The 72,089-nt window shown below is 37.4% G+C and overlaps 1 protein-coding gene across 2 annotated transcripts; it reads left to right on the forward strand.

The window, feature by feature from the left end:
- The first annotated feature begins 8,939 nt into the window (after positions 1–8,939).
- Positions 8,940–29,220, forward strand: MGST1 (microsomal glutathione S-transferase 1). Of its 2 annotated transcripts, none has more exons than XM_082742399.1 (4): positions 8,940–9,231; positions 15,732–15,878; positions 18,473–18,567; positions 28,620–29,220. In XM_082742399.1, exons 2-4 carry the CDS (start codon positions 15,753–15,755, stop codon positions 28,864–28,866), a joined length of 468 nt encoding a protein of 155 aa, XP_082598525.1. In that variant the 5' UTR covers positions 8,940–9,231; positions 15,732–15,752; the 3' UTR covers positions 28,867–29,220. The 2 variants fall into 2 exon arrangements, with proteins under 2 accessions (XP_082598525.1, XP_082598524.1); XM_082742398.1 differs by having other exon boundaries at positions 9,214–9,391.
- The last annotated feature ends 42,869 nt before the right edge of the window (positions 29,221–72,089 follow it).

The raw sequence follows: 72,089 nt of genomic DNA on the forward strand, positions 1-72,089 counted from the left end.
TTTGAGAGTATTATGTGTGTGTGGGGAGGTTGATGCACCTTTGGCAAGGGAAGTAAGTCAAATGTTTGAATTTCTGATCAAATATATTTATTATTGTATTTTACATTAAAAAAGTCATACATATTATGGTGACATTTTTCAAAAATAGAATAAGTAAAAGAAAGAAAATGAAAATCATACAGATGCCTTTAGTCCAGAAAAAACAATAATCACCATTTTATTTCCTTCTAGTCTTTGTGTGTGTGTGTGTGCATGTGTGTGTATGCGTGTTTACACAGGTGTGCACATGCACATTGTTTCTCAGTGAATTTAGGGCCCTATATTTATAAACCACATATTTAAAGGTGAGTTAAAATAGACTATTGGGAGTGTTAAAATATTACGAAAGTAATCACGTTATAAGATAATGTAAACATACCATAAAGGAGGTAAATATAATCTCCTAAAGTTCAGTAGAGAAGGAAATCACTTAATTTGGTAAAAGCCTCAGAATTATGGGAAAATAGAAGCTAGGTTACACCGCTTAAATTTTAGATAAACTGAGGTGAAAAGATGGTATTGTCAGATACGACAACAGAGGAGAAGTCCAGCAAGGGAAGCAGGTGTAACATCTGTCAATGAACCAACTCCAGAGCAAGCAATACATATATATATATACTCTGCCCCTAGTCTTCTGCTTTTTCTGTCTTCCTGGAATTCCACATACAGTTGAGATATCAATAATTTGTATACCAGCCCCATAAGCTATTAAAATATTTTGGAATTCCTAAGCCATTACTGACATTGATTCTGAAGGATGGAAGTTTCACAGTGTCGACAGAGTGTCCTGTACCTGTTGATGTCTAGCAATCTGCTTTCAGATCTCATGGGAAGCAGGAGGCAATTCTCTTTATCATAATAGGGGATTTAAAACCCCATCCCTACCTTTCTTATCCCCTGTGAGTGAGAGCTGAGATGGTCATTGATCTTACAAAGAGATAGCAAGCACGGAGAACATCATTGTCTGCAGCTCATCCATCACTGCTTAAAGATCATATTGAGAAGAAAAATCTTGCCACAGAGGTCATTGGTAGACTGCCATATATACGGACCGCACTATGAGCAGGTCCCCAGGTAAAGAGAGACTTCGTGGTAAAGTTTCTAAAGCAAGGTGCCACATAGGTTTTGCAGGACAAAACTAGAATAGAATGTGCAGAAGAAAAAAATTATTCTGGATCAACTTATTGCCGGTTTTTGAATTATTGACTCTAGTTATTGCCATTTTCTTCTTAGGGGGGAGCCAGACCTATGGTCAGAGCCTGCTGTATGTTCCTGGTATGTTAGTGGTTTAACCAAGACATGGCTGGGCTCAAGGGGCCTCTCCATTCTCAATCTGTTTGTTGGAGTCCAGCTCAGTACCTCTCAGGAGTTCCAGAAAGAAAATCAACTGCTTAGGACTTTAGAGAGAAGGGATACTTTCCTGAAGAGTGTATGGGAAGCGAAAGAGGAGGAAGGTTGCATTACATACTGTGAAATCCTGATGAAAATCCTTCGGAACCACATCTGTTCTTCCTCTGAAGTTCTTCCTCACCCGCCATCTGATCTTTCTCAATCCTTTGCCCTATGGCTCCTGCTGACCTACTACTGGCTGTGGTTTGTCAAGTTTCTGCTCTAATAACGCTCTCCACGTTTTCTCTCTCTTCTCTCTTACGCAGAGTTACTTAAACTCTCTTTCTTTAGTTGCCAACTACTTTTGAGGGTGTCAAGAGATTGTAAATTAAAAATTTTCCCTACTACAAGTTTCATAATTTTACATATGCATATTAGATTTGTTGTTTGTTTTCAAAAGGTCTGCGTAACAGTTTCCAACAAATCCTTTATACTCTTTTCAAAGAGAGAAGACTAAGGGCTATGTAAGTACTCCGTTGGGTACTATTATAGCTGGGTGCGGGTCCAACTCACCTCAGTATTACATCAAGATGTTCACCCCAGGAGTTGAGCAAATGAGGTAAGAAGACTCAGTCCATCTCCCAAAATTTTACTTTTACCGTCATCTGGTGCATCCTGCAGTGGGATAGGAAAGGTAGACAGTTGAGATCATTGTATCTTTAATCCTATCTTGAATTTCTAGTAGAGGAATGGCTTATCAGAACTGTGCTCCAGGATGTCCAGACATGCAGCCCTGGATAGGATCTACTGGTGGGGAAAAGGCTAAAATTGGAGAATCTCCTTAAAAATTGTAGTAATGTCTCTGTGGTCACTTGAAAGGGACACTCTGAAGGCAACCGGAGATCAGTTTCCTAGTTCTACTACAGACTGGGTGAAGTAGTTCCTTTGTTTTGGACAATTTGCTATTTCTCATTTGGTTTTCCACCTAGTAAGGGAGTACTTTGTAGAGTAGATCCAAGCAGGCTGACCCATAGAAAGACAGGACTCTCTCTCTTTTTACTTGATAAATAAGAATTCTGATTTATAAAGCAGCAATAATAAATCTGTCAGTATGAATTTCATTTTGGAGAGCCTGAACACTGGCCTGGGTCAATAAAAAAATAAGTGTTTAAACACTAAGAGGCAGGGCACCTGGGTGGCTCAGTGGGTTAAAGCTCCGCCTTCAGCTCAGGTCATGATCCCAGTATCCTGGGATCGAGTCCCGCATCGGGCTCTCTGCTCAGCAGGCAACCTGCTTCCTCCTCTCTCTCTGCCTGCCTCTCTGCCTACTTGTGATTTCTGTCTGTCAAATAAATAAATAAAATCCTAAAAAAAGAAAAAAGACTAAGAGGCATCTTTGCAATGCTTCTCCTCCTTCCCTTTATTTTTCATGGCCATAGGACTTTTCAAGGTCATGTAATCTCTGTTCTTAAGTTTTTAAATCTATGCCAAAAAGGTGATTGCTATCCTAAAGTGTTGTTTTAAGACGCAAACTATCAGTGGAAGAAACCCCCTTGGGAAAAAAGTGTTGTAAAAATGTAAAGGACAAAAGGTCAACTTCTAAACAGAAATTGTTTGTTCCTGTGTTCCTGATGGGCCATGCCTGATTGTGCTGAAAGAGTAAAATACATGTAATTTATAGAAATGTATGTCCCTGTCTATTAATGTTTGCTGTAACATGCTCCATTCTTGAGCTTTTTAAAATGTGAAGAAACATTTGTATTAGATTGACATTATTTCTAGGATAAAAATTTTAATTGGTACAAATTGGTTAACCCCATACAAATTTTCTGGAGTGTCTGGAAAGATGTCCAGCTATCATGAGCCAAATCAGATGTTCTCAGTGTGGGGTAAGCTGCCTAATCGACTATATATGGTCCTTCTTAGCATTTAATAACCTCCATGTCTGAGCCTCCAATTTCCAGCCTTCATGCCATACCTCAGCCTTGCTGAAAAATTTGTATTGTTGGGATGCATAGGTGGCTCAGTCAGCTAAGCATCAGCCTTTGGCTCAGGTCATGATGCCAGGGTCCTGGGATAGAGTCCTACATCGGGCTCCCTGCTCAGGGAGCTTGGTGCTGCCTCTGCCTACTGCTCCTCCTGCTTGTACTCTCTCTCTCTCTGACAAATAAATAAATAAAATCCTTTTAGAAAAGTTGTATTGTTGCTATCACTGATATATCTGTTCTAGAAAGAAATAGGCTTTCTTTCCAGGACTGTCAAATCAAGAGTTTTCACAAGAACACAAAGATTCACTCTATTATTGCACATCATAGAACTCATGCCTGTAGCTTGAAAATAGAAGTCTTTGGTGGAGGCATTTACTTGTTTGACAGTTTTGTTCTAAATTTTGAAGCTACTGGTACTGGAAAGTGCCTGTCTGACAATGGTGTACTAGAGCTTAGTCATGCAAAATAATTATTGTTCACGGTTCCTTAGCTGAAGTCAATAGCTCTGTGCAAAACACCACATAATGCAGAGATCTAAAGTTACTAAATCAAAACTGAGAAAAAGAAGAATTTTAAACAAGTTTGGCAGAAAAAAAGTAGGTTCTACAAGATTTGCCAAGTGATTTCTCTCAGCACATGGAAGGCTCTCATATTTCTAAAAGAGGATCCATAATAGAAGTGATGGCAGCTTTTCTTGGTGCGTTTTGGTAATTGTTGCCGGTAAGCTTATATGACGTGAAAGGAGCAAGAGCAATTGTGGGGATATTAGCAAATGGTGCATAGTGCTTATTTTCTGAACTTGAAGTAATATTTTCAGGTTTGCTTTGGTGAATTCAGTGTTTTAAAGCCTCCAATACATCATCAATACTGAAGGGACTGATTCAATAAATCTGAATTATATAACTAAATTGGAGTGTCAGGATGCCTTCCCTGGGCTTATAGCAGGGTCCATGAGTGAGCGTGGTATCTGCTGGAAAGGTTAACATTAATCCTACAAATGGAGAATTATGGCTCCATGTTGCCCGAAACATTTGCCAGAGAATCTTGGCAAGATTAGGTGTTGCTCTTTGACTGCTTCAGTGAAAGAGATGATGTCCTTCTTAACACTTGGCAGACAATTGTCCTTAAGAATATCCCTCTTCTGGGAAAAGCAAGTATTATCTACTGTTTCTGTGGAAGAGGGAGAAACAGAAATAAACTAGGATTTCACAGGCTTCTCTGAAATATATTTACATTCTCCTTCAGTACTTTCCACCCAATAAGATGGAATTGATAGGGGTGAACATGTAATTATTTTAGGCTTAGCTCATTGTCACCTTCCATAGATTTCATAAAATGTTTTAAAATTCATTTGTTATTGAAGTACGATTTGTATGTAGTAGAGTGCACAGATTTTAAGTGTGCAGTTCACCGAGTATTGATAAACATGTACTCTCATGTAACTGTTATCCTAGACATTTCTCACTCTAGAAAGTTTTCTTATGCTTCTTTTCAGCCCATTGACACGTCATCCCACCACAACCACCCACTTTTCTCATTTCTGTGATCATAGATCAGTTTCACTTGTCTTTGAACTTCCTATAAATGAAATGTGCCTTGTTTCTTTTACTGGACATAGTATCAAAATTCAACGATGTTACTATGTGTCAGTACTTTCTTACTATTTTTTGAGACCTAGTTAGTATTTCTGTATGAATGTTATCACAGTTTGTTTTCTCTTCTGCTGATGGACATTTAAGTTTTCCCAGGTTTTGGCAATTACAAATGAAGCTGCAAAAAAAAAAAAAAAATTCTTAAACAATTCTCTTTGTGTCTATTAGGTCCTCATTTCTCTTGAGTCATACCTCAGGGTAAAATTGTTGGATGATAGCCTAGATCTAGGTTTATCTTTATAAGACACCACAAGCCAGTTTTCCTAGTGTGGGTGTTCCATTTTGTACTCTCACAGTCAACGTATAAAAGTCCCACTTCCTTCACACCCTCATCAATATTTGATATTGTCTGTCTTTTTAATTCTTGCCACTCTAATGTTGGGAAGAAGTATCTCATTATGGTTTTGATTTGCATACCTCTGAATACTAATGACATTGAGCCCCTTTGCATCTGCTCCTTAGTCATAAAACTTCTTTTGTGAAGTGTCTATTCAAATCTTCTGCATATGTTTCTGTTTTTAATTGTATATTTTTGTCTCTTAATTATTGTTATAGGTATTCTTTATATATTTTGCATACAAGTTCTTTGTCAGATAAATGTATTGAGAATATTTTCTTTCAGTCTGTGCTTGCCTATTCATATTCTTTTTTTTTTGCCTATTCATATTCTTAATGATACTTTTTATTAGAAAATTTCAGTTTTGCTGAAGTCCACTATCTTTATATTTTTTTCTCTTATAGATAATGCTTTTTGTGCCTTGTCTAAAATGTCTTTGCCTATCCCTAAGTTATTTTCCTGTTTTCTTCCAGAAGTTTTAGTGTTAGTCTTTAGGTCTATGATCCATGTTAGATTAATTTTTACATATGGTGTGACCTAGAGTTGAAGTACATTTTTTTTTTTTTTTCCATATGGCTATCCAGTTGTTCCAACTCCATTTGTTGAAAACTTTCCCTTATCCTTTGAATTGCTTTGGCACCTTGTTGGGAATCAATTGACCAATTAAGTGTAATTTTATTTCTGGACTCTATTCTGTTCTTTTGATCTTCTTGTCCATCCTATAGCTTTGTCATATTCTGCTGGCTAGTTACATGAGTCTTATTATATTTTAGTCCTGTTACTCTCATTGTGGCTTCTTTTACCTCTTGTAGGTATTAGGCTCAGAGTTTATTTTAGAAGTTGGTAAAGCTTCCAAATTGCTTTGGATCTCAGAGTGCATATACATAAAACAGGAAAAATAAAAACTCTGTTATAGGACTGTTGCGAGAGATAAGCAATCTAGTATCCTTTTAAAAAGCATATTATATATCTTTTTAAGATTTTATTTATTTTTTTGAGACAGTGAGAGAGAGAGCACAAGCAGAGGGAGGGGCAGAGGGAGAGGGAGAAACAGACTCCCTGCTGAGCAGGAAGCCCCATGTGGATGTGGGGCTCCATCCCAGGATCCTGGGATCATGACCTGAGCCAAAGGCAAGCGCTTAACTGCTTAACTAACTGAGCCACCCAGGTGCCCTAAAAAGCTTATTATAATTCTAAAATAAATTTTGTATGTTTAGGGGCACCTGGTGTCTCAGTCAATTAAGTGTCTGCCTTTGGCTCAGGTCATGATCCCAGGGTCCTGGGATGGAGCCCCACATCAGATTCCCTGCTCCATGGGGAATCTCCTCCTTCTCCCACTCCCCTCGCTTGTACTTGTTTGTTCTGTGAAATAAATAAATACAACGTTTAAAAAAATTTGTATGTTTAGAAGGTTGCTTTATTTTTATTTCCCTTTTTGGTTCCCTTAATCTTAAAAGTTCTCATGCTTGTTTACACAAATCTTCAAGAAGGATATGCACCCTTAGTGTCAGGTTACAGGGGCACTTTTTCCATGGATTTAGAAAAAAACAAAGATCTAAGATAATTACAAGAAATGAGGGCCACCTGATCTCCTCCCACTTGCAGAAAGCCTTGTGGTAATGGCAATCCTTTCTGATATTTCTCCTTTGTGGGTTTTTTAAAAGGCAAGAACTGCTAGGCTGCAAATGCTTTATTCTTCTAGACCTTTCTGATCAGATCCCTCTTTTCTTTGTTGTGCCAACCACTCTGCTGAATGACGCTTGCTCTCCCACCCCCTATCCCTGACCTTTTAAACTGTTTTAATATTTGCTAGAGAATTACTTGGCCTAAAGCTTGAGTCAAGTTTTTCTGAAAGATTTTATTATAGACTTAAAATGATGGTGAGGAGAAGGGTTCAAAGTCTGAACCTCTCCCTTTACCCAAAGTAAAACAAGCTAGGTAAAACGTCTTTCTCTTCTGTATTCATCTAAGAGCTTATAACAAAGATGGATAGAAAGTGTAAATTCTTTACTGCCCTAGTTCCTACCCCAACTATCATTCTCATTTCTCAGTTGAAATATTTTCTTCCTCAAGTTTGAGGGCCTCCATATTTTGGGGGTGGGGGTGCTTCTTGTTTACTAGATTATAAACTCTTTGAGCAAAATTATTTGATGTTATTTATCTTAGTTTCAGATTTTAGCATCAAGCCAAGTGCCTTGTATTTACTTCATAAAAGTCTTTTGAATTAAATTTATTACTGTCGAGTGCGAATGTTGTACTACAGACATTGTCTTATATATGACGGATAGGCAATAATTGTTCACGATTTGTTGATAGCAGGAATTTAGGATTTATTCATTGATTAGTTAAGTTTGAATACATCTTATAATTAGAGCATCAGATGAGTCAGGTGTTCCATTCTTTTCAAAAACATGTTAGAACTGCTCAACTGGAAATCTGTAGATCAAATAATTTAATAATTGCTCTCTGTACCTTTTCTGTAATGTTATGGTTTGGGCTGTATCACCTCATAATAAATTAAAATTACTAAACTCCTGTAGTGAGAATTCAGAATAGACTCATCTCAAAGTCTGTCTTATTCCAGTTAGTGTTACCGCCAGGTTCCAGAGTACTTTACTGTAATAAGTAAATTAATACAATTTTCAGAAGATACAGACCTGAAAATGAAGTACTACTATCTTTGGTTGCTAGATTTCTCAGTACTCTACTGATGGGCTTATACAAGCATTGTTCTCAGGTTTGTGATTAATTTCTGCTTCCTAGGGCAAATCGTTAAGTCCTACTTCCTTTTTTGGTAGAACACGGACTTGTCTATCAAATCTTAGACAGTTAGTCCCGCCCCTTAAAACCTGAAGGAGGTAAAATTGGGACAAAAAAAGAAAGAGAAGAAGGAAGTGTATTACAGAGCAGGTGGTAAATGTGTGAGAAGTATTACCAGGAGAGAAGTAACATAGATTGAAAACATAAATCCTTAAATAGTTTTAGATAAAACCATGGATGCTAGATCCATAAATATTTTTGTGAGTATGAAGAACCTTAGAAATATCCCGAATCTAGATATTGAAGTTAGACTAACAATGCCTTCCTAAAACACTGCCCTCAATGTCCCTGTGAAAACCATATTAAGCCGATTGTGTAATGAACTGATCCAGTATAATCTCCTCCAATTCCATTTTGGACTTTGAACATGAGGGGTCAGAGTGAGGAAGCAAGTTGCTTGGGATTGCAGGTTTGGAAGACCATAGGTGATCTTTACTAAACCTGACATTGTGTCCGTGCCTTAGTCCAGGGGCAGAGTGAAGTTCAATGGAAGGTAATCTTATGAATGACTTTTTAAATTTAAATTTTATTTTTTCAGTTATTTTCAGTTATTTTTATTTTATGAATGACTTCTAATCACTTCTCCTCCTAGAGATTTAAATATTCTATAAAGCTTCTAAAGCTTTCAAAATTCAACATTAAAACCTTAAAAAAAAAAAATGATTTCCAGCTGAGTAAAAGTGAACCGCCTTTTCCTTGCTTTCCCCCTCGCGTGCTTGAAAAGTCCGAGGAAACAGAGGTCAGATCCTAACCGCTGACGTCCCGCCCCACTGAGTAGTGGAAACAGGAAGAAAGGCGCCGCAGGGGGGTCGGAGAAGGGAACCGGTGGGCGGTGATTACTCTTGCACACAAAAAATCAGGCCATTTAGGGGAGGTGCTTGGCGAGGCTGGGAGTCCGACTCCGCTGGAAGCGAGCCTAGAGAAAGAATTAACTGGAAATTAGCCAGAGTGGGCGCGGTGCCGCGGTAAAAGTCCCCGCGGTGCCCGCGCGAGCCGCGGGCTGGGGCAGGTTCGCTGCTGCTGCAGCCCTACTCGGGGTGCCCGGGAAGGAACGCGCCAGGCAAGGGTGAGCAGAAGGCGGTGGGCGGGGAGGAGCAAAGTGGGTGCAGGGGGCGGGCTTGAGAGGTCTTTGCAGGCGTGAAACTTCTCTGCTCCCTTTTGCTGCTAAACGCTGGCTTTTCAGTCCGTCGCCTCTGCAAGGGAGTTGAGTTCCTGTACCCTGGTAGGTAAGTTTTCCCCATGCTTAGACTCCAGGAAAAAACTTAGGACGGTAAGTCTTCTATGTTTACGTGGTGAGTTACTCACTTTGTATTCTCAAGCCAAGCGAACTCCGGTTTGAACGCCGCCCACCCCCGCCCCGCCCGCCTGCCCGCCGCCCTGGAACTCTGGGGGTCCCAGGAAGGTTAAATCACAAGCCTTACGTGGCGGAGTCGAATTCACCCTGAACCTCGGCTGGCTCCAGGGTCTCGGTGTACTCCGCGCTCTGTACGCAAGTTGTAGTACTGTAGGACGTCGTTACTGTTCAGACAACTTGGGTTCAGCCTAAGGGTGTGGAATCTTGCGGCGCGTCTGGACACATTGGCCTTTGCACCTACTAAAAGTACAAGAAGGATTTGCTTCTCGGGGTTCACTTTGCTAGGCAAAAGGAAAACCAGTAAGTTTAATAATAATAATATAACAACAATAACAAAGTGCAGGAGAACGGAGATAAACTGTCTGATACTATAGCCAGCCCCCCAGTGTGAATGAGAAAGTCATGGGAAACTTATTTGGGAGGGGAGGCCTCAGATGTTACTGCTGAGGCTGGCCTGGGAGAGTGGAGAGAAGGTGCATGCAAATCTCCCATTTCCTTGCTTCCTTGGAAATATTCCTAAGACCTTTTAGGCTTGGAGGCGCCCTTTTGTTTTCTCCTTTGCCCTCTGTCTGCTTTCTCTCCAAGAGAGTGCCTAGTGGGTCATAATTAATCATCCATTAGTCAAACAACCGTGGTTGTACGGTCACTTGGAAAATTCCCCAGATCCTCCAGTTTATGTAGCCTTTCCACCATTTAAGAGTTGAGTTCTTCAAGTAGAGCGTTGACTACAAAGCTGCACATACCTTTTGCATACCTTTTGTGGGGGAGGGTGGAGGTTACTGTACTGGGAGTTAAGATAGTAATAGGGTTTGCTGTCCTTTGCTGTTTCCAAAATAAGAGGATTATGTGGGGACTTTGGGCATTTTTTTTAAATGGCAAATCAGTCTGAATTTGAATATTGCTCTTGGTGGTAGACAAGTACAATTTTTTTCTTAGCATTTGTTTTTGAGTGGAGTTTATTAATCACTGGGAAAGGAGGTCAGCACGGGCCCCTGAGAACAGCCTTACCTCACCTTCTTCCAGAGCCCCAGCATTTTCTCCCCAGCACCTGGGCTCTGAAGCACAGAAGGCCAAGTCTGCATTCACCTTGCCCCGTTCAAAAAAAATCTAGAATTGATGAACAGCAACAAGGCCATTGAACTATCCTTTTATTTATTTATTTATTTATTTTTTAAATCTTGTGGTTAGTGTTAGGTTTGTTTTAGAAGATATGAAATTGCAGAGTCATGGCTCAGGGGTATGTGACCAGATTTTTTGTGTGTTTCGCAATATTGATGTTGCAATGCCACCATAAATAAGAAGAGACCTTTGCCTTTTCTGGCTCAGAGCCTGTAAAGAGAAGAGGAGTATTGCATGGTTGAGAGATAAAGACTCAACTGTAAGAGAAACAGTAGGGGTTAGGGGCTGTATTTGGGTGAGAAGGGCAGAATAGGAATATGAGATGACAGAAAAAAAGGCTCCCAGAAAACCAGAGTGGCCTAGAATTCTTAGCCTGGAGGGTGCATAGCCCATGAGCTAAACACTTGAGAAAACTTGGTTCCAGTCTTGGTTCCTCCACTGTGAATTTGGGTTACATTACTCACTATCTCTTCAGGCTTTAGTTTCCTTCTATGTTAAAGGCAGGAACAGATACTGCTTACTCCCACTACCTTAGAATCTTCTATATCAAGTGAGATAATGGGAAAGGTTTTTGAAAACCCTCAAATGATCTCCTCTGTGCCTAGAACAGAGCCAGAGTAGGAGCTTATTGCTAAATACTTACATAACATTTGCCAGTTCCCCTTGCTTTTCTAAGCTCTTTAGACTTCCCTCATTTTATACTCAACAAGAGTCCTGTGAGGTAGGACATATTATTAACCTCATTATACAGGTAAGGTAAGTAGGTTCCAGAGAAATTAAACCACAACCAGTAAGTGACAGAGCCGGACTCTAGTCCGACTCCAGAGTCTCCATGTGCTCCGCACTGCTCTTTGTCCCTTCAAAGGCGGTCATCTTGGCCTGAGTCCAGCTCTCTGGTGAATAAAATGGAGGTATTATCTGCTATGCCAACCAGTGGTGGACAATGAAGGGAATGATACCCTTGGACAAATATAATTCATTCTTGTAACATTGCATTCTTTCTAATTCGTAACCGAGTTTCATGTTTTGTCTTTTCTTAGATTATTCATACCTCGTTCCTAGAATACTCAAAGCACTTAACACTTTACCCTCTTAATTGTTAATACTACTACACTACTCTTCTCCCTCCTGGCGACCTTCTCTAGTAAAAAGTGTTGAGAAATTTTGTGGGGATTTTTTTCTTAAAAGGGTTTATCTGCTTATTAGAGAGAGAGAGAGAGCACGAGTAGGGGTAGGGGTGGGAGAAGGGGCAGAGGGAAAGGGAGAAGTGGGGCTCTGCCCCAGGACACCGAGATCATGACCTGAGCCAAAGGCAAACGCTTAGTAACAACTGAGCCACCCAGGTGCCTCAATAATTTTGTATTGACTGCAGTTCCCAGCCATGATGTAGGCCCAAGACAACTTCCTGACAAATCAGCTTTGGAAAAAAAGTCTAGGCCAGCACCGTCTTATTCCATACTGTAAATCATTTCTGTTTCTTTCTTTCCTCCTCCTCCTCCTTCTTCTTTTTTAAATTAACATATAATGTATGATTTGTTTCAGGGGTACAGGTCTGTGATTCATCAGTCTTACACAACACACAGTGCTCACCACAGCACATACTCTCTCCCCAGATCACTTCTGTTTCTCAGTGTCTTGTCTTTACTCTTCCTCACCTGGCCCTTGGGTGTATCCTGGAAGTGCAAGACATTGGTCTCTGGAAAGTGGTTCATGGACCCTTAGGATGTGAAGTCAGAGGCTCAGCATTGGCCCGTCTCCCCAAATGACAGACTTGAGGAGTTAAGCCACATTCTTGGTGTTGGAAAAACTGTTGACGCGAGGTGCGCTTTCAATGTGCTGTTCACAATGAAAGGAAAAAACCTCGCATTGCCCTTTTCCTCCAACTGCTGACATCTCCGTGTTCTTTTCCTACCAGCAGCTCTGGAAGGCTTCCACTTTTTCTCTACATTTTCAAAACCAGTTTTCACTGAAAGGAAACTATTGTCTGAACTTACATTCCATTGCTAAGTACATTTTATTCTGTAAACATCTGTAGCGACCTACAGAAACTGTTTAGTTGTAAAATTATTGCTAAATAATAACGGTTCTGACCCAATAAACTTTTCTTAATTTTTTTTTTAAATTAATATTTCTGCTGTTTCTTCAGATCTCTGTCCAGAGGCATAGTACTTAAGGATCCCTTATTAAGCTAATTACTTTACATGAGCTTTGAAGGATAGCACAGTTTATTCATGACTTCCTCCCCAACCCCTGCCCCCACTACCAGAACAAGAGCAGATACATTAAATGGTACTAAAAGTATTACTTTGCAATGAGAACTTATATCACATTCTGTGCTTTCAAGACTATTGACTTATGGAGGTGGATTAATGTATCGTATGCTTTCGGTTTTGTTTTGTTTTTTAAAGATTTTATGTATTTATTTGACAGAGAGAGAGAGATCACAAGTAGGCAGAGAGAGTGAGGGAAGCAGACTCCCTGCTGAGCAGAGACACCCCCCCCCCCCCATGCAGTCTTGATTACAAGACCCTGAGATCATGACCTGGGCGGAAGGCAGAGGTTAACCCACTTGATCCACCAGAAACCTCCTGGTTTTGTTTTTTAAACTGAAACATACAGTTTCTGTTTGCTTAAATCCAAAGTACATATTCAGGCCACCTTTCAAATAGGGGTGACTGGGGCGCCTGGGTGGCTCAGTTGATTAAGCATCTGCCTTCCACTCAGGTCATGATCCCAGGGTCTGAGATCAAGTTCCTATTTGGGGGGGGGGGGGGAAATCCCTGCTCAGCAGGAGGTCTCTTCTCCCTCTGCCCAACCCCCCAGCTTGTGCAGGCATGCTTGCTCTCTTTCTCTCTCAAATAAAGTCTTTAAAAACAAAACAAAAAATAAACAGAAAAATAAAATAGGGGTTACTTTGGAAGCTTTGGTTTCTTTATCTGAAAAATGGGAGCAATCTTACCTACCCTGTAACATTGTTGGGAGAAGAAACAAGGTAACAGATGTGAGGTGTGAGGTGTGCCGGCCACAGAGCGGACATTCATTCAATGTTAGTTGAATCTGCATTGAGCAGTTTCCAGTCTCTTGAAGAAGACAGTGCAGTGTAGTGTAGAAGATACCACGTCAGGGACCCAAGTTTATGTCCTAGCTTGGCTGCTTAATGTCTCTGATTCACATTTTCTTCATCTGTAAAATGCATGTAGTTATGAGGACTGTCCTAGTATAGTGACAAAGATTACATAACACATAAAGTATGTGGCATAGCTGGACATAGAGTGAACTCTTGTTAAGTGAAGCATATATTGGGGCACCTGGGTGGCTCAGTGGGTTAAAGCCTCTGCCTTTGGCTCAGGTCATGATCCCAGGGTCCTGGAATCGAGCCCCACATCGGGCTCTCTGCTCAGCGGGGAGCCTGCTTCCTCCTCTCTCTCTCTGCCTACCTCTGCCTACTTATGATCTCTGTCTGTCAAATAAATAAATAAAACCTTAAAAGAAAATGAAGCATATATGTATGTGTATGTTGTTTATATCATACTCACAGCAATACGTAGCTATATGACCAGCCACAGGGTACAAAAAAAGATGCAGATTTACAGGTTATTGGTAGATGGATAGAATGATCAGAATTTGATCAGTGGCAGTCTGGTAAGGTGGCCTACAGGGGTCGAATCTCCAAGGCAGGAATGGACATTGTGTCCAAGAGACTGTGCTCCATGACAAGCAGGTTAAATATTGTTTAAGCTTTGGGTGTGAACAAAGATGTGTGTTTATGTGCAAGAGAGAGAAGTAGCAGACAGCAGGGCTGATAACAGAACGGATCAAGAGGGTGTTAAAAAGAATGGCTACCCGATAGAGTAGGGAATTTACATTTTAAGCTTTGCCCTAAGTCCTTACCCACTTTGACTTCAGTATCACCAGGATGCCTTCGCTTTCCTTCTGGGTACATTCCCAGTTATGCTTCCAACTCCAGACAGTTACATTTAGTGGAAGGTAAAGCAACAGGAAGAGTTATATAAAGTTAATCTTGCTTCCGTTATTCCTTCTATGAGAGTACCCTGAATACCACTTCCTTGCTTTGCATTTTCCCCACATTTTGTTTCCATTGTCCTGCCTCTCCTTATTCTCTTGCCTTGGTATTAATGACTAAAATCATGGTGCTAATGATGATCATAAGAATATACCAAACTTTATGGAGGGTTCTTCAGGGGCCAGGTGCTGTGCTAAGTATAAGTGTATTCCGTATTTCCACATGTTATCGCAGTTAAATCCTGACAACAAACCGGTAAGTTAGGAACTATTCCTAGTCCCATCTTATAAATGAAGAAATTTAGTTCCAGAGAGGCCAAATCTCTCAGCCAAAGGTAACAACCAAACAGTGGGAAGGGAATTCAGGTCTTGTAGCCTGGGATCTGAAATACTATTGAAATGACAAAAAGCTGTAAGCTGGATTTCTAAAGCAGGACATATATTAGAGCTTAGACGTTTCTTTACCTTTTTAAAGATTTTATATATTTGAGAGAGAGAGAGAGAGAGTGAGAGAGAGCTTGCGTAAGCCGAGGGGAGGGGCACAAGAAGAGGGAGGGAGAGAATATAAGCAGACCTCCAAGTCAAGACTCAGTGTCTGGACCCTGAGATCATGACCTGAACTGAAACCAAAGTTAGAGGCTTAACTGCACGAGCCACATGCCCCAGAACTTGGGCACTTCTAATCAAACATTAATGGTGCTGCTATGGATGTAGTTTAATGTTTATAAAGAGAAATCCATGACCTTTGGTCTTTTGTGTCCAACTTGTGGTTTATCCTGATCCTATAGTAGGATTTTAGTCTATCTTTACAGCATTTTTCCCATTTATTTTTGCTTCTCATACCCTTACATTTTCATGCTTGTTTGATATCTTCAAGCTTAATGTTACAGAACTAGAAAAAAATACATTATTTATTTTGAAATTTTAGAAAAGATTATTTCTCCAGCAATAACCAAAGATACTTTGAAGAACAATAGGGTTAATATTGCAATACAAGCACACAGAGTGACTGTCAGGTTATTTGAGGTATTTATGTCTGCTTTTCCTATCTTGTCTAAAATCTTTTTAAGATTCCAGACCAAAATTGAAAAATGGTGGACCTCACCGAGCTAATGGAGAATGAAGTATTCATGGCCTTTACTTCCTATACAACGATTATTCTTTCAAAAATGATGTTGATGAGTACTGCAACTGCATTCTATAGATTGACAAGAAAGGTAAGACATTTGGAGGCAATATTTTCCTTTAAGGGTTGGCATTTTGGAAAACAATTTTCTTAATTTACTTTTAAAAAATGTTTCTTTTTGGTAAAGCCCAATGGCACATTATTTAAAGTTGCAAATGCAATATGTCATCATTTGGTACAGATGCATCTGATATATTTATGGAACAGGTACTTTCTACTGGAAGCTAGTAAGTGGTTTTTTCATTGTGGCTTTTGCCTTTCATCAGGCTGCTTTGTCTGTGAGCTTCTTGGAGTATCAAAGTTTTCAAGAAAACTCTGTGATTTTGAAGTTAATTTTGCCAAATAGAGTTTAGAAAACACTCATTTTTCAGACAGTTAGCTGGTGTTTTTAGTTCTATTTCAGGTCAAGGATATGCCTTTGGGAACAGAGAATTAAGTCCTTTTTATCAGTAGAGACTTTTCTTTCTTTTTTTTTTTTTAAGATTTTTAAATTTATTTACTTGACAGACAGAGATCACAAGTAGGCAGAGAGGCAGGCAGAGAGTGAGAAGCAGGCTCCCTGCTGAGCAGAGAGCCTGATGTGGGGCTCGATCCCAGGACCCTGGGGTCATGACCTGAGCTGAAGGCAGAGGCTTTAACGCATTGAACCACCCAGGCACCCCTATCAGTATAGCCTTTTATGACTGGGCCAAAGCATTTGAGTTTTGTGCAGTTCTGAGTTGTTAAGTGGATGCTACTTATATCCAGCATCATAAGAATGGTTTTTGTTTTTCTTTTTGTTTTCTTAAACTGAAGACTTGGGGAAGGTGTTAGAAAGATTTTGAAAAGTATATCCTCTACCCAAGCCGGGTTTGTAACACAATAAGAGGCAGGTAGAGCAAAGCTACCTTGATAAACTTGAACTATTTCCATTGGTGCGGTCCCTGTCTCTAATCAGCAGCTTCTTCTGGAAACCACCTATTTCTCATTCTCTTTTAATTTTATGTATTTATTTGAGAGAAATAGAGAGTGAGCAGGGGAGGAGGGACAGAGAGAGAGTATCTTAAGCAGGCTCCATGCCCAGGGCAGAGCCCGACACGGGGCTCAGTCTCACGACCCTGAGATCAAGCCCTGAGCCCAAATCAAGAGTCCCATGCTTAATCCACTGAACCACCCAGGTGCTTCCGCCTGTCCTGAGTTTTTGTCCTTCAGAGACTTGCTTTTCTCTGGAGGTTACAGTCATCTTAAGTTATTCCCCTGTCACTATCTTGAGGTATAATTCCTTCCCAAGGGCATTTTCATTTTAATGGGGGCACCTACCAACATATTTAAGTCTCTGTGGGGTCCAGGTGTCAGAGCAGCAGGCTGTAGAGTGGATGCCTATTCTCTGAGTCCACAATGTCCTCTATAAACAGAGTTGCACTAAGCGTAGCTTAGAAGAAAAGGAGAAAAGAGCTCAAATGTGTGGAGTGCCTGTGATACGTACCAGGAGCCTTATGGTGCTCTTTGTATGTGTGAAGTAATAGAATTGTTAGTATTATCATGGGAAATGGGCATTGGTCCCCCCATTTTATAGATGAGGAAGTAAAAGTCAGAGGTTCAGTAGCTTACCCAAGGTTATATACCGATAAAGAGGGAAGCTGGGCACCTGGGTGTCTCAGTTGGTTGGGTGATTGCCTTTGGCTCAGGTCATAATCAAGGAGTCCCACATTGGGCTCCCAGCTTGACGGGGAGTCTGCTTCTTCCTCTGACCCTCCCACCTCTCATGCTCTCTCTCTCTTTCTCTCTCTAAAATAAATAAATAAAATCTGTAAAAAAAAAATAAAAATAGAGGGAAGCTGAGATTCTCATTCAGATTGCTTTAACTCAAATCCCATGCACTTCCCGTTGTAATACATTTATTTACTTACTTGAAACATACTTATTGAACATCTAGCATGTGCCAAGCATTTACTTAGAAACAAGACAGACAAAGCTGACCTCAAGAGCTGAGTATCTTATCCCTTCCCCTCAGTTCTTCTTAACATCTTTATCTGAAATAAATGCTTGTGTCACATTAAGAAAAATACTATAATATTTATGGATTTCTAAGCTGAAATTAGGCTAATTTTGTAGTTCATGTTTTTCCTTATTATAAATTATTGAACAGTAGAACATACTTAAATATTTTTAAAATACATTTTTCAAGTTTCAAGGGATGGGGAAATCATATCAGGCAGCATAATAATTTGCAGGAAGGAATAAATGAGCATATGCCCTAGAACATGTACTTGGTATTTTTAGGAATGCTATTCAGCTTCTTATATTTCACTATATTATTCAATCCAAAGAAAAGAGATACACATATCCTAACCAAGTATAAAATACATTTCCCGCCCCTCATTTTTGCTTTCTTTTCACTATTTTTATACATTAGTTTTTATTTAAGTTCTTATTTATGCTTTTCTTTAAAACTTCTTTGTACTGGTAAGAAAAACTTATAGTATAGATCCCTCCCCATGTGTGGGCTCCAAATTTTCTTTTTATAAGGGCCAACCTGGATGCCTGTATTTCTAATGTTAAAATGCAAGTAACTTACAAGGTAGCATACTCCCATGTTATTTTGCATTTGAAATACATTTTTTTTTTTCTTGGAATTTGGAATAGGTTTTTGCTAACCCAGAAGACTGTGCTGGCTTTGGCAAAGGAGAAAATGCCAAGAAGTATCTTCGGACAGATGACAGAGTGGAACGCGTACGGAGGTAAACCAGCTGTGTCCTGAAATTATTTACTTGATCAAAGAATTTTGGTCAAGGAGTTCAGTGAAGTTGTTGGGGATCATAAAAAGGGAGACAAGTCAGCCGTCTTAACTAGTCCGTATAATAATTGTAGAAAACCAGGGATCTAGAAGCCAACTCTCCCTGCAGTTGCACACATTGCCCATTTCCTGCTTTGTTGGGGTTAATGACTTTGTTCTCTGTAGGGATTTTTCAAAAAGAATTACAGGGAGAAGATAAAATGAAAATGGTGAATTTTTGCAGTTTTGTCCTGTTTTCTCCAGAGATAAGACTGTCAGCGTGTGTGAAAGGCTGAACATACTTTTGCATTAAGACTCAAAATATGAATGTGGGAAATCTCGCCCTCCTTTCTGTCTCTCCTCTCTAGGTATTATGTTTAATGTACTGAGAATTCAATGAACAATGAAAAGCAATAAGCCAAGATACCATCCGTACAACCTCCTAATAATATAATTAATATACTGCTTTTAAAAAGCAAATTGAATTCTAGTTCTAAAGGTATACTTCTTAATCCTTGCCATAAAGTCATGTAAATTGCCAACTTTCTTTTTCACCTTTACTGAACTGTAATTAACAAATAAAATTGTAAGTCATTTAAAGTGCACAGCATCATGGTTTGATACACGTATATGTTGTGAAAAGTTTATCCCCTTGGAGTCCATTAACACATCCATGACCTCCATATTTACCACCCCCTTTGTTTTTTTATGCGAACATTGAAGTCTAATCTCTTAGCAAATTTCAATTATAAAGTACAGTGTTATTAACTGTAGTCACCATGTTACACTTTAGATCCTCAGGCCTTCCTCACCTTGTAACTGAAATTTTGTGTCCTTTTACCAACCTCTCCTTAATTCGCCCGCAGCCCCTGGCAGCCACCTTTCTACTGTTTCTGTGAGTTTAACTTTTTTTCCCCTTTTAGAGTCCACGTATAAATGATACCGTACAATGTTTGTCGTTCTCTGTCTGCTTTATTTCACCTAGTGGAGTGCCTTCAGGTTTCATCCATGTTGTTGCCCATAACTTTTTTAAGGGTGAATAATGTTCCATTTGCACATATATACCACATTGTCTTTTTTTTTTTTTTTAAAGATTTTATTTATTTATTTGACACAGAGAGAGAGATCACAAGTAGGCAGAGAGACAGACAGAGAGAGAAGGGGAAGCAGGCTTCCTGCTGAGCAGAGAGCCCAATGCGGGGCTCAATCCCAGGACCCTGGGATCATGACCTGAGCCAAAGGCAGAGGCCCAACCCACCAAGCCACCCAGGTGTCCCACCACATTTTCTTTATCCGTTCATCTGTTGATGGACACTTAGGTTGTTTCTAGATCTTGGCTATTAATGAATAATGCTGCAGTTAACATGAGAATGCAGATACCTTTTTGGAACAATGGGTTTTTTTTTCTCTTCCTCTCTCTCTTTCTTTCTTTTCTTTCTTTTTGGATATACACCCAGAAGTGCAATTGCTGGATCCTCTGGTAGTTCTATTTTTAATTTTTTGAAGAATGTTCAAACTGTTCTCCATAGTTGCTATACACGTTTACATTCCCACCAACATGGTTCCCTTTTTTCTACATCTTTGCCCATTTTTGCATTTATTATCTCTTGTCTTTTGACAGTAGCCATCCTAAGGGGGGGGGGCTAATTAAAACCATTGATTTTGATGCAAAAGTCATCCAAAAATCAATGGCTGATTTGATCCAAAAATCATCCATTGATTTTTGGATGACTTTTGGATCAAATCAATGGTTTTTGATGTTTTCTTTGGACAAAAATGACTACTCAGGTCCTTGCTTATTTATTAATTGGGTTACTGTCATTATTGTTATGGATCAGTACAAGTTCCTTGTGTATTTTTAATATTAACCACCTATCAGATATGTGGCTTGCAAGTATTTCCTCCATAGATTGTTTTTCCATTTTGATGATGATTTCCTTTGGTGAGCAGAAGCTTTTTGGTTTGATATAGACCCATATGTTTATTTTTGCTTTTGGTGTCAAATCCAAAGAAATCATTGCCAAAGTCAATGTCACGGAGCTTACCCTCTATGTTTTCTTCCAGGAATTTGATGGTTTCAGGTCTTACATTCAAGTCTTTAATCTATTTTGAGTTAGTTTTTGTATATAGTATAAAATAGGGTCTGGTTTTATTCTTTCACATGTAGAAATCCAATTTTCCCAACACAGTTTATTGAACAGACTATTAAAGAGACTTTCCTATTTTAAATTATTAGTTTTTTTTGCAAAAAATTAATTAACTAGAAATGCATAGTTATTTCTGGGTTTTCTATTCTGTTGCATTGATCCTGTGTGTCTGCTTTTATGCCAGTAGCATACTTCCTCGATTGCTGTAGTCTTGTAATATAGTTAGAAATCGGTAAGTGTGATACCTCCAGCCTTTTTCTTCTTTCTCAGAATTGCCTTGGATTATTCAGGGTCTTTTGTGGCTTCCTACAAACTTAAAAGTTGTTTTATCTATTTCTCTAAAAAATATATGGGATTTTAAGAGGGAGTGCTTTGAAACTGTAGCTCACTTTGGATATTTTAATGGTATTAATTCTTGCAATATGTGAACACAGAATTTCTTGCCACTTATTTGTGTCTTCTTTGATTTTTTTCATTAGTGTCTTATACTTTTTCATCAGTTATAGATCTTCCACCTCCTTGGTTAAATTTACTCTTAAGTATTTTATTCTTTTTGATGCTATTATAAATTGAATTCTTAATTTCTCTTTCTGCTAGTTCATTGTTAGTGTAAAAAAGGACAATTGATTTAAATGTACTGGTTTCATATCCTACAACTTCACTGAGCTCATGTATTAGTTCTAACAGTTGTTTAGTGGAATTAGGGTTTCTGGTATAATATGTCATCTGCAAATAGAGACAGTTTTACTTCTTTCTTTCCAATTTGGATGACTTTTCTTTTTTGCTCTTGATTAATTGGTCTGTCTAGGACTTCCAAACTATGCTGAACAGAAGTGAGAGTGGGCATCCTTATCTTGTTCCTGATCTTAGAGGAAAATCTTTCAGCTTTTCATGATGTATGATGTCTGTTGTTAGCTGGGGATTGTCCTGTATGGCCTTCACTGTGTTGAAGTACGTTCCCTCTATATCCCATTTGTTGAGAGTTTTTGTCATGAAGGAATTTTGAATTTTGCCAAATACTTTTTCAGTATCTATTGAGATGATTTTACTATTTTTGTCCTTCTTTTGTTAATGTGGTATTGATATATAGATGTTGAACCATTCTTATATCTCTGGATTAAATTTCATTTGATAATGTATGATTCTCTAAGTCCTTTTAATTAGATTGTTGTATTTGGTTTGCTAATATTTTGTTAAGGATTTTCCTATCTGTGTTCGTCAGGATATTGACCTGTAATTTTCTTTTCTTGTAGTGTCCTTATCTAGTTTTAGTATCAGAGTAGTGCTGGCCTGGTAAAATGAGTTTGGAAGTGCTCTATTCTCTTCTACTTTTTTGGAAGAGTTTGAGAAGAATTGATATTAATTCTTCTTTAAATGATTGGTAGAATTCACCAGTGAAGTTATCTGGACCTGGGTTTCTTCGTTGGGAGGTTTTTGATTACCGATTCAATCTCATTACTAGTAATTGGTCTGCTCAGATTTTCTATTTCTTCATTATTCAGTCTTGGTAGGTTATATGTTTCTAGGAATTTGTCCATTTCTTCCAGGTTGTCCAGTTTGTTGGTAATTGTTCGTACTAGTCTCCTTCGTATTTCTGTGGTGTCAGTTGGAATGTCTCTACTTTCAAATCTAATTTTATTTATTTGAATCCTTCATTATTTTTTTTCTTGGAAAGTCTAGGATATATCTTATTTCATCTTTTTAAAAAAACAGTTCCTCATTTCATTGGCCTTTTCTATTGTGTCTTTAGGCTATCTTTCATTTATTTTGTTGTTTCCTTCGTTTTTCTAATTCTGGGTTTAATTTGTTTTCCTTTTTCTAGTTTCTTGAGGTTTAAAGTTAGGTTATTTGATATCTTTCTTTTTCTTGGTGTAGGTATCTATCACTATAACCTTCCTGCTTAGAACTGCCCTTGCTGTATATCAAAAGTTTTGGTATTTTCTGTTTCTATCTTTATTTGTCTCAAGACTTTTTAAAATCTCTCTTAATTTTCAACCCATTTGTTGTCTAGTAGCATGTTGTTTAATTTCCACGTATTTATGAATTTTCCAATTTTCTTCTTGTAATTGATTTCGAGTTTCATACTGTTGTGGTTGAAATAGATGCTTGGTATAATTTCAAACTTCTTAAATTTATTAAGGTTTGTTTTATGGCTTAACATATGATCTGTCCTAGAGAATATTCCATATGTATTTGAGAAGAATGTGTATTGTTGCTGTTGGATGGTGTGTTTTTAAAATGTCTTTTGGGTTCATCTGAGCTAATGTAGAGTGTAATTCTAATGTTTTCTTACTGATTTTTTGTCTGGATGATCTATGTATTATTGAAAGTGGGGTATTAAAATCCCTTAGTATTATTACTGTATTGTTACTTCTCCCTTCAGATCTGTTAATATTTTCTTTACTTATTTACGTGTTCCTATGTTAGGTACATAAGTATTTACTAATGTTATATACTGATGAATTGACCTCCTTTTGATTTTTTTTTTCTTTTTGTGCCTTCAGTTAGATGAATTCCACTGCCCTGTTTTTAAGTTCACTAATCCTTTCTTTTACTTGATCTGGCCTGTGTTGAAACCCTCTAGGGGATTTTTAAGTTCTGTTATCTTATTCTTCTGTTCTGTGATTTCTTTATGGTACTTTTTAATATTCTCTATTGCTTTTGAAACTCTGACTCTATTCTTGCATTTCTCTCCTGACCATGGTGAGCATCTTTTGACCATCATTTTCAACTCTCTAGTAGGCAAATCAATTTATTTCTATTTCATTAAGATCTGTTTCTATAAATTTATCATGTTCTTTGGTTTGAAATATATTCCCCTGTTTTTTCATTTTCCTTGGCTCTGCATTGGTTTCTGTGCATTAGATAAAACAACCACTTCTCCAAGTTTTGATGGAGTGGTGTCACGTAGGAGATGAAACTTGTCAGTCATGCTGGCCTGAGCTTCTGGTTGTTTCTCAGACTTTTGTGATTGTCCAAGTGCCTTCTCTGTTTCTACTGGCTCCCAGTAGTTCTGGGTGTGCCAAGACTTATCACATGTTCAAAAGAGAGGAACACAGTCAAGATCTAGATGTAGGCTGACTGGAAGCTGGATGCTCAGGTAGCATCAGGTAGCTGGGAAAGTATATAGTTAAGCCTCTTCTAGGGAGATCCTAAGATTTGAGCATTTTTGTCTGCTCTGTCTGTTCTGGATCTAAATATAGCCATGGGGAGTGATGGCTGCAGTGACTGCTTGGGTTTGCTGAGAATGATCCTTTGTTTGCTGTATTTTTATGGGACTCATGAGTGGTAGTGCCATTAGCTTTCATTGTCAGGTGATCGAGACACCCCTAGGGCTGCAGCCAAAAGCTGGAGTGTGCACAGGTGTATGAGCTCCTTCCAGAGAGATTTTGGTGACTGGCCTCAAGTTAGAGGGAGAAGGTGGGCAAGACATCTACTGGCTTTCCTGGTTTCTAGGAAGGATCAAAGCCCAACCTTAGATGCATGCATGCTGACACTTAGGCAGTAGATTTCAAAGTATGCAATTGGATCCCTCTCAGGAAAAGACTGGGAGATGGACAATTTTGCCTGCTCCTTCTGTGCTGACACACAAGTCTACTGCCTCCCTTAAGAATTTCTCTTCTGTTTGCTATAGGTTTTCTGGGTTTTGAGGATGCAATCCTCATTGATTTTCTGAGCTAGATATTTTGGGGCTTTGCCCTTGGGTGAGAGTCATAGACATTTGGGCACTAATATGGGGCCCAATCCCATTGCTCCTCAGAAGCTTGGAGTTGGGAGTTCCCTCTCAACTGTATGACACCATGTTGAGGATAGGATTTATGGCAAGACTGGGTCTCAGCCTTTCCTACCCACTTCAGTGTGGGTATTTGCCAGGTGTGTAGGAGTCACTTAGCTGGTTTCTGGGTTTCTTTCAGAGGTAATTACTTTGTGTGTGGCTGTACATTTGGTGTGGCTGTGGGAGGAACGGAGTTCAGGAGCCTCCTATGTTAGCATTTTGGATAACCCTCTTCCCCTGCAGAATTTTTTATAATGGGATTCTTTTACCGATCTATTAGTTACCTTTTTCTCACATCTGAAACATCAAAGTTATATACCATCTTCTCATTTAGTATTTTCTAATGCTCATCCAAACGTGGTCCAGTTTTAGGCACATTTCAAGGAATAAGTAAAATTATATAAAGTTAAAGAAACAGCGACATATTTTCATAGCCATACATAAACTTAGAGATATTGAGTTTTGTGGTGAATAGTTAAGATAGGAAACATCATGAGTATATTTGATGCACTGTTTCAATTTGGTGAGTATGAATACTAAACTGGATACTGAAATAAAATAATTTTACTTCTGTAATTCAGGAACCAGGTGGAGTTTCTAAACATTTTAGGATATATATTTGCATTATAACTTTTTTTTTTTTTAAGATTTTATTTATTTATTTGGCAGACAGAGATCACAAGTAGGCAGAGAGGCAGGCAGAGAGAGAGAGAGGGAAGCAGGCTCCCTGCTGAGCAGAGAGCCCGATGCGGGACTCGATCCCAGGATCCTGAGATCATGACCTGAGCCGAAGGCAGCGGCTTAACCCACTGAGCCACCCAGGCGCCCCTGCATTATAACTTTTTTTGATTCCCTGCAAAAGTCCGAAGCCCCTCCCAAGATTTCTGCAGATTCCCTCCAGTATAAAATCTCAAGATTCCCTCTCAATCTGGGTTTCTACACATGTGCATATTTCTAAAGCCTCGATTTTGTTAGGCTGATGTAAACTTTGCTCTTTCCTCAACTCCCAACAAACCAACTTTAAAAATGTGACTTGACTGAAGAAAATAGGCCTGACTACATTGAGGTGCAGAGTTTCCATTATGACAGACATTTCATGTTGTGTGTTTGACAGAGCTCTGACGGTGTCCTGCCGCATCCTCTCCCTGGGGAATTGCTCTGCACCTTCTTCCCCTCAGATAATGCCCGCCATGACACCATTTTGCAGGCTCTTCTTTGGCTCCATATAATACTCTTCTGCTCTTCCAGTACCGAAATTATGCAAAAAATTTAACCCTAAGTTATTTATTAAACAATAACTTTTCTCTCCGAAGAGGAGGTCTATGCTAGGTAGTTTGATAAAATGTTAACTTCTGCTTCTCTTAGTTAGAAAGAATATGAGACCATATTTGTTAAATTAGCAGTCCTACCGAGTCAATCAGCCACTCTTAAAAATGAACTGTGCCAAGAATGCAGATCTAAAATAGTTTCAGGACAAAGAATCAATGTGAAAATTTCAAAGAGTCTCAGAAAATTGTTCAGTGTTATGATGAAAAAGAATAAACAGTAGAAAAGGTGAGTACGGCTTTGTGGAGTCACCAAAACCACCAAAGAGACATTAAACAGCTTTAAACTTTGTCTTCACCTTTTTATACACCCCTCGTAGAGCAGGTAATCACACAAATGATACTGATCATGACCCTACACTCATAACATTGCCCAGACTTGCAAGTGGTAACAAGTAGACCCTAAATAGCATTAGTAAGTTTGAAGGGAATATCCAAGTGTCACATGTGAAAGCTTAACAACATATATTTTATTTTGATATTTTTAGATTCTTTCCCATTCTCCCCTCTCATAACCCCTCTTCAACCATGCCCAGAAGACTGTACTTCTAGAGGAGAAAGCCTTTTTTGAAACTAATCTTCTAGTCAGGTTGTGAACAATTGACCTTAGTTCTCAAAGAAATCCATGTCCTTGAGGAGGTGCAGCGACTGTGTGCACAGCGCCCCCTGGTGATCTGACACTGCCTTTTCAGTGTGGCAACAGAAGAGTCTCCAAGAAAGACAAGGTGTCCAGTTTCCAGTTGTATTTTTTTGAGACCTTATCAACACCATCAAAAAGTTTCTAGTAACATTTCACTTTTGGAGATACCTTTCATATAAAGAGTTTCCGCAATATCCTCATTTCTTTTTTAACCTGGATTTTTCCCCCATTACTTCCACATATAAAGCAATCTATTAGTATATCCCAATGGCAGGGACAGAATGGGGCTACAGATGAGGTGAAAGTTATACTTTCAGGTATGCAATATTGAGAAAATTCATACGTACATATATGGGACAAATAATTAAAAACATAAGGCAATATGTGTGGAAATATCAAGATAAGTGGCTTAAAGTGACTTGCATTCTGGACAGACAGAAGTCAGTAATGATTAGAAAACAGTTTACATACGTATTTACTTAATCCCCTCTCGCCATGTTCTGGAAAGAATATGAGACGATATATACATTCAGTACAACAAGATGAAAAGAAAGTTGCAAGGTAATCAGGGCAGCAGGAGAAATAAAGAGTATCATTCAAAAGGACAAGAAGGAAGGTTTGGGTTTAGTCTGTAGGGCAAGGAGAGATGTTTAGAATATACTACCTTCAAAGGCAGAAAATACCTTTTCACTGGGTGTTTCATGGAATGTCGGTGACCCTCACAAGGAACTAAAGCAAGGGCTAGGAGTTGAAGTGGCTTCCCTTCTGGCCCCAGTACTTGAATAAAGCATTCACTGAGAAATCGTTTTGTCTACATTACGGTCACCACTTCTATTAGGGTACTATCAAAGAGCTTTAAGACTGGATTGCTGCCCTTGTGGGGTTTATCACTTTTCCCTTGAAAATAAGACCAACATACATGTAGTAATTAAGAATGATATAAAGAAACTGCTTATTAGATATTAAGTTGTGGGGGACAAGGTATAAGTTCGTAAAATATTTAGGAATATTGCTTGAAGCATATTAGGATTTGGGAAGAGGACGAGAAGAGAGATCATGGCAATTTGGGACAAATTCTTTGTGGGAGTTTGGGCACACTGCTATATGCTGAGCATGAAGAGCTTTGGCTGAGATATGGGAGTTTGGGGAGATGGTGATTGTTGAACATGCCATGTGTAATAATTTTTGGTAATGACATAAAACAGAATTTTTTTTTTCATTTTGAAATACCTAATAGCTAAACCCAATAGCTAATAAGCTCTCTCAAAATTCTCCGTTTCTAGTCTAGTTCTAAAGCAATTTTAATTCTGGAGACTGAAACAGGGATTTTTTAGGTTTTAAAAGGAAACACTTCAGAAAAAATCAAGTCAATAATAAATGTGCCTTCTGTTCACAGTCCTAGCCAGAGAAATCCAAGGTGCTATGAAATAGAGGAGCTCTTCTTCTAGTTGTGGGATAAAGATTAAATTTAGGAAATGTATCTATTGTCTATCATTTTTGTGGGTTTTTTTTTTTTGTACTTTGCTCCCTCACTTAGCTAATTCTTTTTGTAATTTGGGGATAGATTGGCTAAAATCTTACCCATATTTGAAAGGCTACTTGTGTATTCTGCTGTTTGGAAGTTGAGAGCATAAGATTGTTGGTATTGAATTGGGAAATTAATTGTTGGCAACCTAGTAGTTTGGGTGAATGGGCAAGGATTGTCTGAGTAACCATGCTGTAGACTGGCAGAAGTGAGGAAGGAATCTTGAGAAAGATCATAACTAAAAGTTCTTTCTTTTGGAAAGAAGAGTTTTAGCAAGAATCGCGAATTGCTATTGTTCTTCAGAAGAAAAAATGTTTCATAACTACAAAACTGAAGTGAGTTTTATGACATAGATGCAGTTTTGATATTCTTGAAAGGGCAAAATGTCTTCTTTGTTATATGTTGAGATACACTAAAAATAGAAACAAAAATAATAAGGCAGTTTAAATTAAAGCCAAATGGGTTAAAGAAACAAGGCAATTTGAAAAAAAAAAATTCTTATTTTAACATCCATCAACTTTATATTTAGTTTTAGAAGAAAGGGGAAAATGAATCAATTTCTGTGGATTTTGAACTTAGTGTTTTGCTAATCATCTTTCCCACAGAGCTCACCTGAATGACCTTGAAAATATTGTGCCATTTCTTGGTATTGGCCTGCTGTATTCCTTGAGTGGTCCAGACCTTTCTACAGCCATCCTGCACTTCAGACTCTTTGTTGGAGCTCGGATCTACCACACGATCGCGTATCTGACACCTCTTCCCCAGCCAAATCGGGCTTTGGCTTTCTTTGTTGGATATGGAGTTACTTTTTCAATGGCTTACAGGTTGCTGAAAAGCCGATTGTACTTGTAAAGAGAGTCATACGACTTGTTATTTTCCGAGAATTCTGTACCTCCAATTTATAATGAATGCTTTTTTAGATTCTATGTGGAAGGGGAGCAGAGAGATTAAGATGGGGCAATCAGTCTGAATGTTAACATCACCAATACCCTTTATTCTTGTTTTATATTTGTACTCAAAATTTCACATAATTCTTAAGTCTTTTGGCTTCTTCTTTATGTGCCTTGTTGTAAATTCTGATTATAATTTGTAACATTCATTCAACATTTAATATTTGAAATCTACAAAAATGGTGAGTACATGTGTGATAAATCTATATTGCAATATTGCTGAATTGGATGTATGAAATAAAGAATTTAAACAATAGTTTTATTTGGTTTAATTTTTCCCAGTTTGTATTTTTAAAAGTTTTAAACCTACAAGAAAGTGGAAAAGTAGTAAAATGAACTTTTATATATGTTTCACCTATATTTGCCAATTGTTAACATTTTTGCATATTTGCTTTTGCTCTATCACTGAAGGTTTTTTTTTTTTTTTAAGATTTAGTTATTTATTTTAGAGAGCGTGAGAGAGAGAGAGAACAACATGAGTGGTTGGGGCAGAGGGAAAGCAAATCTCCAGCAGACTCTGTCCTGAGCATGGACCTCGATGTGAGGCCTGATCCCATGACCCCGAGATCGGGACCTGAGCCAAAACTAAGAGTCAGTCACCCAGCCGACTTTCCCACCCAGGCATCCCTATAACTTTTGATCCAGGAATCAAAGGAGAACCACACAAGCATTTTGTTATCACTTCTATATAGTTTTCAATAAAATAGAAGAGCTCTTTCATTTCATTTTCTTTCTTTCTTTTTCTGTCTTTAGTAGCATCGACTTTTTTTGAGGGATATATACTGCTCGTTGTTTTACAGAATGAACCTTAATCTCTCTTAAACTTGTCTATTATTTTCTTATTCTTAGATTCAGATTAAACATTTTTGGTGATGTGTCTTTCACATCACAACAAATCAATAGGCATATGATATCAGTTTGTCCCATTATCGGTGATATTAAATTTGATCTACATAAAAATATTACTATATCAATATAAAAACTAATAGACTATATAAGCATACAAACCTATAAACCACATATAAATCCACACAGATTGAGATTTTTTTTGTCTTAAATGGAATTATCTGTTTTTAAATCCTTGTAATGAAGGATGAACTTTTAAAATATCAACATTTTTGTTGTACTTGCTATTAAATTTATATTAATTATTCATTCTGCTATCTTTGATTAGTTATAATTTTAAATACATATTCTTAAAAAGTGCTTTTAGTTGCTCATAATTGTTCATTTAGATTTACCACACAAGAGAAAATCATTGTGTGGTGTTTTAGGCCTCATAATTTGAACAACTCTGAGGTTCACAAACAGAACCTATTGGACTACAAAGAATTCTGTACCTATTTCTCTTTTTTATATTATTTCATTTTAAAATTTTTATTTATTTATTTTTTTAACATATAGTGTATTATTTGCTTCAGGAGTACAAGTCTTACATAATTCATAGCACTCACCATAGTTCATAACCTCCCCAATGTCCATCACCCAGATACCCTATCCCTCCCCCAACCCAGCAATGCTCAGTTTGTTTCCTGAGATTGAGTCTCTTATGGTTTGTCTCCCTCTCTGGTCCCATCTTATTTCATTTTTTCCCTCCCTACGCCCCACAACCCCTATCCCTTCCTCTCAAATTCTTCATATCAGAGAGATCAAATGATAATTGTCTTTCTCTGATTGATTTATTTCACTTAGTGTAATACCCTTGAGCTCCATCCACATCATTGCAAATGGCAAGATTTCGGTTTTTTGGATGGATGCATAGTATTCATATATATATATATATACCACATCTTCTTTATCCATTCATCTGTTGATGGACATCTAGGTTCTTTCCATAGTTTGGCTATTGTGGACATTGCTGCTATAAACATTCGGGTGCACGGGCCCCTGTGGATCACTACGTTTGTATCTTTGGGGTAAATACCCAGTAGTGCTATTGCTGGGTCATAGGGTAGCTCTATTTTCAACTTTTTGAGGAACCTCCATGCTGTTTTCCAGAGTGGTTGCACCAGCTTGCATTCCCACCAACAGTGTAGGAGGGTTCCCCTTTCTCCGCATCCTCGCCAGCATCTGTCTTTTCCTGACTTGTTAATTTTAGCCCTTCTGACCGGTGTGAGGTGATAACTCATTGTGGTTTTGATTTGTATTTCCCTGATGCCGAGTGATATGGAGCACTTTTTCATGTGTCTGTTTGGCCATCTGGATGTCTTCTTTGCAGAAATGTCTGTTCATGTCCTCTGCCCATTTCTTGATTGGATTATTTGTTCTTTGGGTGTTGAGTTTGCTAAGTTCTTTATAGATTTTGGATACTAGTCCTGTATCTGATATGTCATTTGCAAATATCTTCTCCCATTCTGCCGGTTGCCTTTTGTTTTTTGTTGACTATTTCTTTGCTGTGCAAAAGCTTTTTGTCTTGATGAAGTCCGAATAGTTCATTTTTGCTCTTGCTTCCCTTGCCTTTGGCAATGTTTCTAGAAAGAAGTTGCTGCAGCCGAGGTTGAAGAGGTTGCCACTTATATTCTCCTCAAGGATTTTGATGGATTACTGTCTCACATTGAGATCTTTCATCCATTTTGAGTCCATTTTTGTGTGTGGTGTAAGGAAATGGTCCAGTTTCCTTCTTCTGCATGTGGCTGTTCAATTTTCCCAACACCATTTGTTGAAGAGACTGTCTTTTTTCCATTGGACATTCTTTCCTGCTTCATCAAAGATTCGTTGACCATAGAGTTGAGGGTCTATTTCTGGGCTCTCTAATCTGTTCCATTGATCTATGTGTCTGTTTTTGTGCCAGTACCATACTGTCTTGATTATTACAGCTTTGTAATAGAGCTTGAAGTCTGGAATTGTGATGCTGCCAACTTCAGTTTTCTTTTCAACATTCCTCTGGCATTTGGGGTCTTTTCTGGTTCCATATAAATTTTAGGATAATTTGTTCCATATTTTTTAAAAAGTTGATAGTATTTTGAATATGACTGTAAAGATGAAAACTTAAAAAGATTCTAAAAAAGTAATTGATAAAAAGTTGGTTTAAAAAAAAAGGAGAGGTTTTGGTGAGTGCTGTGAAGTGTGTAAACCTGGTGATTCACAGACCTGTACCCTTGGGGATAAAAATATATGTTTATAAAAAATAAAAATTAAAAAAAAAAAAAAGAGGAAAGAATGTGATCAGGCTGGAGACTAAAACAAAGCCATGCACTAGATTTAGGGTATATTTTGATCTGTTAAAAGAAACTGTCTCCCAAAATTTAAAAAAAGGAAAAACCTATATGTATATAAAAAATAAGGCTGGGGCGCCTGGGTGGCTCAGTGGATTAAGCCGCTGCCTTCGGCTCAGGTCATGATCTCAGGGTCCTGGGATCGGGTCCCGCATCGAGCTCTCTGCTCAGCAGGGAGCTTGCTTCCCTCTCTCTCTCTCTCTGGCTGCCTCTCTGTCTACTTGTGATTTCTCTCTGTCAAATAAATAAATCTTAAAAAAAAAATAAGACTAACTGCAATAAAGGGATAGAATATGACTATAACAATGAAAATTTAAAAAGGTATTGATAAGATAAAATAGTTAAAAACATTAAAATAGGAAAGAGGAAAAAGTTTAAAAAATAGAATAAGAAAAATAAAATTTAAGAAATTTAACTTTGAAAGACTAAAGAATCATGGAGAAAAAGGCCATGAATTCTATGTTCTGTATTCCAGTAGCTCTGCAGTTCCACAGTTCTCATTGATCCGAAAACATGGTCTTGGCTGGATGTTCTTGCTGATCTTCTGGGGGAGAGGTTTGTTGTGGTGATTTTCAAATGGCTTTGCCCAAGGCAGAATTGCATCGCCCTTGCCAGGGGCCAGGCTGAGCAATCTGCCATCATTTTGCTCCCAGTAGCTTTTATTCCCTGAACACTTTCCGTACAGGTTTGGAGGATGGGAATGAAAATGGCGGCCTCCCAGTCTCCAGCCTGTAGGAGCTGAGAGCTTGGGGCCCAACCCCTAAGTGCACCCTCAGAGAAAAGCAGTCAATCCCTCCTGTCTCCCTGGTCTCCAGGAGCTCCGAGCTCACCTGGCTTGTGACTGAACGTTTCTATCTCTGGTGCACAGCCCTGTTCGGAGTCTCCAAACACAGCCAATTCCTGCAGCGCACTTCCGTGCCACTCCTCCTGGAGGAGGAAGGTGAGTCTCCAGTGATCTGCCACTTGTGGTGTCTCTGCTCAAAGAGCAGTAGCCTGACTGTGCCTCGGATCATGGTTTAAGGTAACCCTGAGCTGAGAGCTCACTCCTCGGCTCTGTCTCTGTTGCTGGCCTCCCTGCTCTGATACCTGGGAGCTTTGCTGCACTCAGACACCCCAGGTATTTCTGTGACCCCTTGGGTTCTGAGACCACACTGTCCTCGCCAGGGCTCTAACCCCGCTTAGTCTCTGGAGCGACATCCCTCAGTAGAGCAGACTTCTGAAAGTTCTGATTTTGTGCTCTGCTGTTCTACCACTTGCCGGGACTGGGCCCCTCCCACCGTGGTCTATCTTCCCATATATCGCCTTAGAGTTACTCCCCTGCACGTCCTACCTGCTAGAAAGTGGTTGTTTTTCTGTTCCTAGAATTGCTGTTACTCTTCTCTTCAATCTGCTGTTGAGATTGTAGGTGTTCAGACTGTTTTGATAACTATCTAAGTGAACTCCTGGGGCCCACTGATATTTAGGCTGCCTACTCCTCTGCTATCTTGCTCCTTCTCACTTTATTTTATTTTATTTTATTTATCTAACATTAAAAGCAGCTTTGCATATCATGAGTCTTGGCTTCAGAAAATCTTACGTAATTAATGGAAAAGACCCTGAACTTGAAGTGAGTAGCCCAAAATTCAAGAATTGGATTTGCCTGTGTAAACACACACACACACACACACATGCACACACACACACACACTGTTCTTTGGATTTGGATAACCTATTTACCCTGTCTGAGCTGTAATTTCCCCAAAATTCTTGTGAGATTTTTTGAAGGTCCAATGATCCATGTGTGTATTTCAAAAAAGTACTTCCTAAACAAAAAATTGTCCTCCATGTGTAAAGTTATTTCAGAACTCTACCAGTCATAAATATTCAGTTAGTTGAGTTTTTCCTAGCTTCATGGAAGATCTCTATTTAAGTGTGATCACTTTTCTCATTGTTTTCTTAAAATTTCTACTTCCCTGGTAGTAATTCTCAGGGTAGGAAAATAGGGGACGGTGACTATCCTAATAGTTACGATAGATCACCTGCTAATATTTGATATCCATTACTAAACAATTATTGGGATAAAAATGGCCATTTATATTTTATATTCTCGGAGGCCTAAGAACCATGTGTATGTGTAGAACACACTTAAGAAGAACTAAAAACACCCAGAGATTACCTACTTCCATTCCCAAGTTTGAATAATAGTTGTAAAGACCATTTTAAATGGTTTCTAACTGTATTTTTCCTCAGAAGAGGAGCTGTAGATGTTGGGGGATTTATTAGTGGAATTGTTTTAATGGAAGCAGGTGGATGAAGGGGCAGAATATTCACCGGTCTAGTCTCTCCTGCCTCCAGGTCTCCCCACCTACCATGTGAGAGCCTGGGCTGTGCAGGAAGTCTGTGCAGTGAGCAAGTTTAACCTGTGATTGGATAGACACAGAGAAATGAGTGCACAGTTTACATAAACACTGTTACCTGTGAGGGGTATGGTGGCTATTTTCATGTTTCTGTCACTTAACTAGAACTCCGAAAGTGAGGATTTTGTTTTATTTATTTTTGTATGTAGGTTCTCATTCACGCACACAGACGTGCATGTGAACTTATTCATACCCGTGCGCCTTGTACACAGAAACACCACACTCACACATAGCCACGTGAGTACTAGCACCATCACCAGTACTAACAAGTATGGATACTTAGTGATGCAGTAACATGGTACTGCTTCATGCCTTGCTCTCTCCTCACTTACCCTAAAACAACTCTACCATAAGTAAGTTGAGATCCTTCTGCAGAAATCAGAATATAATTAGCTGTAATTCTTATCGATGCATTATTTAGAGTTTTGTTGGGGAGGGTTCAGTGACTCTCAGATGGGTCTGGGAGGTGGGGCAGGTTTTATGGAAATCTCTGCAACTAACCTCTATACACATAAATGTGTATATGTATTGAATCTATATTATTTAGGACACAAGTGCTATTGCTTTATTATATGATATTACATAGAGTCTTCTAAGCAGGTGGGGACATGTATTTATAAGATGTACTTATGTACTTATTTGGCTTGGGCATGTTGAAAGGTGGTGGGACATAAGAGATTCATGTATATTAAAGGCCTTGATGCTTTAAAAAAAAAAAAAGGTTAAGGATATCTAATCAATGCCAAATGAATGAGTCGCTCTATTTTGAAGGCTTGGAGATTTACTCTTTCAGGGTATGGGTGCCATTAGGTCCTGAGAGGTAGAGTTTCAAGAACCAAAATGTAGTGTGGCTGAGTCAGTTAAGCGTCTGCCTTTGGCTCAGGTCATGATCCCAGGGTCCTGGGATCAAGTCCTGCATGGGGCTCTCTGCTGGGCGAGAAGCCTGCTTCTCCCTCTCCCACTCCCTTTGCTTGTGTTCCCTCTCTTGCTGTCTCTCCCTCTCTGTCAAATAAATAAAATAAAATAAAAAAAAGAACCAAAATATAAATGGACAGCAATTGAATTAGAATGGTGGGGAACTCATCAAAACTCAGGCCCATGGTCTGGTGGTCTGAATCCCACAGATAAGTCCATTCTGCCTCTGTGGTCAAGGTGACTTGGAAGCTGAAATCATGATCAGAAAGCATCTGTTGATTTTCTCTGAGGCAACACTGCCAGAGGTTCTAACGTTACTCCAGGGCCCTGGACTCCTCACACTACAGGTAGGCTTGTGAGGTGAAAAAGCATACTTGGTGAGCATGGGTTAGACCAAAGATGGTTTGATGAATCAGATGTTCAATGGCATAAGACTAAAATAATCGGATATGTCCATTTCAAAATAGAGGTTATCTCATAAATGGGATTAAATATACTCATAGTTCATTGGCTACAGCATCCCACATTCATCTCTATACTTGCAACAGCCTTGGTGGTGGAACTAGGAAGACCTGTTTGATCTGATGCAAATCCCTCATCAGCATGGGTGCTTAGACAGAACCAGTCAACATATATCTCTGTGTCCTTCTTTTCCCCTGTTTCCTTAGCTATCTGATCTCTCTTCTGGCCCTGAGTCCATCTCTTGTGTCTTGATGTCCCCGAAGCTAATGACTTGAATCTGTGGTAGGTTCAGCTAGGAGATTAACTTTCCAAAGGGAATGGTACAACCCCTAATTACGAGGAACCAGGTTCACTCATAATTACGGAACCTCCAGAAATACCCACGCTCTGCTAACACCTACCCTCCAGCTTTCACATTCAATGATTCTACAACCAGATGTTTTCCCAGGCAGTGTGGAGAAGGGCATGGAGTTTCTGATGCCTAAAGCATTCAACTTCAAGGCAGAGAGATTTAAGCTTTGGGATTCCTGCAAGGGTTGCACAAGCCATTCACCTGAAGGTTCTACTTTATAAATACAAAAAAAAAAAAAAAAAAAGGGTTTTTTCAGTTGCATAGTTGCATTGCACTGACTCTTCTTGGTGGCAAATGGTGAGACGGGAGGCAATTTGCCTTGGGAGTAGCTACAATCCATTTCGAAACAGCAGCACAAAAATCCCATGATCATCTCCCCCCTGCCAGCCTGAAATGTCAGCCCTGCGGGAAGCTGATAGGTGTTCCTGCTATCCGTGGAAACAGCCCCTCTGCATTCGTTTCTTCCAGAGTATTTTATTCACTATATATCCTATGTAAACTGTTGGGTTTGACAAGGAGGAGTTGTCAAAGGCAGACTTCTGGGAAGGGGCTATGTTGGGTTGAATTTGGCACCAATCTCTCACACTTGACAGCTCAAGTACAAGACTGCGGATGAGCTATAGAACCTAGGAGCCCCCTCAGTCAGCACGCGCAGGCCCTAAGTCACATTTAATTCAGAAAGGCCTGACAGCCCTGCATAAAATGGGAGCAGTAAAATGGAGAAATAGGAGCTGTGTGTAAGAGTAGGCCATTTAAGTTATTTCCTTTTACTGGAGTTTTGGAAAATATGAACCAGGACAATATAGACTATGATACACCACGAGGAGGAGATGCGCATTAGCAATCCAAGAAAAATAATCCAAACTTTAAGCCAGAGTGACATGATTTTTAATAGCTCAAAGCTCAAAGGGGAAGCAGCGAAGTGTTAGAAGCCGCCTGAAGTTCTTATTATTTTTTTTTAGCTTAAATTGCACATATCTCTATCTTTATCTCCATGTAAACAAAAAAAAAGAAGAAAAGTAAAGGATCAGAACAGTTTTGTATAGTGAATAAAACACTGGATTTGAAAACACATAGATCTGAGGCTTGGCTCTGACATTTTTTGGCTGCCTGAAATAATGACCACAGTATTTAACCTCCTTAAGCCCCATCTTTAATTCTAAAATGGCAAAATTAATACTTTACCTACTGTATGAATAATCTTCTGCCACAGTAATTCCATGTAACAAATCACCCATGACTCAGTGGCTTTGCAGATGGTTACACAGGGTTGAGCTGATGTTGGCGGGGTTTGCTCATGTGTCTGCTGTAAGCTACATGTTGGCCAAGCTGTGCTGCTGGATATGTGTCTGGTTGTCTTATATAGCTGGGAATCAGCTGGAGCTTGGCTAATTCCAAATAATCTCAACTAGGATTACTAGGGCAACTCATCTCTATTCCGTGTGGCTGATCCTTTAATACAGGGGTCCGCAAACTATAGCTCTTCAGCCAAATCTAGCCCATGGCCTGGTTTTATAAAGAATATTTTATTGGGACACAGTTGTGCTCATTGATTTTCTTATTTACTGAGGCATCTTTTGTGTCATCATGGCAGAGTGGAGTAGTTGAAGACTTGCAGTAGAGACCCCCTGACCCAGAAAACCAAAAAAAAAAAAAAAAAAAAATTGTGATTGGGCCTTTTACAGAAAGAGTTTGCTGACTCTTTCTCCAGTTGGCTAACCTGTTGTGTTCATCGTGGCCACTGCAAAGAGCCACGGAAGAAATGAAAATGTGTAAGCACCTTTTTAAGATTCTGCATACATCTTATCAGCTAACATGGTATTGGCCAAAAGAGAGGTCATGTGAATTAAAGTGAGAATTGCAGAGAATTAAAGTGCTAGGAAACAGACTCAACCTCATTAGCGAGAACTGCAGACTCACGTGGTGAAGGGCATGGATGCATGGAGAGGGAAAGAATTTAGGCTCTTTATCCAATCAATCTACCACATCTGCCCACTTTGTGATGTTGTTATGAGGTTCAGTTGGAACACACATAAAGCATCTTATAAACTCTACAACGTTAAAACAGCGTTCATTCTACTGTGTCGTAATTTTACCAAATTGGTGGTAATCTGTTACATACTCAGTATGATAGCAATAGTTATAACTAAATAAAAAATGTGGTACTGGGTATGTGAACTTGGCCTTCTCCCTCTCATTTGCAATGTGCTGCATAGGGAGACAGATGGGACAAGGAACAAATATTTGGATAGACTTATTGCCTCCATAATCAAGTTGGTTCCCAAACTGTGCCCAGTCTGTTCTCTTGAATTATCATCTGCACCCTGCTCCCAACCAAGTGTTTCACCAAAATTAATCAATTTCTGACTATTGGTGCATTGAATATAGTACAGACAATATTATTGGCCCAAATATAAACTCTTTGTTTTAGTATTTGCTGGAATGATTGTATATCATCTTTCTATGCATTGTATTCAACATGAAAATAAGAGCTGTGCTAAATTCTTGTCTGAGCTACTATATCTGTAAACTTGATAACTACTGGCATGTAATTTACCTTTTCCTTATAACTCACATCTCATGGCCATATAATTAGACTTGAGAACCAAGGATTGGTTCCAACCATAGTTTTGCTACTAACTTGCATGAAACACACTTGCACATGATCTACTCTTGCTCTCTTCATTTTTTCACATTTAAAAGAAAGAGAGGGGCGCCTGGGTGGCTCAGTGGGTTGGGCCGCTGCCTTCGGCTCGGGTCATGATCCCAGCGTCCTGGGATCGAGTCCCACTTCGGGCTCTCTGCTCAGCGGGGAGCCTGCTTCCTCCTCTCTCTCTGCCTGCCTCTCCATCTACTTGTGATTTCTGTCTGTCAAATAAATAAATAAAATCTTAAAAAAAAAAAAAAGAAAAAAGAAAGAGATTGAATTAGAAAAACATTTGAAATATTCTCTCACTCTAGAAGTTCTTTTTGTTCTGGAGGCAGATGTTGGACTCCTCTTTTTTTCCAGTGATAAAATATGAGTAACAAGATGTGGGAATAATTAGAGTAGAAAGCTTATAGCCTCTATTAATGAGGTCAAAGATAAGTTTGTGAGTTAAACAGCATTTGTGGCTCAATGTCTTAGAAGCATTCATCTTTAAATTAATTTTCTCTGAATAACCAGTGTGATGTTTCATGAACCAAATGATCATTTTTTAATTTTCAGAAAAAAAATGCATCATGACACACACACACACACACACACACACCTGCCCTTTTAAGGTTCCCTTCTACTTCCTTCTATTAAATTTCTTCAGACATGAAACATGCTGTCATTTCAGTACACTAATCACTAGTTACAGTGAGTATTTGTGGGACAAACAAGTAGAATGCCCAGAAGTAAGTGAAATAGGATTCCTTGGTCTTTTTAATTCTTGGCTCCCACAATGCTGACTCTAAGAGTTAGTGATTTCCCTCTAGTCCAAATATCTATATGTCAAAAAGCAGAAAATGTTTTATTCATTGCTTTATGAAAGAAACATTCACTGAGGGCCTCCTGTGTGCCAGGTGGTGTTCTAGGTGCTTGGTATACATCAATGATAGACAAATGAAGATCTTTGCCTTGCAGAGTTTTCATTGTAGTGGGGATCCTTTGATTTAGGGCTTGTACAGAAGCAAAAGGAAAGCAAAAGGATCTGTCGAACTTACTGAACCTATGCTACAATGGGAATTATCCGTGCCCGAGTTCAGTCCACTATGGCCTGTGGGCCATGTCTGACCTGCGACTTGATATTGTTTGGCCCATTATCTAATTTTTTTTTAAACTAATGAACATTTGCACTGAATGTGATGATTGGTCACACTAACCTTGAACCCCAACTAAGCAAAACGGTAACCTTTGAAGAAAATTTCATTCTTCTCCCTAGTAGGTCTGAATTACAAAAAACAAAATTGTGCTCCATTATTATTGTTATCTTTTGAATTTCATCAATAAAAAATGTGGACATTTATTTTCTCTCTTTTTATAAAAAAAAGTACCTACATAACATAGTTGAATTTGCCTTTTAGTTCACACAGTCTAAATATTTTTACTCAAATAGTGTGTTAGTCCCTGATCTACATAACTGAATCAAAAAGATTTAAATGGATACAGAAATTTCTCTAGTTCTTTTCCACTAATGGCTGGTGCCTGAATTTAATCAAAGTGACTAAGAAAACTTTATTTCAACATCTATCCTCTTATACTTGAACCAAGTTATCTGTTTTTGTTCCAAATTCTTATATCCTACATGGTATGGATTATACTGGGATATTTGGTGATCTTTTGAACTCTTGCTGAATTGTTAAAGGATTGAGATACTATTAATTGACTCATGTGAAAACATGGTTTCTTACCAGCACATTCTGCACCTGGATGTGTGCTCCTTGGTAGTTGAATTTTCTTTCTGAGATGGGTACTCCTGATGTTACCATGAGGGATATTGAAGTTTTAAATGCTTTTTGGCTAGAAGAGTTTCATTTTGCTTGGATTTGATGGACAGAAATCGTGACCCTTCCAATGTAACACTGTTAAATCACTTGCCAGAAACAGTGGTTAAAACCATTAATGTGTAATCACTCCTGGTAGTTTACACTAACTAGAGCAGAATAAGCTGTGGCTAAATGAAAGCAAATGGGAGACACAGAAACAGTTGATGAAATCTAATTTAACATCTTTGTTTTTTCCTGGGACATTTATGCTCATGCTGGTGATTTTATATTGCATACATGTAATATAGTCATGGTTATTGCTTTTAAAATTGCTCCTAGTTTCTTTGATGGTTTTAAATTTATTACTATTTTATGGAGAAATAGTATATTGTTTCACTAGAAAAATCACGACTTCTCATTGCTCTGCCACACAGATGAATTTTAAATTCACAAATTCAAAAATTACCCCCAACCCTTTACCAAAAATGACAACAGTAATCATTGTATTTAGAATTCTAAGTTAGAGTTTTAAAATATATTTCAAAGTATGGGTTAAGAACATTATATAGATACCCATTTTTAGGAACCCATCCCAAAGATATGCCGTGTAAAAACATGAAAGTACTTGTGAACAAGGCTATTCATGGAAGCACCATTTGTAATGGCAAAATACTGCAAGTAATCCAAATATTAGCCAATAGGGAATAGCTGAATAATTTATGATGCATATGGATTATTATGCAGCTATAGAAAAGAATGAGAAAATTTCCGTGTTAACTATGCAATAATCTCCAGGATGTAAGAATGTGTGTACATGCACGTACTTACATGCACATGCATAATTTTAAAAATTAATAAAAATATGAAACATAAGGCTCAAAAAATAGAGGAAGGACAGAGCAGAGTGGAAGGGAGAAAAATAGAAGCTATTCTCTTTTTTTCCTTGTTTTGTAGATGTGACTTTTGAAATGTAAATATTTTACATAATAATAAAATAAAAGTAAACACAAAAAGCAATTTCTAAACATTGAAAGCCAAAGGAAGAAGAAACCTCAAGGCATATCCTGTTGAGCCACAGAGGAACTATTCCAGGTCACTTTAAAGCAACATAGATTGACCTTACATCCTTGGGGAGACCAAAGAATGTAAAAAACAAACAAAATCTTCTTTTCTGTTGTGGTAAAATTGGTGGTAGTGTTATTATTATTCTGAGACCTTTGTGTATGAGACCTGGTATGAAATAAAGCAAATGAGTAATCATGTTGGCATCACTGAAAATCAGGATTTGGGGGCAGGGAAGCAAGTAGATACAGATATGAAATCAGTTAGTAAATCAGTTAGTACTCCTGATTTTGAGTTGGAAGTATTAGTATGAATTAGATGTGATTCATCTAGGACAAAACAAAGATAACCTTATTTTCTATCTGCGTTCACTGAAAAGAACTAACAGATGGAGGAAACGTAAGATGAACCTGGTATCTATAACTCGTCACATCAGAAAATAAGGATGCTATTCAAGACTACTAGTGTCATCTCAAAAGGACTCAGGGGCCTATGAATAAACTCCCATGTCAAAGACAAAGGCTGACCTCAGTATCAGTAAGAAGGATGATTGCAGTAAATTGTAAGACATCCAAGGTGTTTAAATCCATGAGTTAAGAAAATGCTTACAAACACATACATGTAAATATATATACATATAAACCTATTATATATAAAATACACATAGGAGACCATATATGCATATATATTATCTTGTTTGAAGAATGTTATGGGTCTTATTCTTTGTGAAAGCTTAAAAAATAAAGAACAAGAACACATTTATCTTGCCTCTTTGACAAACTGTACCTCAACTTAACCTGTTGAGGGGGAAATGTCTCTTTGTAGAAGCATACTAGCTAATAATTGAAGAAATAATTTATCTTTTCTCTCTTTTTTTAAAAAGATTTTTTTTTTTTATTTATTTGTGTGAGCGAGAGTGAAAAAGCACATGACCTGGTGGAGAGGCAGATGGAAAGGGAGAGGCAGGCTTCCCCACCTAACAAGGAGCCCAATGCAGGGCTCAATCCCAGGATCCTGAGCTGAAGGCTTCCACTTAATCAACTGAACCACCCACGCACCCCTCTTTCCAATACCTTACTAATTAATAGACCTAAATAATAATTATTAATGGTTACTAACATCACAAAAGAAGACAACCAGGGATAACTTATCCCTGAGGGTAGTTTTCGACACCTCCTATGAAGCTGGACCAGAAAAGCCAGGTTGAGTCTCTACATTCTCTAATTTTGAATACAAATTTATAGGAAATACAAAGGACAAAAATCACCATGAGGATGACATTGGAAATTCAGACTGAGGAAACTTTAGAGGATAAACAACCCATTTTTTTTTTCAACAAAAACCTGAAGAAAGACAGTAAAAGAAAGAGAAAGAGAGACAAAGAGAGATCCTATAGATAATAGGAATTTGAGAGATTCATCATCTTTCTATGTAAGGATGGTGTTTGGATTCTAATTCAAAAAACAGAGTAAAAACAAAGTGAAAATTAGTAAGTAATTGGGGAATTGTGAACATAATTATAGATTTGATATCAAAGAATATTTTTTAAAAAGACTTTATTTGAGAGAGAGAGAGAGAGAGCAAGCAAAGGGGAGGGGCAGAGAAAGAGGGAGAAACAGGTTCCTCCTGAGCAGGGATGCCAACATGAGGCTCTATCCCAGGACCCTGAGATCATGACCTGAGCTGAAGGCAGATGCTTAACTGACTGAGCCACCACCCAGGTATCCTGGTCTTGAGTTTTGAACTGTTGAAGCTGAGTGATAGGTTCATGGAGAATTACTACATTGTTCTCTCTACTTTGATTTATGTTTGAAACGTTTTAGAATAAAACATTAAAACATAGAGGGTAGCGATGAACAAGTTCTTCCAAGACCTAGAGCTATAGCTTTATCAGATTGTAAATAAATTAGATGCAATCTGTTGAATGAATACTTTAAAAGTACTCTGTATTCTGATAAGCCTTGCATAATATAGAGAGTTGTTGAATCACTATATTGTATACCTGAAACTAATATAACATTGCATGTTAGCTATACTGGAATTAAAATTGAAAAAATAAGTGAACAGCTGAAGGAAAAAAATAACTTGTACTCTAAGAAGAAGATTACATATACAAGCTGAGGTGTATTACTGGGTATTTATAATTAGCATTTTTGTCCATAGTAAAATTTTATATTCTTTTCCACAACTGGATTTCTCCTTCGAAGTTTTTGTTAAGATGTTACCTGCAGGGACAAAATCTTAATATAACAGACTCTGTGCAACTATACACATATAATGGAGTTAATATTTTTTGGATATGTTTACAAACAATTTAATCTCTCTTAAACCACACAGTTTTTTTTCCTTTTGTTGTATGCCCTGAGACTTTATCACCCCAGGAAAGAGGAGAGTAGATACCTTCTAGAACTAAGAGGCCCAGAAGTAGGAAAGACAAGATACAACACAGGAGAATTCTTCATTGAAGAGGGATGGGAAGCAGAAATGCTTCTAGTACAAAAAGAAGGTGGTTCATGCAGAATGGGTCTAGGAATGGGATGCTACTGGGGTCCCCTGAGGGGACCTACACACCCTTGGCCTTTGTGAGAAGATATGGCCCCAGTGAGAACTATGTCCCATGTAATTGGTTTAATAGTGTTCTCCCAACAAGATGTGTACTAGTCCTCACCCTGGGAACCTATAAACAAGATCTTACAAGGACCAAAGTTCTTTGCATATGTAATTAAATTAAGGATCTTGACTTGAGATTATTCTGAATTAGGATGGGCCCTAAATCCAACACCAAATCCTCATAAGGGAAGAGCAGGGGAGCAGAAGCAGACACACAGAGAAGAAGGTAATGGGAACAGGGAGGCAGACTGGAATTCTATAGCTCTAGACCAAGGAATGTCAAGGTTTGCGGAGAGCCATCAGAAGTGAGGAGCGCCATAGAACGGATTCTCCCTCAGAGCTTCCAGAGAGAACCAACCCTGCCCACAACTTGATTTCAGACTTCTGGTCTCCAGAACTGGGAGAGAATAAACTTCCATTCTTTGACTTTGTGATAATTTGCCACAGGAATCCTAAGAAACTAATAATGTTCCACTTCTCTCTCTCTTTTTAAAGATTTTATTTATTTATTTATTATTCATTTATTTGAGAGAGAGAGAGAGTGAGCAAGCACACGAGTAGGGAAGGACAGAGGGAGAGAGAAATTCCAAGCAGACTCTCTGCTGAGCTCGGAGCACGAGACAGAGTTCCAACTCACAACCCTGAGATCATGACCTGAGCTGAAATCAAGAGTCAGATGCTCAAATGGCCGAGTCACTCAGGTGCCCCAGGCCCTCCTTCTCATCATGAACTCTGAGAGGAGTGTATCCTCTGGGGCTCTGGGGCAGAATGAGAGTAGATACTATCAGTGTCATGTTCTTTAAAAGGGAGAGGTCCAGAAATAAGACCCCAAGTTTCTCTCCTAGTTTGCTTTCATAGACTGTTTCCTGAGGTTCTAACATGTTCTGGGTGGGCTATCTGAGAGCAGGTGGTCCTATCACAGAGGTCTCTATCACAGAGGTCCTGCAGAGAGACTGGACTCTGGTGATGGCCACTGTGGAGATTGCAGGGGCAGGTGGATAGTAGAGCTAAAGACTGGGAAGGGACAGAAGTTGGGTGGGAATGAGGGATATTACCAGACACTAAGCGTGTTGAGAGAACAGACCAGAAATTTCACCAGTGTGTACCCGTCATGGTGGATTTAGACAGGACAGTCAGAGGTCGGAGAGCAGAAGGAACCACTATAGCTCAGAGAAGCAGAAACTAGGAGAGAAATACAACACAGGGACTGGGGACCACCTCCCCAGTATGAACTTCTTCATGTGCCCAAATTTCATTTGGAGGAAGAGGAGAACCTTGGAAAGAGAAATTGCTTGAACAACCACTGCAACTGCAGTAAGAGTTTGCCTGCAATGGATGATTGTACTCAAGAGGAGGGTTGGTGAGCATGCATGGGCAAATGAAAGAGTTTTCTTCTCATTAGAGGTTGAGGGAAGGTGGGTCGAAGGGAGGCCTTTGAGATTATGGCAATTAGCTACTTTTTGTAAAAGCTGTACTAAAGTGTAGGAATTGTAGTACAGAAAATTTGATCTTGCTACATGGAGAAGAGGCAAAAAATCAGTGGTTGCAGACTTTCAGTATTTTTCTCATAATAAAATCCACTAAGATTTTTATCAGCTAATTTAGACCTAATCTATTTGCACATCTGTCCGCCCATGAAAGGGTCGGCTTTTGACAATGAATTTCTGATGCGACATCTCCATTTCTGCTTCCGTCCTACTGTCAAAGGCCAGGAGCAGCCTGACTCTTCCGAAGGCTTTGTTTTCTCAGTCTGGGTGGCGGGCTTTGATTTGGCTTTGTCATCTTGCTGTGAAGCTCATGGGTAACTCTCATTAGTTCTGCTGATGCTCATTTAGAGATCAGCAAGTTCGGAGGACTATTTTTAATGTATTCATTTTATTTTGAAGCTTCGTGTCTTCTCTGCCTCTTGAGGGTTAGGTCTGTTTTACAACTAGAAAGATAGGATGGAAGGAACTACCCACAGAAGGAGGTCTCCGGTCCGTATACTCTCCTCCATGCACTGGCCTGGAGAATCTATCTGTTTGTCTTCCCTCTTTGCTTCATTTGGCTTTACTTGCTAGGCTTTACTTGCTAGAGTGGTGAAGATTCCAGCGGCTCTATTTCGGGGGGCTGCAAATCCTTCTGACTTCTGTTTGCCTTCAAAGCAGTGATTCGTTTGCTAGTGTAGGAAGTAAAGCTCAATAAACGAACCAAAAGCGCCCAAGCAGCTCATGGTTTGGAAATTCTTGGCCTCTTCTGGAACATTTCGGCGATTTCCCATTGCCACTAGATGTCCCTGTGTGGCTTTTCTTTTGGACATCAGTGCAGTCAGCACACAAATTATTTCTGCTTGGCTGCATAGGAGAGTGCTCTGCAGTCCCTTGAAAAGGCAGATTGCAGTGGAATCTTCTCCAGGCTGGTCCCCGACACATCTTACCCTAGGACCTGATTTCAAGTAGGACATGAAAAGTAGTCTGAGGTTGTATAGAAATCAGGACTGTCTCCATAGAGGTCCCGGCCCATTCTCAGTAGCTTAAACCAAAACTTTTAAAACTATGGTGAAGAACCAGCACTTAAAGATATGTTTTTGTACTTCTGATCTCTTATAGACCAATACATGGGCTCACAGTGCCTGACTAGCTTGCCGCTCACATCACGTGGATCTTCACCAGGAGCGTCTGACAACATCCAGACTGGATATTCCCTGCTTCAAGAAACAAGTTTACTGATTATGTGCTTGGATCCGACCTTGGGCAGCAATGTCAATGGATTATAAAAGGTTTTCAACGCCAACCTTCAATCTTCGTATTTCTGTTGTCATTGACCAGCGACCATTCCTACACCAGCACTGGTTTGAGGACCCCAGGTGGAGTGGCACTGGCCTAGGCATTACTGTAAGACTTGGCTCTCCAACCTTGAATGAAAACCAGTGAGCCATGAGGAAGTGGGGCGCTCGAGGCAGCTCTGGAAAACTTGAACAGAAGTCTCAAGCAATGTGCAAAGGGCTGTGGGCTCTGTCCTTTCTGGGCTCCTGCCCTGGGTCAGATGTGGACCTTCCACTGACTTCCTGCACTGAATCTCAAATGACGGCTGATTTGAACAGACGCAGTGGGGGATCCCTGGAAGCAATAGCAGTGCAGAGGGAATGAGAGTTCTTACAGCTTCTGAAACTTCTTGCAGAAATTAAGTGCATCTCGTAAAGGTTCATTCTGCACTTTGGAGAAGAAATAAAGGTGGCATAGGGATAAATACCATGAACTTGGATTCATTTTAATAATTAGCCATAGTGACACCTAGGTGATAGTACGGTGGCTTCCCCAGCAACCAGCTCCAATTACAGAAATAGTGGAAGAATTGCAGCTTCACAAACTGGAAAGAAATAGTTTGTTTACTCAATGCACCAATGATTGTGTCCTAACAATCATTTATTAAGCCCGTTATTTGTAATGCAAAAGCACAATTTGCCTTAAAAGCAAAGTGGAGGATGGTGGTTAAATTTCCTGTGGGTTTGCAGAAAATCACTTAAGCCAACAGTCATTGAATTAAAATAATAAGGCAGGTTTTTTCTTTATGATTTCATAGGTTAGGTCAAGCCCAGCTGCAGAGAACATGGATTTCTCTGTTACAAATTCTTGGAAATCCCAGTTCCAAATTTTGGTAGGTTTCCCCTCTCTTTCTCAGGAGAGCCACTGGTCGAAACATGCTAAATGACCCCCAACGAAGGAGTAGATAAACCAAATATGATATATACATACAAAAGAGTTGTTTAGCCATAAAAAGTAATTCAGCATACAACATGGATGAACCTTGAAAACACGCTAAGTGAAAACAGCCAGGCACAAAAAGTCACCTACTGCATCACTCCATGTATATGAAATAACCAGGATCGGTAAAGCCGTAGAGACAGAAAGCAGATAGGTGGTTTCCAGGAGGTAATGGGGGACATGGGGGGCAATGGAGAATGACTTATTGAGTATGAGGTTTTCTTTGGGGCTTGTGAAAATGCTTTAGAATTTAATAAAGGTGGTGATTGTACAACACTGTGAAAAAGAAAAAAAGGAAAGATAGTATGAGGTAGGAAATACAATTTTCTTATCACCAGTCATTGAAAAGTCCATCATTTCCCTCTTAAATGAAATAAACCTGTTTTCTCTCCCTAGTCTCTTCCCTCCTCTCTCTTCTTCCTGTTTATTTATGTTTAGAGCTGAGGGCCTGGTTGATGGGACTGCTGTGGTTCTCTTTTCAGGTCTCTAATAGTCATGGCCAAGGAGAGAATTTATTTCAAAGAGTATGCAATTAGATCTGATATTTTATAGTATGCATCAAAAAAAGAAACGTGGTCATGTATAGTTTTATAAAATTTTGGATAAAGTAGAATACATTAGAAACATAAGGCAGGCTCATCATATTTGCATTATCATTTAAACCAACTTAAAAAAATAAATATTTTGACTAGAAAAAATTAATAATGCAATTCTCATTCTCCTTTCCATTTAAAAATCTCCCTCTCATCACCAGGATACCACATCACTTTCCCTGCGTCTCTTCCCACTTTCTGAATAGCCTCTTCTACCCCACCCTCTTCAGAGTTATCTTTAAAAAAAGACTGTTTTTTCTCTTTCTTGTAGTTGGTGCTTTTATATATACATAAGCCTAATAATATATATAATTTATATATAAATATTATATATAAATATATAGAAATACAAAAATTTATATATATAAATTCTTCTGGATTTTTAAATATCAATATGTATGAAGTTTCCACAAATGTGTATGTTCTTTTCTGACCTCTCTATATTCAATTGCATTGGTCTATGTGTCTACTCTATCAACAATAGCACAGTGTTTTACCTAAAACAGCTGGGTAATGTACTCTCCCAACTCTACATTAAAATTTGGGATAGGATTATGTTAAATCTATAAATTAATAGAAGACCTGTTGGAAGATTTGATATCAGAACATATCAACTCTTCTAATTCATGATCATAAATACCTCTCCACTTATTTATATGCACTATGACATCTCTCACAAGTATTTTAATTTCTCTATAGAATTTTGGGCATCCTTGGTTATATTTATAACTAGTTTCTTAATATTGTTGATGCTATCTACATAGTATCTTTTTTCTTTCTTTTTATTTCCCGGTTTGTTGGTGGGACATGGAAGTGTAATGGAGTTTTTTTGTTTTATTTTTTAAAGATTTTTATTTATTTGACAGAGATCAAAAGTAGGCAGAGAGGCAGGCAGAGAGAGAGGGGGAGCAGAGAGCCTAATGCGGGGCTGGATCCCAGGACCCTGGGATTATGACCTGAGCAGAAGGCAGAGGCTTGAACCCACTGAGACACCAGGGTGCCCCGGTAACGGAGTTTTATAGATCATTTTGTATACAGCAAACTTACTCAAGTCTCTGAATATTATGGATTCTTTTGGGTCCTCTGTTTACTTGTAATTTCTAAGCCTTTCTTGGTTAATCTATACAGATGTTTGTATGCTGTTTTTTGCTGTTGCTGTTGGTTTATTTGTTTTTTTAAGGAACCAACTTTCTCTATTGTTGATCCTCTCTATTACATGCGTGTTTTCTGCTTTATTTTATTTTTTGTGAATGTATTTTCTCTTTTATTAATTGCTGCTGTTAATTACAGTATTTCCTTTCTTCTACTTTCTTTGAATTTAATTTTCTCCTTTTTTGTATTTAAAAAGTATTTTTTAAAAAAAAATATTTTTATTTATTTATTTGACAGACAGAGATCACAAGTAGGCAGAGAGGCAGGTAGAGAGGGGGGCGGGGAAGCAGTCTCCTCGCTGAGCAGTGAGCCTGATGCGGGGCCCGATCCCCGGACCCTGAGACCATGACCGGAGCCCAAGGCAGAGGCTTAACCCACTGAGCCACCCAGGTGCCCCCAAAGTATTCTATTTTTATATGGATATTTGACTCAATAATTTTTATCCTTTTAGCTAAAAAAAAATTATTAATTTATTTTAGAAGGAGCGTAGCAACAGTGAGAGAGAGAAACTCAAGCAGGTTCCATGCTGAGCACAGAGGCCAGCCTGGGGCTTCATCTCAAACCCCCAAGATCACAACCTGAGCCAAAACCAAGAGTCAGATTCTTAACTAACTGTACCACCCAGGTGCCCCATATCCTGTCAGCTTTTTAATATAAATACTTAAGACTAGAAGTTTCCTAAATTACCATTTAACTGCACCCTACGTATTTGGTATTTAGGATTTTTTTCATTCACTTAAAATGTTCTAAGTTTTCTTTCCAATTTCTTTTACCCACAGATTATATTAAATACTAAATGTGTTAGTTTATTTCCTCTTTTTTGCTTATATGCTTTGTTGTTGTTTCTAGTTTCTAACTTAAGTACACTGAGGCAATAAGATATGCCATGTATGATTTCAGTCCTTTTAAATTTGTTTAAACTTTTTAATGGCCCATTATATAGTCAATTTTGCAAATGTTCCCTTTGTGTTTAAAGAAATTATTTTGTATTTGATGGATATGATATTCTGTATGTATCAAAATTTAATTATTCTGTGAAATTTTTTCTGACTTTATAATATCAATTATGAGAAAACTTGAAATCTACAATAATTGCAGAGCTATCCATTTCTCCTTATAATTCAGTTTTTGTGTCATGCATCTTGAGGTCATATTTTAAGCAGACACAAAATTATATATGTAAATATATGTATATATATTTGAATTATAACTTTTGTCTTTAATATGACCCTCTTTGTCCCAAGAAATTCTTCTAACCTTAAAGTCAATTTTGCATAATAATTAACATAATAATTAAATAATAATTAGCATCCTTTTAGTTAATGTTTGTATAGCACATTTTTTCCATCTTTTACTTTCAACTTGTCTGAATTATGTTAGATCTTTTTCTAATTGACAGCATATATTAGATTCCTTTTTAAAATTCAATTGGACAATCTTCATCTTTTTACAGTAGCATGTAGTTCCTTTTTAGTCCATGTAACTGCTGATACATTTGTGTTTTTACCTAATCTTCTATTTTACTTTTTGTATTATTGATAATTTATTCTTTTCCCACCACTAGTTTAGAAGCTGTGCATTCTGTTTATATTTTTTAATATTAAGAATAATATTAAATTATTTAAATATTATTATTTAATATTATTAATATTATTATTAAATATTAATAATATTAAATTAAATAATATTAAATTAAATAATTTAAAAAGGATACCTCAGGTATCCTTAACTGGTCAAAGTCCAAATTTAGCCAATACTTTTAACCTTCTCCGGGATATTTTAGGGACCATAGAAATTTTTGTTTGATTTATTTCTTTCTTTACATTCATGCCATTGTCCTTGTTTATTTTAACTTTTTTAACTCTAGAGATATATTTTTTATTTTTCTATTTTTAAAGGATTTTATTTATTTATTTACCTATTTATTTATTTTCTTATTTATTTGACAGAGAGAGAGAGAGAGAGAGAGCACAAGCAGGAGGAGCAGCAGAGGGAGAAGGAGAAGCAGGCTCTCCACCGAGCAGGGAGCCCAATGTGGAGCTTGATCCCAGGACTCTGGGATCATGACCTGAGCTGAAGGCAGACACTTAATAACTGAGCCACTCAGGGCCCCTCGAGATATATTTTTAAAGAGATTTTATTTATTTGAGAGAGAGAGCATGAGCAGGGGGAGGGGCAGGGAATTGAGACAAACAGACTCCCCCTTCCTGAGCAGGAAGCCTGATAAAGGGCTTTATTCCAGGGATCATGACCCTGGGATCATGACCTGAGTCAAAGGCAGACGCTTAGCCAGCTGAACCATCCAGGCATCCCTATGGATTTTTTTAAAAGATATATTTATTTATTTTACAGATAGAAAGAGAGAGAAGGGCAAACAGCAGAGGGAGAAAGAGAATCTCAAGCAGACTCCCTGCTAAACTCAGAGCCCAGTGAAGAGCTAGATCTCACAACCCCGAAATCATAACCTGAGCCAAAATTAAGAGTCAGATGCTTAACCAACTGAGCCACCTGTGTACCCCTAAACTCTAGAGATATTATTACCATTCAGTCACTGGTCTAGTTTTACATCTAGACCACTTTATGTATGCCACTTTATTTGCTCCTTATTTCTTTGTGTATCTTCCAACTTCCAAATAGGATTACTTTCCTCTGCTCTGAGGTACATCTTATAGACCTGTTTTCAGTGTAGATATGTTGGTGGCAGTTTTATTTTTTTGAAAAATGTCTTTATTCCACCTTTATTCTTGAGAGATATTTTGAGGAGTATAGAATTACAGTGTGATAAATGTTTTTCTATAAGCACATTCCAACTATCATTTCTATTTCTTTTCCACTTCCTTTAGTGCTGTTGAGATGAAAGCCATCAGTCTAAATGCTCCTCCTTTAAAGTTAATCTTTGCCTCTGACTACTTTTACAATGTTCTCTTTTATTTTGGCATTTGGCACTTTTACTATAAATATTTTATTCTACTTTGAACTTATTGGGATTCTTGTACTTGTATTTTGATATATTTTATTAGTTCTGGAAAGTTCTTAGCTAACATATTATCAATTATTTTTTGCATCTATTTTCACTACTTTTGAAACTGATTTACTATGTTAGATCATCTCACTCTCCCGTATTTTTTCAACTATTTTTCATATTTTCTAGTTTTTTGTAAATTTGTGCCTCATTCTGGATAATTAGTTTTGGTTTCTCTCTAGTTTGCAAATCTCTTTTTAGTTGAGTCTAATCTACCCTAAAATCCATATCATACACTCAAAATTCCATATATTCACTTTAAAATTTTTATTATTGTATTTATTTTTAAAATTTTTTTATGTTTATTCATTTATTTATAGAGCATGAGTAGGAAGAAGGGCAGAGGGAGAAGAATTAAGAGAGAGTCTCAGGTAGACTCCATACTGGTCATGGAGCTCAGCATGGAGCTCGGCCTCACAACCCTGAGATCATGACCTGAACTGAAATCAAGAGTCAGAAGCTTAACTAAATGAGCCACCCAGCTGTCCCAGGCTCCACTGTGTTTCGCTCTGTGGTCTTTTGGAAAGTTCTATTAGCCCTGCTTGACATATATGTCAAATGGAATTAATGATAATACCAATCTCATAAGGTTTTTGTAAAAATAACTATAAACTCACATAAAGTACATAACAGTGCCTGCTAAATAGTAAACTATTAATAAATATTAGCTATTCATATTATTTGGCCTGTGAAATGTCTGAATTTTTGCATTAAGAAGTCATGCATGTGCAATGTGAGAATTAGAGCTAGACTATTTCTAGTTATTTCTTTTTATAAACCAAACTTGAAGGGCACTAGATTTGAAGTCAGAAGACTTGGATTGGAATCCAACCCACTAATTATAACGAGGGCACAACTTAAATCTTAACAACTAGATCTATTACATGATGCATGATAGCATCTACCTTAGAGGATTGTTTTAAGCTTATGAAATATAGTTGCTAAAGTAACTACTCTACCCTGATCTCCCAGGTTTCATTTTTGTCAGTTTTTACACTGACAAATATAGTGAGATATTTAGAAATATAATTTTGTCCCAATCTCTTCCTGGTTGGAATTGGTCAGAGTCATTCACTACTTGAAGACAATTAGAATTGTAAACAACAAGCATTTAGAGAAAACAAACAAATAGAAAAACTCCGACATTATCTTCCAGTCTTCTAAATACTATTTAGAAGACTCAGTTTTTTTATGGTGAGAAGAAAACGTTCTCTTGTACTGGTATTTCAAAGTTCAAGAATAGGACTCTGAAGGAAGCAGAACATAGAGTATATGCCATCATAATAAGCTAGAAATAGAGTAGCAAATTCCTCAGTCTTCCTACCCTTGCTAGTGATAGTAGTCATTAATCTGGGGGTGAATGGTGTGGTTATTCAATGAGTATCATCTAGAAAGAAAGGAAGAAAGAGAGTGGATGAAGCCAACAAATTGGCATCAAGAAAATCACTATCACTGTGGTTTTTCAACCTCAATCTGTCATGAAAGAGTTAAGTTGATTCCTGGGATGCGTTGTTACCATTTTGTTGACTGCCACGTGTCCAGCGGCTGTGTTGAGTAATCTTGCTAGCTGCTTCTCATGTAGCTGTTAAGGGAGAGTCTTGCATTCACAGGTGCCTGCATGTTGCGTATGGATTCTTCAAAAGAAAAGACATCTGTTTATTGCCCAAGATTTTGCTGACTGTCATCCAAAGCAACCCCATTATGAATAGATCATCCAATTTTTAATGGCTTGGGCATTTTATGAACATTGAAAACAACAAATAAGTTGTTGTGAAGCATCTGATGAAAGAAAAATCTCTAAGCCTTAGTAATGGATGAGAAAGACTGATGATGAAATGCCGTTATGCTAGAACCTCCTTTTGTCCTCTCTCCAGATAATATAAGCAGAATCTACTTATCTTTATAGATGCATCTTAAATATCTCATGTACTTTTAATTCTTTCCACACATTCTCAAAGAAGTGTTATTTATCCCCTCATTTTTGGGTAAACCACTATATCTTGTTATTCTAGCACCTGTCATAGTATGTTGCCAATATTTGTTTACATTTATTTCCACTTCTAGACTATGGCAGTTAATAGTGTCATTTAATCTTGGCATCTCTAGCATATAATTCCTGGCACATAGAAGACTCTTAGCAAATGCCAAATGAATGAATGAATGTATGTATATATTATTTCCTTCTTGTATATATTATTTCCTTCTTGTAAACATAATATTAAGGCTTATACTGTGTAGCATTTCTTTAAAAATCATAGTGAACTTAAGTTTTCTGGAAGTCTGGGATCAATAGCTAAGTGTCATGATATATGCCTAGTAAGAGTGGTGACCATATGGTCTTATATGAACAATATAAAGTATTTCCTACTTGGCATAATTTTTTGTGTGTGTCTTTGAAGTCTTTTTCTAACCAAATACTCTTCGTTCTCACTTCCAGGATACTCGAAACTCTACTATTCCAAAATGTCAAATATTTTAATATTTGAATGCCAATATACAAAGCTATGAACATTACAATTGGTAGCCTTGGTGTAACAAAGATGGTAGAGAGGTAGAGAGAGAGAACCACACATTTCAACATAAATTTTGAATAAGTCATAAGTTCAACCTAGTTGTTTGTAAACAGTATTTTGTTTCGAGTAGAAGTAAATGTGCTTGTATTATTCCTTTCAAAACATTCTATTTTGTAATTCTTTTATTTAAAAAATACTGTTTTTTTAAAAAAGAGAACTATCATATTGAAGTAAAGTCAGTTCTTATTCATTACACTGCTAGTCCTACATCTGTGTCCTCCTTCTTAGAATCATATACCACTTTCCCAGTGGCCCTAAAACGGTCCCAAACACTTTGGATTCACAACTTCTTATCAAGTAAAAGCTTGAATTTGCCTTCATCTTGGACACTCCTGAAGGCCTCTGTAGAGTGCATGGAGCCTTGTAAAGAGGAGAGAACCAGGGTGAGTTTAAATGCAAGGGTGTTGCTACCATGTTCAGTAAATCCTATTAGAACTGCTGTCCACTATTTCATCATGTGTTGTCAAATCTTAGAAAAAATAATATACTTTATCCTCAAGTCTAACAATTTGCAAATCTTACCAACCACCAGAATTACCTAGGGCTTATAAAAAAAAACAAAAATTCTTCATCCCATGTAGAATTTGTTTCAGTTGGTCTGAAGCGTTGCCTGTATTTTTTTCAAGTTCCCAAAGTGATTCTGATATTTATCAAGATGTGATTCTATCAAGATCCAAGCTTAATACTCAGGGTAACATTTGTGTATCATGTGTCTCATTTTATAGGTGTTTTGTAAAATCAAATGGACCACTGGGCGTAGAATCAAAAGTTTTCCCAACTGTGGACATTGGAACTTGGTGCCTAAATAATTTTTTTAAAGATTTTATTTATTTATTTGACAGATAGAGATCACAAGTAGGCAGAGAGGCAGGCAGAGAGAGGGGAAAGCAGGCTCCCTGCTGAGCAGAGAGGCCGATATGGGGCTCCATCCCAGGACCCTGGGACCATGACCTGAGCCAAAGGCAGAGGCTTTAATCCACTGAGCCACCCAGGCGCCCCCCTAAATAATTTTTTTTTACAAGATGTTTCTGCCAGTGTCAAGCTATTTCAGGGGCTGCAAATATTCCAGATCAACACTATCCTCTTATCTTTTTTCAAGACCCACTTAAAAACCTACTCTGAATGAAGGTTTCCTAAACTAGTACTACTCATACTGACATTTTCCTCTCCACACCTCTGCACACATGAAGTCTATAGTATGCAATTTAACATTTAAGGATATACCTTTGTTAAATGAAATGGTGAAAACTCTGTAATTGCTAACTAGGATTCAAATGTTATGGTTTTTATTCTGTCCTATATTGTTTGCTGTTGTATTTCTTTCTTCTCTCCTCCCTATCTAGATTTCAAAGCCTCTGAAAATTACGAGTATGGCACTTTTCTGGTACAAATAATAAAAAATCAAAACAACATTCTGGTTAACTTGGGAATATGCTGCAAGAGGGAGAAGGTGGGTTGCTAGTCCCACCAAGAGAAAATATTGGTGTCCAAAAGACAATTAGGTTTCCTAAGATTTCATACTCTCATTATCCTTTGGATGAGAATTATTCTAGCTACTACCTTTTAGTTTTATGTATGCAGATTTATGATTTTTTTAGACTAAAATGTGGACTCCACAGATCAGAGACTCACAATCAATCAGTAAGTCATTTATTAGGTTTAAACTATTGATAAAAAGTGAAAGATTCTTGTCTTCCTCCATATTACCTGATTTCTCTAGGTCTCAAGGTGGTTATTTAAAAATATATATTTTCTAATTATTATTATATGTTTTGGCATTTATAGCAGTTAAAACATTTATAATAAACTGAACATTAGAAGCCAAATTTGCATTTCATAGTTGATATGTACATTTTCAAGAATTACATGTAGGGGATAAAAAATAATTTTCCTAATACACTTCTGAGTTTTTGGATGACCCTTGTACTAAAAGACAGATTAACAAAAGAAAACTGAAGTTTATTAACACATACGTATACGTGGGAGATACTTGGGTGAAAATGAGTAACTCCCTATGCTTGCTTAGGATTCGGGTTGAAATACCATCCTAACAGAGAAAGGAGATGCAGGATGTAGACTCACTCTTAGGGGAGTGTGAATGGCTTTTAAGAAAGGTTATTGGGTTCTTAGAAGACTATATGGGAAGTATGATAGTTTGTGAGAAAGTGTGGGTGTCATGTCTATTTCTTCTCTCCTGTAATAAGAATCAGTCTTCCCTTATTGATAAAACTCAGGGAGGGAAATTATGACAATTGAGTTCTTTTTGGAGGATCTGTCTTTAGGCAGATAAGGGGATTCAGAGAAAGCTTATCTGTGCACTTACTATTTTCCAAGGACCTGCAGCTCAAAATAAACTCTATACCAAACTAGCATATTTTGGGATAGAATATTCTGCTACCCTTCCCATACATTAAGATTTTAAGTATTCTACTCTTCATATATTTTTCTATTTTCCAGTTTGGATACAAATGTAAGAACTTTTTTGGAGTTTATATTGTTTATTTCATAATGCTAATTAATTAATTTCCATAGTGAAGAAGGGCATATTGTGAATTATACATATTTGAGGACATCCTCTGAGTTACTCACCATATTTGCTTGGCCATGAGTGAAATATACCTAATCACAGAAGTGAAGGGAAGCCCTGATTCTCAATGGTAGAAATGACTTGCTTATCTTCAAGTATCAGTAGTAGAAAACTCACAAACAAAATTCAGTAAAGTTTCTTTTATAAATGGTTGTAGCTAGGATATTCCAAAAATAACTTAAAAAATTTTTGCATGCTATATATTTTAACAAAAAGAATAATACATAATTAGTAGTCCTGTTGTATGTATATAATAACTGGATAGTTGCCTTTTTATTAATATAATGTATTATTTGCCTTAGGGGTACAGGTTTGTGAATCATCAGTCTTACACATTTCACAGCATTCAGCATAGCACATAACCTCCTCAATGTCCATAACCCAACCATAGATAGTTGCCTTTAACATAGGATCAGTTGGGCCTATTCATTTTAATTTGGGAATTTTAGTTTTCAATTTGGGAACAAGATATAAAATGAAACCATATGAAAAAGAAATAACTTTAGAGTTATAAATTTCAGTGATTATGAAGTCAATTTACACTTCTATTTTAAAAACTGTTATAAGTTTTGGCTTAAAACTATTATTTATGAATGTTCTAAGCTTGTCTTTTAATGATGTAAATGAAGATAACTTTCAAAAGTTGTAAATGAGTAAGGGTCAAATGCAACCTAGAAAATAAATACAAAAATATGTAAGTATTGGACTGGATCAAAGTGCTATTGTTTAAGATTGGAAAGTTGGAGAAATTTCTTTCACAAGAAAATAAACAAAATAGATGAGGGTGCAAATGTGGAAAGAATTTTATAGAAATTTGGTTGAAAACTTGAAAGTTCATTGTTGAAAACTGAAGTTAGAAATTTGTAAAATTACCATTCCTTATTTCATTGACTACAATATGTCCAGTCAAAAACATGACCACAAGGTAACCAGCTGATTCTTTAGCTTACAGTTCCTATACTGATTGATTGTCCAATTGATTAAAATATTTCTTGATTTAACAAACTTTTTTTGTGGTTTTTACCTCATTCTAGGTGCTCTGCTGGACTCTGAGCATAAGAATGGATGATAAATGGTACCATACTGGAGGATCTCAGAGAGCTCTTTGTCCAAGGTGTTTCTGATAGAGAGTAGCAGAGACAATGTGTTAATCCAAGTTGTCATGGCTCCTGTTATTTCTGTAAGGCTGTAGCAATTCAAAAGTTTAAAAGTCTGACCAATGCCAAAATGATAAAGAATGCTTGGCAGTGATATAAATGAATCAGTACCTCTACTCATGGTAGATTAATAAAGGCCTAGGTATTTTAGAACTATTAAAAGCAAACCTACAGTATCTGAGGTAATGGGCCCTAACATCTGTAAAATAGGGATCAGATTCTAAACCTAAAAAAATCCCCAAACACAAGTACTAAAACATCAAAGGTATTGGTTTTGAAATACAAAAGCATTAAAGCAAGTATTTAAAGTATCAAGACAAGTATTTAAATGTAATTGAGGTCCTTTCTTAATTACTCAATTAAAGCAATTCTACATATGGAAGATAGGAAATTTTCAATTTCCAGCTTGAGCAGCTCTTCCTTGCTCCTTGCTGTAGGGAAAGACTTTTAAGACTTGATGGCTGATTGCACATGTATCCCTTCATCAGGAAAATAAAGCAGTCAAAGCAGGGCAAAGGGAATTTACAATTATTGAGTATACTCCATGGGCCCTGAGTTTTATGTTTGCCATGTCATTTAATCATCAAAACAACTTTATGTGGTACGGATTATTGTCTTCATTTTACTGAAAACTAAATTCAAATATTTTAAATACTATGTCCAAGGGCACAGATAGTCAATAGTAGAGTCAAAAAGGGAACCAGGATAGATTAATTCCAAGGCTCATGTTCTTTGCAGCATATCATTCTACCTCTAAGGATTAGAGCAAGCTTTACATGAGAGAATAAACACCTGAAGGTGAAGTAGGGAAGGTGGAAATCAGGGAGAGCTAACATTTATATTTTTGGTGAGTTAACAAATATATCAGCAGAAGGGCTAAGTTTATAATCCTTGTTATTTTCTGATCAAAATCATTTTCCACCTGAGGTGCCAGGAATGGATCTCAGATCCCTCACTTGTGTTGTACCCAGGGGGACACCCTAACACTCAGAATCTTCTGAGAGTTCTGCTACCATTGAGAAGTAGGAAGATAAAATCCTGGGCTTTGGAGGTGGAGAGCCTCTATTTAAATACCACTTTTGCCACCAACTGATATATATAGACAATTTACTTAACCTTTCTGTGCTTTGGTTGTCTCAGTGGGGGATAACACTGAAAATGTTTCACTCCTAAGCTTGTCAGGGATAAATAAGATGAGACATATATAAAGAATCTAACATTGTGTCTAGTCCAGAGTGAGTGCTCTGGTGAGACAGCATCAGAAAAACATCAAAGTAACAGGGAACTTTCCCAATAAATTACTTTGTTACACAAATGTGTGTAAAACCATTCTATCTATAAGATGCTACTGAGAACATTGAAAAGAATATGATCTATTCCTTCAAGGAGCTTACCCTCTAGTTTGGGAAACGAGACCTAGGCAAGATAAAACAACTGAGACACTTCTAAGCTTCCTGGAATTTCTATCAAAAAATCTGAATATCTTTGCAGTAATTTTAAAACATGACAGTTTTAACTAAGCACTGGTTTGGAGAGCTATATCTCTGCCTGAAGATATACTTTCATGGCCATAATCTTTGTCTTTCTGCTTCAACGACATGGAGACGGATTGGATGCCAGGGTGTCAGAGAATCTTCCTAGCTGATTAGACTGCTATAGACATAACAAAGGCCATACTTTAAATTAGCTCCAACAGTCTAATCAGAGTGAACAGACTACTTGGTTCTGTGATGGAGACATATTGGCAGCTGATGAAGGCTGTCTAGAGGGATTTTGGTGAAAAACCAAAGTATATTAATGCTGAAAGCAGTTTGAATCCAGTATAAGGATTAAGGGTGATTTAGAAGGAAATGTTTATGCTAACAATTTATTTCTACTCTAATTTTATTTTCCTTAAAATTTATCTTTATGCATTGGCTTTAAGAATCAGGCAAAATAATAATTTTTCTCATTTCTTTCATGAGTGACTTAAAATATTAATCTTTTTAAATACTCACAGTCAGGAGTATTTTAATACCCTAGACCATCTCATCAAGATGCTCACTATCATATGGGGCAAAATACCCTAAATGCTGTTTCAGGTCTTTTGATTGAGGGAGCAAATTGCATCTTGATTGTGTAACCTTGGGCATATTCATAATCTAAGAAAAATTTGTATCACTTGTCAGTAGGATGACTTTCATAATGAACTTTTCCAGAATTTATCTATTTTTTAACATATTTTTTAAACTAAATAGAAACTTGTCTTAGCTTGGGTTTCCTGGGAAATAAATTTTGAGTCTGAGGTTTCCTTATTGTATGTTTATTGAGGCATGCTCTCAGGAGTGGGATGGAGTCACAGACAAGGAATGACAGAGGGAGGAGTTAAATTGTGATGCAATCACAACAAACCTCTTTGGGTCCTAAAGAAAACTGGAACTGGAATGGTTCTTGAGAGTTGGATCTTTATTTTCTATTCGTCAAACAGTGATGGGATTTGGGCTGTCCATGTGAAGGGGAGGTGACCTTGGGTGACAATGTTCTTTTCTGTCAATAACCAGAGGACACACCTGAGAACCATTAAGCATTAGCTGAGGCTCCCAGCAGTTGAGGTAATGAGTGCCTCCACGTCTATTATAGGCCACCCATTGAGTTTCTCAGGTCCCATTTGCTTTTCATGGAAAATTCTAGGAACACTTTTTCCAGGATTCTGATAGGTCTGTCTTCTGGGGGAAACTTGCCTGAGCAACGTTAGGGATGCCTTACTGGTCCATTTCTATAATTGTTCTCAATTATACTCCTTGATACTCCTTGTCTCCTTCCTCTACTAACCTCTGCTACCCATTTCCCTGACTCATGGCTACCAACTATTTTGGTCTAGATTACTTGACTGGAGATGATCCAGACTTCAGTCTTGAGGAGTCTGAATCTCTGATCACTATACCCATGGCTACTGCTCATGTCCATTTATCAATAAAATTGGGGAGAGGAATAGCAGTGGGTTACCCAAGTACCAAACATATGCCCCTATTGTTTAAAAGTAACCTTATCAGTTACTGATCAAAATCCATTGCTTCTAACAGTATGGCTATTCTTTTCCTTCTCTGAAGGTCTCTTGACAGGGGGACTCCGTCTGATCAGGTAAATTTTTAACTTAAAGCTTAATGAAACTCTTCTTTTATTCCCTTATGAAAGCATTTCCCTTTTGTGAACTAGACCACTAAACTTATAAAGTCCAGAGTTTCCAGAATGAGAAGCACAAATTCCCCAAGCAGGGACTCTTTGACTTCTAGTTCGTGGCTTCTAGATCCATGTATGCCTTATTAAAGGCATAGCATATTATATGTGTCACATATTTGATATGAATTCTGCATGTGAAAGATATTGTCCCATCCATGTATGGAATCACCTCCTAATTGTTTTCTCACTTCTGCCTTCAAATGGTTCTTCCATCACTCTATCAAACCACTCTATCTGTTATTTCTTCACTTACTTGCTTCCACCATATGTATGAAGTATGAAGATGGTTTCCAAATCTTTATCCCAAAGAATAATTTCTCAGCTGTGCTCCAGTTTTATACCTGCTCCTGCCTGAGTGACATGGGCATATGCATATACTGCCACCCATCAAAGCTAGATCTGGCACAAATTGAACTTCTCACCTTTTAAGCTGTCACCTTGTCATTTTTCCCACCATCATTAGAACTACCATCAGCACTCAGACTTGGAAAGGGAAATATAATCTCTATTTTATTACCCTATTCATACAGATCAAGCCTACATGAGTCATATTTTCCCAAAGTAAAGCTTCTTCTTTACCTCTCCTCATATATACACACACACACAAAGACACACACACAGACATATATATTTGTATGTGTACATATATATGCATATATATAATGGACAAGAAACAAAACAGGAGGGAATTCTTATATGATGTCCCTTTTCTTTACCCTTTGAAGATAGGCTGAGTGCTGAGACCTTTCGTTTGTTTTTCCTAGAGTGGTGTCTGAAAATGCTTAAATGTGTTTGCCTTCTCCCAGTCCCACCAGTTGGGCTGGCTTTCTGCATATGCTCATGAGCCAGCTGCAAAGGAACACACTTGTCTTCTGTAGGGGCACGTGGGGGAACTGCCACATTGGGATATGTCACAATGAGGCATGTAGAGCACTGAGGTTATCCATGGGCCAGATGTCCCATGCAGCTGTGAGTGGATTTCCTAATGGAATCCACAAAGTAGTTAGTAGGATCTATGGCCCTTTGGTGAACTCTGAGCCCTGGTTTCTTAGAACCAAGGCTTCTGCTCCCAGAATATATGTTCCCTTCTCCCAGGCTCTCTCAATCACTCAGCCATGCCAATCACCTCAACATTTCAAGTAGGGTGAGAAATCGGTGGGGCTTCATGGACAGCATCCCGACTGGCTGGAAAAACTAGGCTCTCCCTCGCTGTGCTCACACTTTCCTATGTGGGAGAAATCATTGGCTGAGGGGAATCTCTCTCGGAACTGAACTCTGTTGCTTTGAGAGACAAGTGACATGGATAAAATAAAACTGTTCTTACCTTCTTCAATACATCTATTTTTGGGTTCTCTTGTTCCACTGATGTTCCAGAACTTCTCTGCCTGACTTCCTGACTCTCAAAAAAGTATTCTGTCTTTGGGTGGTTGTCAAATAGATAGTCTGTCAGGGGATGACAACAGAAAACTCCTATTCTGCCCATCTTGCTGATGTCACCCAACTGGTATTTTTTTTTTTAAGAATATATTCTTGAGGGGTGCCTGGGTGGCTCAGTGGGTTAAGCCTCTGCCTTTGGCTCAGGTCATGGGATCCTGGGATCAATCCCAGGGTCCTGGGATCTAGTCCCGCATCAGGCTCTCTACTCAGCAGGGAGCCTGCTTTCCTTCCTCTCTCTCTGCCAGCCTCTCTGCCTACTTGTGATCTCTGTCTGTCAAATAAATAAATAAAATCTTTAAAATATACATATATATATATATATATATATATATATTCTTGAATTCTCTTTGCTAGTATTTTGTTTAAGATTTTGTTTTCACTATTCGTAAGTGCAATTTGTTTTTTTTTTTCATTGTTCTTTGCTATAAGCATCCAGACTTTGAAATACTATTATACTTCCTTTATAAAATGAATTGGAAATTTTCCTGCTTCCTACTCTGAAATAGTACAATATTAAGACATTTTAAAGTTGGGAATAATTCCATTTAAAGCCACCTGGGTTGACTACTTATTGTGGAAGGGCCTCAATATTTGATTCTTTATTTTTTCTATTGTAATTGGTTTGTTCATCCTTGGTGTCCCTACTAGAAATGATTGTGATGAGTTGTATTTTTCTAAGAAGTATTCATTTCATCTATTCCTCAATATCTTATGATATTTAAACCTTTAACATTATTTTTAAAAATTGTGTGCATTTGTGCTTTCTTGATCTTTTCATGATTAGGTTAGGCAATGGTTTTTCTAATTGGTTGATTTTTTAAGGAGTAACTTTGACTTACTTTTTTTTTTCATTTTATGTTTTCCATCTTGACATTTTCTGCCTTTATCTTTATTAATTCTTTTATTTAATTTTCTCACGTTGTTCTTTTTCTCTAATTTTTTGAGTTATCAACTCACTTATCTTTATGGCTAGAGATGGTTAATGCTACACATTGTTCTTTGTTAAGGGTTTTAATGTGAACTCATAGATTAGAAATGTATTGTTTTGGGGGCACCTGGGTGGCACAGTTTGTTAAGCATTAGATTCTTGGATTTGGCTCAGGTCAAGATCTCAGGGTTGTGAGACTGAGCCCTGTATCATGCTCTGTGCTCAGTGTGTGATCTGCTTAAGACTCTCTCTCCCTCTGTCCCTCTCCCCCATGCACTCTCTCTCTCAAATAAATAAATAAATCCTTAAAAAATGTTTTGTTTCAGGAGCGCCTGGGTGCCTCAGTGGGTTAAGCCTCTGTCTTCAGTTCAGGTCATGATCTCAGGGTCCTGGAATCGAGGCCTGTATCGGTCTCTCTGCTCGGCAGGGAGCCTGCTTCCTCCACTTTCTCTTTCTGCCTGCCTCTTTGCCTTCTTGTGATAGCTCTCTGTCAAATAAATAAATAAAATCTTAAAAAAAAAGTTTTGTTTCATTATCATTATTTTTATGATGTCTTACAACTTTATATTTTGTTTCCCACTTTATCTGAAAGTTGCTTGGTAGTATGTTTTAAATTTCCTGGATATACCAGGGATTTTTGATTTTTTACTGAATTTTGTTAGTTTCTCACTTAATTGAATTATTGTCAGAGTTCATTTTTTGTGCTATTTATATTCTTTGATAAGTATTCAGATTTTACTTTACAACCTAGGAGATGGTTAACTAATGCAATTGTTATGTTCACATGGAAAAAGAAAGATATATTCTTTATTATAGGGGTATAGAGTTTAATGAATATCTATGACATTCGCTTTATTGATTATGTTAGGTCATCTATATCCATACTAATTTTTTGCCCATTTTATCTGTCTTGAATTGGGACAGCAATGTTAAATTTTTGTATTATCCATGTGTTCTATTTCTCCCTGCATCTCCTAGAGTTTCTAGCTTATGAAAATTATTGCTGTGTTATTAGATGCATAAATATTAATAACTTTTATATCTTCATTTGTGAATTGTGGTTCTTAGCAAAATAGAGTGCTCTTTCTTGATTTTATTGATTATTTTTGTGCTGTATCTTACCTTGTCAGATATATATATTACATTCTTTGCTTTCTTTTTATTCATATTTGCCTAGAATAACTTGAATAATCTTGGATTTATTTCACTATTAACTCTAAAATGTATTTCTGATAATATGTAGGTTAAGCATTTTTATATTTATTATTAGTTCGCATAAATGACTATAGTTCTGTCATTTAATGTGTAAGTATATATTTACATATATATGTTTTATTTAAATTTACTTTCATTATATAGATTATTATATTTAGTATCCCTTTTCATGTTTGTTTATCCATTGATATTTGAGAAAGTTTTTACTTTTTGTTTTATTGATTACCTTTATAGTGCCTTAGATAATAATTGTATTTCCTTCTTTTCTATTTTCCCTTTTTCTTTTTTTTTTGGTTACTCCCAGGTACCTGCTATAAGCAAAATCGAAATAAAGAATTGCTTCCTTTTCCTTTCATTTCCAGTCTCCTATCATTTGACACTTTGCTCTGTCCTCCGCCATTTTTATACTAATTGTCTTATACCTATGTAGTCATAAGATACAGCTATTGCATACAATAATAATTCCCATATAGAGATTTAAGATATATTTTTATTTAAATTAACATACATTTAAACATTCAAACACACACACATATATATACACATCATGTGTGTACACATATATGTGTACATATATATGTATATATATTGTCTATTATATACACATTATATATGCATATATGTGTATATATACACATTATATATACACTATTAATATGCGTGTATATATATACACAAATATTTTTTATATATAACTTATTCCTTAATACAGTCCTTGAGAAGAGCTCATAGAAAAATATTCCTTGAAGTCTTGAAAGCTTGTAACAATTTGCCTGTGCCTTTCTATTTGATGGCCACTTTGGCTGGATATAGTCTTTGGCTAACATTTTTAAATTTTCTTGAATATCTTAAATATGCTCATCCATAGTTTTGGGGCCCATCACATTTACTATTGTAAGTTTAATGACAGTCTGATTTTATTTCCCTTTTAAGTGACTTGATGTTTTTTTCCTAATTATGTAATTTTTTGTTTCTTTAAAGGCCAGCATTTATAAAAATATGACTTGTATTGGCTCTTTAGGATTAATTTTTTTGCACTTGAGCATTATGTCTTTTGTATAGCTAGTTTCACGTCTTATTTTAGTTTAACATATTGTTTTTAATATTAGTTCTTTTTCAGAAGCTCATATATATATACTGGATTTTTTTAGCTGTTTGCTACGGCTTATACAATCACTTCATATTGTGGTTGGACATCTGAAATTCTATTTTTCAGTAGATGTTTTATTCCTTTTAAATTTAATTTAATTTAAATTTTTTCAGTGTTCCAAGATTTACTGTTTATGCACCACACCCAGTGCTTCATGCAATACATGCCCTCCTTAACACTCACCACCAGGCTCACCCAACCCCCCACCCACTCCCTTCCAAAACCATCAGTTTGTTTTTTGGAGTCCACAGTCTCTCATGGTTCGTCTCCTTCTCTGATTTCCCCCAACTCACTTCTCCTCTCCATCTCTCAGTGTCCTCTGTGTTATTCCTCATGCTCCACAAGTAAGTGAAACCATATTATAATTCATTCTCTCTGCTTGAATTATTTCACTCAGCATTATCTCTTCCAGGCCCATCCATGTTTATAAAAACAGTTGGGTGTTCATCCTTTCTGATGGAGGCATTGTATATATGGACCATATCTTCTTTATCCATTCATCTGTTGAAGGGAATCTTGGCTCTTTCCACAGTTTGACGACTGTGGCCATTGCTGCTATGGACATTGGGGTACAGATGGTCCTCCTGTTTTATTCCTATAACTTTCTCTCTTTTGTTTTTTATTAAAATATAATTGATATATAACATAACAACTCAAGTATACAACATAATGATTTGATGTTTGTATTTATTGTAAAATAATCACCACAATAAGTCAAGTTAACATCAATTACCATATGTAGATATATTTTTTCTTCTTCTGAGGTTATTAAATGGCACTCTTACCCCTTTCATCTCTTAGCTTAATTAGGGTATGGAGTATTGGGAGTGAATAAGTTAATGCTTATGGGCAGCCTGTATATTACCTAGTCAACACTGGGGTGGTTGTTTTCTGCTTCCTGGTTGTGATGAGTCAAGCAATGGTTCTCTTAAGGACAGATGGGGGAGAGCCAAAAATTCAGTTTAAAAATGATTCAACATCCTAAACTTCTACTTTTGCTTTTCTTGTCCCCTCACCTATATATTGTTATTCCTGATAATACATCTTCATCCCCAAATCACACAAACACACACACACACACACACACACACACACATACCCCCAATGTGTTAGTTCTGATTCTCCAGAGAAACAGAACCAATAGGATGTGTGTGTGTGTACATGTACACACTACACGTACACACATATACATGATATATATACACATGCATATATATTATATATATATTATATATATATATATGAGATATATATAAGAGAGAGATTTATTATAAGGTATTGGCTGTCATGATTATGGATACTGACCCATCCTAAGATCTGCATGTAAATTGACAAGCTGGAGACCAGAGGAATTGATGGTATAGTTCTGGTCTTAGTCTGATGCCCTGAGAACCAGGACACAGATGGTCCAGTTCTAATTTAAAGAGCAGCAGGCTGGAAACTCAGGAAGAGCTGATGTTTCAGTTTGAACCCAAAGGAAGGAAAAAGATAATGTATGAGTTTGAAGGCTTTTGGGTATGATTAATTTTCTCTTACTCAGTTAAAGACCAGTCTTTTTGTTTAATTTAGGTCTTCAACCAATTGAATAAAGCCACCCCCTTTCAGGGACAGCACTCTGCTTTACTAAGTCTAGTAATTTAAATGTTAATCTCATTAAAAAACACATTTACAGAAACATCTAGAGAAACATTTGACCAAGTAACTGTGCACACGGTGGCCCACTCAAGTCAACTGTAAAGCACACACCTGCAATCCGAGATGGCCTTCAATGTTCCCAAGGCTTTTTGTTCCTTTGAATGTGTTTCCTATATCTATGTTTCTATCTTTCTTTTCTGATGTCTGCAGGGTTGATTTTGATAGAAAGCACTAAAGCATTTAGCCCAGGCTAATTTTCTATCTTGTCAGGAACCTTCTATTCACAATTCCTGGATTATTTGTATCAGAATCGATACTTTTTTTTCTGTGTGAGAGTGAATTGCTTCTTGTTTCCAAAACTAACTTCTACTGTAGCCATCTCTTTCCCCAGTCCCTATTGTATTGTCTATTACATTGATCCAAGAACCTTATATGTATATCTGTAACCATGCATTTATTTCTGCTCTGTCTGGACCAATAAGAATATTCCTCATATAGGCACACCATCAATGTTTATTGAGTGAACAGATAAATGAATGGATAGTAAGTGGAAGAATGAAATAATCACTGAGAACAAATATTTAGTGCAGAAATCATGAAACACTATGCAAATAAGGAAGAAATGCATTTTATGAATGGTGGTAGAAAGTCATCCAGTAAAGTATTATGAGCTGTAAAGCATTATGCAATACTTTCTAGTTTTAAAACACAAGAATAAGGAACAGAAATTGCTGGTTCTTGTGATCACTTTTTATATCTCATTATAGTTCCAAGTAATTCTCATTTATTTTATTTCTTTTTTTTTTTTTAAGATTTTTATCTATCCATTTGACAGAGAGAAATCACAAGTAGACGGAGAGGCAGGCAGAGAGAGTGAGGGAAGCAGGCTCCCTGCTGAGCAGAGAGCCCGACGTGGGACTCGATCCCAGGACCCCAAGACCACGACCCGAGCCAAAGGCAGCGGCTCAACCCACTGAGCCACCCAGGCACCCTCATTTATTTTATTTCAATTTGTGTGTGTGTATATGTGCATGTGTGTGCACATGTGTGTGCTTCTGTTCAATTTTTAACATGCTCAACTAGATTTGGCTTGTGTCTATATGCTGGATACTAGGAATATCTCTTAGGGAATTATTCCATGACTTCTTAAGTCCCCAGATGTTTCAGAGATTCACTGTCACCTTAATTAAACAGCCATTTTTTTTGGAAACTTTTGATTTCTTATCCCACTTCCTATACTCTCCTTGCACTATTTTTTTCTTTTAGCAGGGATGAGTGGAAGTTCTGATTGTTTTTGGAGCATTCAGTTCTCTTTGGGGAATTAACCAGCATGCTTGACTTCTAAGAACTCTTAAAGCAAAATGATTTGACAGAATGTAAATTTAACCCTACTTTGATAGCTTCCACTGTGTGGTTTTCCCACAAACAGTGATCACATTTGATATTAACTTGGTTTAGAAAATAATTTTCTTATAAAATTGAAAGACCATAAACAATTAAAATTAGAGAAGAAATTATATTTTTAGTTAGTTTTATTGGGTAAGTCTGTATAACTCTTTCTTTATTTTTAAATATATCTTAGATCCTTTTTTAAATATATCCAAAAAAAAAATGTCTACCTCTTTACCAAGAAGTTAATTTTTTAAGAAATTCAACTCATTGTTATTGTGCACTTACTTATTATTTACCAATGTTCTAGGCACTGTTCTAGGACCTGGGGACACAGAAACATAGTAACTTTTCACAGCATACTCCAGTTATTTATATTTAATTAACTTTATACTGATTTTATTTCTTTGTCTCAAATATACAAATAAAGAGTAATGAGAGACAAGAATATATAAATATTCAAATACAAATGAATGAATATTGAAATAACACAGGTAGGGGAGCCTAGATGGTTCAGTCAGTTAAGTGTCTGCCTTTGGCTCTAGTCATGATCCCAGGATTGTGGGATTGAACCCCACATTGGGCTCCCTCTGGAGCCTGCTTCTCCCTCTCCTGCTCCCTCTGCTTGTGCTCTGTCTCTGTGTGTCAAATAAATAAATAAAATCTAAAAAAAAAAAAAAAAGTAAAAGAAATACCACAGGTAAATTAATAAATTATTGTTCATAATTCCTTTGATTTATAGTTATGACTTATAGGCAATACTCTGAAAATATTATTAAGAGCTTTGTTTTTCATAATTCCACAGAAATGTTCCTAAAATAAACTTGCACCTTGAATTTTATATTCTCAATTTTATTTTCTCCAATTTATAGCTAAAACATATATAATTTCAATCAAGTTATTACTAGAAATTTTTATTTCTTTTTGTTAGAAACACTTGTGTCAAATAATCTTTTCCTTCTTCAACATTCTGAGTATTAACCGAAGAAATTTTTATCCATTCAACATTCTGAGTATTAACCAAAGAAATTTTTATCCATTCAACATTCAACAAATATTTAATAATTCTTTCTTACATGCTGAATGGTGGATGTAGAATAATAAAAAAGGCATGTAGTCAAATCAAAGCTGTAATTATAAAAGTTATGAAAACAATAGTAAACCCTAGTTCTCAAAGAAGAAACAGACCACTCAGATTAAAGTGTGGAAAATTATAAGTTGTACATGATTATGTTATTTTCATCTTTTCATAAGAAAATTAAAAATTGTACATGTGTTATACTGAGGGGCGTTGTTACTTTAGATACTATTCTAGGAAAGCCTTGAGTTTTCAATAGCCCGTAACTCATGAGATCTACCTAGAAAAATTCAAAACATAGAACAAGAATATATATATATATATATATATATATTCTTGTATCAGTGTGAAAATAGCTAGTTTCTTTTAAGAATATCATATATATACTTATATATGTATATATATATATATATCTCACACATATAGTTGCTCTTGAAAACTGAATTCATAATTCCTTGGCTTCACTAAAATCATTAGAGCATCTTTTTTTTCTTAAGTGGGCTGCAAACCTGGTGTGGAACCCAGTACGGGGCTTGAACCCACAACCCTGAAACCAAGACCTGAGCTGAGATCAAGAATCCAATGCTCAACCAAGTGAGCCCCCCAGGAGTCCCTCACTGGAGCTTCTAATTAGAATTACTGCAAAAGGTCAACACTATGGAATCTCAACCTCTTCCATCAATAAGGTATTTCTAATATACCATTATTTGCTTTTCCTGGATTTGCACTAGAGAAATGACAACAAATAAGGCTAAATCAGTTGCTATTTACCCAGTGCTTACA

The sequence above is a fragment of the Mustela nivalis genome (genome assembly GCF_964662115.1).
Source record: "Mustela nivalis genome assembly, chromosome: 7".
NCBI classification, from domain to species: Eukaryota; Metazoa; Chordata; class Mammalia; order Carnivora; family Mustelidae; genus Mustela; species Mustela nivalis.

Excerpts from the sequence above, each read along its gene's own strand:
- MGST1 (XM_082742399.1), top strand. The coding sequence starts at position 15,753 with ATGGTGGACCTCACCGAGCTAATGGAGAATGAAGTATTCATGGCCTTT. Across the intron at positions 15,879-18,472 it reads TCTATAGATTGACAAGAAAG|GTTTTTGCTAACCCAGAAGA; the intron begins GTAAGACATTTG and ends AATTTGGAATAG. Across the intron at positions 18,568-28,619 it reads AGAGTGGAACGCGTACGGAG|AGCTCACCTGAATGACCTTG; the intron begins GTAAACCAGCTG and ends TCTTTCCCACAG.